We start from the raw sequence: 72,089 nt of genomic DNA, 5'->3' as shown, positions 1-72,089 counted from the left end.
ATGGATTCTGGAATAACATGTTGTTATTCTCCACTGTTAACAGTTTCATCATTGTTTGTTTGTTTGTGTTTTATTGGGAAAATGAAGTTACATTACTCTATGGAAATGTTAAAGTATTCTGGATCTGCATCTAGAATCTAATTATCATTTGATTGCATGTAATTTATTTTGCTTTAGCAGAAGAAGAAAATAATACTTCAAAAATTGAATAAATATCCATATAAAAATAAATAAGTGGAATATAAAAAACAAGAAAGAAGCTAGACTTCTACATATAAATGACTTGAGTTGATTTTAAGTATAACGTCCCTTTCAGCAGCGAGGTTATATGAGACGGGACCTACTGATTAATGTGGAATCCGAACCACATAAGCTCCCTCTGGGAATCGAACCCGGGTCTCCCACGTCAAAGGCGCGTAAGCAAACCGCTTAGCCACGAAGGAGCTCTACTCCTACATATAAAATTAATTAACAAGAATTTTAGGAATAATCCAAAAAAAAATGCACCAAAAGATTCTGATCTTGGCAAAGAATATTTTAGAAATGATCTGAAAAATTCATCAAAAGATTGCGATATTAGTCAATAATTAGTTTTTGGATCAGGAGCCACGAAATATTTGAACCGCCCCTAAATGGAGTTTCCTAATTTTCTACGGAACTTTATTATTATCTTCATCATTCTGGTGAAAAGGTCTTTATGATCTTTACGATCATAAACATATTTGCGGTTACCCTGGAACATAAACAAGGTATAGACATGAGCATAAATACAACAGAGTTTATAATACAGAAATAGGGATAGAAACACATTCATATATAATCACATTCACATACACATTTACAGAATAGAAAACATATTCATATTTCAACACCAAGACATGGCCATCGCCTTCAGAGCATATCAAAAATACCTCGTTACTGGCTGTGAGTATTTGCATCGTTTTTTACTGTTTGGTATAAGTAAAGCTTTGCGAAATACATTTCGCATTTATGGTAAGTGACTAATAACATTCCATGATTTCTGTAAAATCGGTCACAATAATATTGTTGTAAACATGTGAATCATGTGACAACAGTTACAAACATAGCAAGCTCTTCCATCTATTTTCTTTATTTGTTATTCTTGCGTTTTAGCACGTATGAACAGAAGATGGCAGAACTGTTGCTTATGTAACTGTTGTCAGACGATTCACAGGTTTACAACAATATTATTGTGATTGATAACAGGACACATAGAACATTATTCCTTACTTGGTATAAGTGCCAAGTATATTTCGCAAAGTTTTGCTCATATTAAACGATAAATACCAATGCAAATTCTCTCAGGTATTATTATCTCTGATATGCTCAGAAAGTGATGTACTTGATGCTGAATTCACACACAAGTAACACGCTAAAGTGGTAGTCATTTCGTGTTGTTTCAACACCTCATTTTTTACAGTGTATAAACATTAATTTGTTAATAGAATAGTTTAGACTTGTGAAAATATAAAATGAACATGAACAGTTAAGCAAATCAATTTTATTGCTTAAGCCCTTACTCCTCGATAAATCATGCTGTGAAAAACTCAAATATAATTAAAACCACAAAATTCATGTAGTTTGCCATTAAGTTGGGATGGAAAGGAAACTATTCTGAAATCTATTTATTGTAAACTATCTTATAACGTTGGTTGATTAAGCGATTAGCTATGGACTACTAAGATGAGAAGCTACTCCTCTGGCAAGAATTTCCTTATCAACATCTTTTTCATACTAATGGATTGAGCAACTCATGGTATATCTACAGCATGATATGATTTAATTATATAAATGAGAGCGAGAAAGGCTAGTATGGTAGTCTGTACCCATTATTATTATTAATTTGTGAGCCTTGAATATCTTATAAACATTGAAAGCTTTTTTCCTCTTTCAAATAAATTAGATCTTCTACACCAGATCACCACCAATGTGACGTTACACTTTCTTACTTCTTTTGTCAGTAAACCACACTTAGAGAACAAGAAGTAGACAAGATACCTAGCTTTGGTATAAACCAAAAATGAAGTAAAATCCTTCATTTTTGCATTCCATAGTTTTGTGTGTATATAATGTAAAGGAGACGGTGAGAATGAGAAGTAAATGACATGGTGGAATGAAGCACTTGGAAGAAAACAGGAAAGGACACAAAGACCACTTATGCGACGTAAGATCTAGGAATGGGCACGAGTAGAGTCAAAGATAATTTTCTCCAGGCGAGTTCCGAGCCGAATCACTTTTTCTAGGTCGACTTTCGAGTCGAGTCGAGTTTGATAAATGACTCGCTCATTCAGCTCGTTTTAACTCGTTTTGAAATCATGACATGAATAGACTTGAAAGCGAAAGCCATGAGAAATATAAGCAGTAATGTGGAATACTTTTAGTGTTGCTCACGAGAGGGGACACTGCTTGCATCTCGTCTCGTCTCGATAATGAGACGACAACAGATTTTTATAACGAGCTTAGGTCTGCTCGGCTTAACTGAGCCGATCACTCGAGCCAGCTTGCTTGGATTGAGCTATCTGCTCGAACCGGCTCGGTTGGGATGAGATATGGTTGACTCGGCTCAACTGACGAGGGAAGGACGATATTCAGAGGTAATTGCACCAAACTTGGTGTAGGAGTAGGTAATGGGAAAAGAAAAGAACATGTGGAAGCATTTGTTTCGCAGACTTTCCGAATCAGAAATAATGGGCTCTACAGTTCAGGAGAAGTATGGCCTGTCAATCAGATATTAATGAGACCCTAGCCTTTGTTTGCTGTTGCGACCAATGCAGAATAAGTTAAATAAGTAGAATGAAAGCAGAAAAGATGAGCTGAACAGAAAATGCGCCAATGTCCGCCCTCAGTCCCACTAGATGAATGTCAGGATACTAAATAATCAACTGCCCTTGTCATCACCTACCTTATCTCTATAAATAGGAATTGAAATAAATTTTTAAAAAGACACTCTCATCTGTTTCAGACAGAACGTGCGTTGTGTTTTTAGCATATTTATTTTTTGAATACAGTTCCTTTTACTATGTGTGCTTGTTATATGTTTTAATGCTTCTGTTAACAACTGTTTCATTATGTCAAGAAACAAGTATATAACTAACTGTACGGTATATTAAAGTTAACTACGGTATTTTCTTATCATGTTGAAACCAATTTGGAAGCTAGCTTTACGAACATGGCATGTGTGTAGAAGACAGTAAAGACGTTCTGTCTGATGTGTGCTAGGCCACAGAAGTGAAACACTCATGTTCATTTTGTGTTCACACTATTAAAGTGCAGTGTTTGTGAAATATGTGTGTTATATTTGAAGTCTTGAAGGCAGTTGTCACGAGGTTGTTTCTGTCCAATACATTTTGCTGATTTCTAGTGGTGAGTAGACCAATTTTCTGTATCCTTTGCGTTTACATAGTTGTGTTAATGAACAGTCTTGTATGTATACAAACGGTTATTTTTGTTATAACCGTCCCAAGTCGTTCCCATTTTAAACATCAGTAATCCGAAAATATATATTTAAATTCGCCTCACAAACACACAATACTTTAATTTTGGTGGGCACCACATCGTAGTTATCAATTATCCGTACAAATGAAATCACTTAATGTTAGTGGGCTCAGAAATTTAATATTTGCGTACTGACAGCATCTTATAGGGTGAAGAAACACAGCAACTTCATTTCGACTCCTTCCCTGGAAAATTTCTGGCGACACCCATGATTAATTTCTGTATACATTTTATTTATTTTTAAATATAATTTCATTAAGCTAACTAGTAAAGCATACCCAATTGCTAATGGCAAGGGCAAGGCATTTGATAGATTCACTATCCCGGCATTCTCCTGGTGGGACTGAGGGTCAACATTGGCCTATTTTCTGTTCAGCTTATCTTTTCTGTTTTCATTCTACTTTATTGAACTTCTGCATTAAAAGAACAGCGAGCAAAGGTTACGTCCCATCAATATCTGATTGACAGGCCATACTTCTTCTGAACTGTAGGGCCCATTATTTCTGATTCCGAACGCCTGCGAAACGAATGCTTCCACACTTTATTTTATATTCCCATTACCTACTTCTACGTCAAGTTTCGTCAAATTATCTCTGAATGACATCACGCCCTTCCCTAGTGAGCCGATGGCTCGATCCGGCTAGTTTGGGCGAGCTGTTGGCTTGGCTTACTTCTGTGTTGGACTCGATAGTGAATGAGCTGTGAGCCGAGCTGGTCGAGACGTTGACAACCCTAAACGCAAGACAAGCAGTTTTGAACATGTTTGGCCGGAGCCCTATAATTCTTGACAATGTTTGGCTCGACCTCGAATACATCCTCTTCCGGAACTCAAACCCAGAACGACATGAACGATGTCCTTGCCTCCTAGACTTTACAACCACCGAGGTCAGCATGCAACTAGATTTTAGTATTTAGGCACAAACCGCCTATCTTTCATGTTTATACCCGGTGTCATAATAATAATAATAATAATAATAATAATAATAATAATAATAATAGTAATAATAAGTTGTAGTAGTAGTAATGTCATTGATAATAATTATATTGTTTATGTAGGATACTTGAAGAGAGTACCTGAAACTACACACAGGGTTTGGCTCGATTTAGCTCGTTTTGGCTCAACTCTACTCGAAACTCGATTCGAATTCGAGTCGAGTTGAAGGAAATTTTTCGAATCGAGTTCTTGAGCCTACCTCAAAGATACCTCTTTCCAGTCGAGTCGAGCTTCAAAGAAAACTCGCTCGAACTCGATCGTGCCCATCTTTAATAAGATCGAACAAGGGATCCCCGCACGAGTGGTGAACGGTATACCACTGAGCCAGTGCGGCTCTGATAGAAAGCAGTAATGACAGAAAAACAAAAACAACGATAGCGTAGGTCATGGGTTTGCAGACATAATGCTCGTGGATCGTATCTCGCCCGTTTTCTTCCTTTGTTCTAGCTGTTATCTCTCCTCCCTCCTATCGTAAACACATGCTCCAACGTCATAGATTGCGCAGTTGAAAAAGACTCTTTTTCCTAATAGTTATATCCTTGAGAGTAGTCAGCCAAATAAACATTAGAGCAGGATGTGTTGTATATCTAGTAGGGGTCTCACATCAAGCACAGTTTATTTCTGTTTTGCCTCAACTTTTAAGTTGCAAAATTCGCATCACCATAGAACAGGTGACTAGTTTTCGATACTTGGGTAGTATTATTAGCAGTGTCATGAAGTGCAAAATGAAATAAAAACAAGGATAGGAATAGCAAAAGAAGCCCTTAGGACTAAGAAAATATTTTGTTGGAGCTAGAATAAGAATTGAGAAAAAGACTCGTGGAAGTTTTTTAAAATATGGGTGTGGAGAAAAATGGAGAGAATTAGCTGGATAGAGCGGGAAACGAATAAGAGGATGTTAGAACAATTTTAGAAATTATTAAGAAGAGGAAGAGAAACTGGTTGGGACATTGCCAAAAAAGGAAACCACATCATAAGGGCATGGTGGCAGAAAAAAAGAAGCGAGGAACCGCAAGAAGCTCACTAGTCAACAAGATTTTGGCACAGAAATGAAAATACCTGATTCTAATAGAACTTTTCACGTAGAATTCGAATCTGCAATCAGTTTTTCTCCATCACCCCCAGTTTTTCCGTGGTAGAGGGATTTTAGGGAAATTTCCCCTCAAATTTCTTTCTTTCTTCTTCTTCTTCTTTTTTTTACAATTTTTGTACCTGTAGCTCGTGCACCCTTAAATATATAAACACACAAATTATATTGTATGTTAGCTCGATTTATACTTAGTAAGCCCTCTAAGTTTCATAAGAATCGCATTATTCTTTCTAGAGAAATAAACATACTTATATAAAAATATGCTATGTGTACTGTTCATTTTACCATATTCATTAGTGACGAAAATTACAATATAAGCACGGTTTATACCTCATTGGATTTGAAATAAAACATATTTTCAATGATGTATACACCGTGTCACCATTTTTTGTATGAGGGAATTTCTACACTGAGAATAAAAGGACTAGGATTTCCGTGTTGATACATCGTATTTACGCGGTTGCACTCCTTAAGTAATGTAATTTCATGTATAAAAGTACAGCAGGTGGGAACACCATGCCAAGTCTGAAGTTCGACGTCGAACTAGACTCGGTGTGATTGGATAATTTTATTCATATGATTGATTTAGTGTTAAAAACTATTACTCTCGTAAGGTAGGGAGTCACAGATTTAGAAAGAACCAAGAGGGGACACTCGTAGGAAGGTAGTAACAACATTATATACCTAAGTTACCACCGTCGGAATGGGTATGGCGTTAATTCTAGATTTGAAGTGGTGGTCCCACAATATAAAATTTTCGCTGGACGGTGGTGTAGATCGTACTACTGATCAAACAACATTACTTAATGTGGTGACTCGCGTAACCTGGTAAAAACAGCATTTACATGCCGACTGGATTATGCATTTTTCTCCGTGTAGAGGGATTTTGTGGGAAATTCTCTCCAAAAAGTAGTTTATAAGATTTTTTTTTTTGGTCTCAACTTGCTATTTGTATATAGTGATACAGAAACAGTAACTGTACTAAAACATAGTCTTATGTCTACTTAATAAATAATGTTAATTTCATGTGAATCTCATTAATCTGTCTAGAGATATAAACTATTGTGTCTATTTATAGGTAATAAAGAATATACTATGCAAGACTTTTACCAAACACAAAAACCTAACGTTGACGTATTATTGTCGGCACATAGATGGATACTCAAATACAAGCCCAAATACACGCATGCTTTGTGTGGAAAATAAGCCACTTTTTAATATTTTGATCTGGCAACAATGCATAAAAATAGATGACTCACTTAGCCTGATGACTGTTAGTAGCGTTGAGTGATGGTCAAAGCTGGACGTGTTTTAGATGTGCCTGCATGTAAGTTGAAGTGTTTGTGCATTGTGGAGTTCGAATAGATTGTGTTGTGTGGTGATGCACTGAGTTAGATTACGTTTGTGCCGCTTCATGATTGATGGAGTGTATATTCGTGTGTGTATGTGTGTGTGATACCTTACAGGTTGCAATATGCAGAGGAAGTGTGTAAATCACCCGGACAATTTCTGTTATGTATGTGGGGAGCTGACATTTAAATCGCAACGTCGATGTTTTACTCCACTTGTGAGGAAGTGTTATCAGTTATATTTTTTGTTGTTGTGTAGGAGACCAAGATAAGAATTAGGCTCCGCACTACATTTGTTGTACTTGCGTGAAACATCTGACTGGGTGAGCAAATGGTGAATGAAACATGAACTTCGCAATACCGATGATCTGGAGGGAACCCAAAGATCATTCTTCAGACTGCTACTTTTGCATGACACAGATAAAAGGAATAACCAGTAAATCTAAGCACACAGTACAGTACCCTAATTTGCCATCAGCAATTAGGCCGGTTCTACACAGTGCAGAATTACCTGTACCAGTACCTTCTGCTCATCTTACGCTAAATGAGGATTGCGTACTTGAGGCAGCTATTGAAGTTCCAAATGAACAAGATAATCCTATTTATGTAGGAAGCACATCTACATTGGATCCCCATCTGATAACTGAGGGTGAACTAAGTGACCTCGTACGAGATTTAAAACTCTCCAAGATACAGCAGAACTTCTTGCTTCTAGACTTAAAGGCTGGAATCTGCTTCATCGTAACACTAAAGTGTGTATTTTTCGAAACCGTCATACACAGTTTCAAAACTACTATTCTCAAGAAAATGATTTAGTGTATTGTAATAAGGTCTGTGCTATGATGGATGCATTCGGACGTGCATATATAACTACAGAGTGCAGATTGTTTATTGACTCTTCCAAAACTAGTTTGAAGTCTGTCCTTTTGCACAATGGCAACAAATTTCCTTCAGTGCCCTTGGCTTATACAACTAATATGAAGGAAACCTATGAAAACATCTAAATAGTGTTAGAAAGAATTCAGTATGAGAAATACAAGTGGACCGTTTGCTGTGACTTAAAAGTTGTTTCTTTGTTAATAGGTTTGCAGCTTGGTTATACGAAATATTGTTGTTTCCTCTGTGAATGGGACAGCAGGAACAAAGCGGAACATTACATCAAGAAGGAATGGCCAAAGCGTGTATTAACTCCTGGACAGAAGAATGTTGTTTATTCCTCACTGGTGAGGCCTGGTAAGATAATTCTACCTCCTCTTCAAATAAAGTTGGGACTATTCGAAAACTTTGTTAAGGCAATGGACAAAAGTAATGCAGGATTTTGTTACCTCAAGGAAAACTTTTTCTCTGGTTAGTGACGCTAAAATCAAGGACGGGATTTTTCTAGTCCCCCAAATATGTTTGATTCGTGACCAAAAATTTGGGGATCTCTTAACTCCAGTTGAAAAAGCAGCTTGGTGTTCATTTAGATGTTTAACAGAGATTTTTTTAGGAAACCAGAAAGCCCCAAATTACCGTGAAATTGTGAGTGATTTCCTGCAATCAAAGAAATGGGATGCAACATGTCCCTTAAAATTCACTTTCTAGACTCCCACCTGGATTTCTTTCCTGAAAACCTTGGTGCTGTTAGTGATGAGCATGGGGAACGTTTCCATCAGGACATTTCCTCCATGGAGAAGAGATACCAGGAACAGTGGAGTTCACATATGCTAGCTGATACCACTCACTTCTTTTGTATTATTTATTAAGTAGACATAAAATTATGCTTTAGTGCAGTTCCTGTTTCTGTATCACTACATACAAATAGCAAGTTGAGACAAAAAATCTTATAAACTACTTTTTTGGAAGGAATTTTCCACAAAATCCCTCTAGAAATTCCCTCATACATAAAATGGTGACACGGTGTATACATCATTGAAAATATGTTTTATTTCAAATCCAATGAGGTATAAACCGTGCTTATATTGTAATTTTCGTAGAAGTTATATGTGATTTTATCTGCACTAATGAATATTTTAAAATGAACAGTACACATAGCATATTTTTATATAAATATGTTTATTAGAAAGAATAATGCAATTCTTATGCAACTTCGAGGGCTTACTAACATACAATATAATTTGTGTGTTTATATACCTAAAGGTACCCGAGCTACAGGTATGAAAATGGTAAAAAAAGAAAGAAAGAAAAGAAAAAGAAAAAAAGAAATTTGAGGGGAAATTTCCCGAAAATCCCTCTGTTACGGGAAAACTGAAGGTGATGGAAAAAAACTGATTGTAAATTCGAATTCTACGTGAAAAGTTCTATTAGAATCAGGTATTTTCTTGCCAGAGAAAAAGTATTTTTTGTCGACTAGTGTAATTAATGGACGACATCGAAACAAAAATCATATGTGAAGAGGTTAGTGGAAGACTGTGGAGCATGGAACCTTCTCAGTTACTTCCAATAATGGCAGAATACCAATGATGATGATGCAAATATGTTTCTGAGAATTTTGCTGCGCTGGGGATAATCTAGACAAAAGTTAACGAAAAGCATTTTAGATTGTGAGGGATTTGATTTTTACTCATAAATAACACTGTTGTGGAGATTGTCTTTACAATATGCACATACTCAAAAAAGATCATCCCTCTATTTTGTTTTTTGAAAAACCTCCTACTTTGAGTTACAGAAAATTGGTGAAAGTAGCAAAGAGGAAAACATTACAAAATATGGTGTTTCTCCTCAAGGTGACTTCAAACATAGTATATAGGGGAAATTTTTAAACTGCTTAAGCTAAAAACAAACACTATGGTATATATCCTTCTTAACATAATTGATTCCCAACTATGATCATGATTTTAAGTTACTGGCTTCTTGGCTTGTAATTTAATACATTACTGATAGTTTGACATTCAAAAGAATACAGGTTAATAATAGTCTTATATGCAGGAACCTACGTTGTATATTTGAGAAAAGCGCAAAATCACTTTTCTAAATGGGGGGTGCTAATTATAACCAGGAAACTTGCTCACATCTTGTCTACCTGACGTCTCTTCGTGGATAACTTTTTTTTTTTTTTTTTTATTCATTGAAAATTACTGTGACCTTGATATTTGTTTCTTTCTCCCTAAAAGTTCGCGATAAAACTAGTATGTGAAGAGATGATCGGTGAATGGATGACTCTTTCTGGATATAAGCACACTATACTTTCTTCACTGTCATTTTAACACGCATTTCACTATATTGCCTGCAGTTATCTTTCATGAAGGCTCTCGTCATATTAACTGTAGTGTGTTTGTATTAAAATATATATATATTGCTATCTTAGTAACGAATCTATGCAAATAAGTAGGTTTATGTTTAAGTAATGGTTTTATTCTTTTACCTACATTTCATGCTTATTGAAATTACGTGATTTCTTTCGTGTTGTGTTTGACACAGGAATAATTGTCTCATGAATCTCCCATACTCTTTTCCATTAATGCGCTCTCTGATATCGGTTATTTTCGATCATTTTTATACTTCTCCCCTTTCTTCTCCCCAAGTTGCGTGGAAGAATTTAGATTTAAACGGCATCAGAAGTGTCACTGTTCATCACACGACCCCGAAAACTGTGGATTCGGCACCAATATCGATCATTTTCATTGATTATATATATATATATATATATATATATATATATATATATATATATATATATATATATATATATATATATATATATATATATGTGTGTGTGTGTGTGTGTGTGTGTGTGTGTGTCAGAAAGACAGCTATTTTATTTTTTAAATCTATCTCCCTTCTACCCCCGCTAGGTTGCACCGTCAAAGTAAAATGATAAAAATCATCCCTAAACCTCGTCTACGTTGAAATTTTCATTGAGATCGGTTGGGTGGTTCAAGAATTATTAAGTCATAAACATAGTCACTTCCATTTTTATATATACAGGGTGTTTGAAAAAGAACTCCCTAGTTTTAAATATAAATTTCATTGAGAAGTAAATGAAAACTTACAATCAATCAGTACATATTATGAAAGAGAATTCCTTCAAGTTTTGTTTAAAGTTGGTAGACTTCAAAGTGGGATCTATTTGTGGCCCTGAACACGTCGAGACGATATTCCACTTGAAAGACTTCTTTCCTTGAAAGAATTTAGCCAATGACGGATAGTTTTTGCTGTAGGTGGTTCACCACCATACTGACGTATAAAATTGCGTTGCACTGTTATAACTGCTCAGTTTTCACAAACCAAATAACACTGCGCTTTCTGTTGCGGAGTACACATTATTGCTGAGTTGCTCTGCACTGCACTGAGGAAACAGAGGAAAAAACAGCACTGGTGCCGTCTCAAGGTCAAGCAGACTTGCCAACTACGGGGGAACCAAACTTGGTGAGTTGACGAATCAAACACCACAAACTAGAATAGGATATGTCACTTTGTACAGATTCTAGGACACATTAAAACTAGGGAGTTCTTTTTCAAACACATTCTATAATACTAAACTCTATACTGTGTGCCAAGCCTCATACTGTCATGATAACACAGCAGACAAGCATAAAAATAGTATGTTATGTCGTGCCTCAGCTTCCGTATAGTCCGAACTTGGCTCCTTCGGATTTCTTTCTGTTTAAGCGTCTGAAAGCTCACCTGTAAGAAAGAAGAAGAAGAAGAAGAAAGAAAACTTTTGACCTTGACAAGGCCCTCATTTCTTGTGTGAACTATGGTGTAAATGTCAGCCAGCTAAATTTTACGAAGGTGCATTCAAGGCATGGAAAGAACATTGGACGAGATGCGTCACAACAAATGCAGCTTACACTTGATGACATGGTCTTGTATACAAAGAATCAAAGTATGTTCGCTTAAGGTTTCATCATTATATTGCAACTAATAACAGTATTATAACCATCTGTACAAAACTTATTAAACGTCTCTTGCTCATAGTGAGTTTCATTAAAAAAGGATAAGTTTACTACTTATCATAGAACAGACAGACCGACGGACACATAAATACCAAGCAAGTCTAATGACAGGAACTTGATGCACTTGCTACAATAAAAGAGACACTTCAATTCATCTAAATAAAATTGAAGTAATGATTAGAGATCACGTAATTTATGTTCATCTATCACGTTATATTGGTCATCGAACATGACCTGAGAAAATTAACCATTAATGATCATCATTTCAGATAATTGATCATACACAATAGAAATTGTCAAGTACGCATGTCAATATTGAATTTTTTTAATGTTCGCGTTTCACATTACTTCCTTTTTATTATTTTTAATACCTTCTAAATGCCTAACAAATGTAACTAAATCAGCCATTTTCGTAGTTTTTTTTTTTTTTTAAGGGAAGAGTCTCTATGTGTTACTAATATTTTTTATTTCCTCAGTCATATATTGCTGTATATACGAGGTGTGTTCAGAAAGAAACTAAACTTTTGAAATAGAAAGAACTGGCAGCGGGAGCGCACTGCTGCTACTGGGCACACGTAGAGACAGGTCTAGACATAAATTGCCATTTACCGCGTTTCGCTATGAGCACGTGCACAATCTGTTCATGGAATTGGTTACATAGTGACAATGGGAAAGCTTGAAGAACAATGTGTATGTATGTATGTATGTATGTGTGTGTGTGTGTGAAATTTTGCTACAAAATTGTCAAAAATGTTAACCACGCATACGGGGACGACTGTATGGGTCCAACCCTGTGCTATGAATGATTTAAGCATTTTGAAAATAGGAGAATGTCGGTCGATGAGAATCCCAGGCGTGGACAACAGACCAACAGATAAGGGCCATGGCAAGAGAGTTCGTGATATAATTCGTGAAGATTATCACTTAACTGATCAAGAAATTGATAAGGAAGAGGGCATTAGCATAGGGCCATGCCATCAAACTTGGTATGAAAAGCTTCAGATTGTTCGTGCCAGTGCTAAATTCGTGTCACATTTTCTGACTGACAATCAGAAACAGAACCGTGTTGAAATCAGTCAGAAACTTCTTGCCATTGCAAATCGAAATGAAAACTTCCATGGAATTCCAAATATTTTGAAAGAACGTCCTTTACAAACCACAGAGAAGACTGAGGACAATGCGACAAGAGACCTGAGTGCCATCCGAGAAGATGTGTTCCAGGAAGCTTTCTAAAAGTGGAAGAAAGGTTGGGAAAGGTATAATGTCAATGGAGGGGACTACTTTGAGGGGAGATAGTGCTTGAAATGTTGTAAAGTAACCAACACAGATTTTTATAGCAAAAGTTCGGTATATTTTAGAACAGATATCGTATTTCATTAGTCATACTATGTACTTCCGTCTTGCAAACTCTACAATGTGAAGCTTGGTGGAGAAATAGACGGCGTGGTTATTTTTAAGTTTATGAAAAATTTCCCGATCTGGAAGACTACGCGTAAGATTTTTTACTCATGCAGATTATTTCGTTCAGCTCAATGAGATTTCATATAGGCTACAGCAATTGCTCTCGTTAAAAGCTAACATTATTGTTGAATTAGAAAGTCTAATTGGACTTTGCTTTTGGCCAGTAAACCAGGTGGAAGCAGCAAGTTCAGACATGAAAATTTTTTAAGAATACATACCAATCGATTAAATTTGAATTAAAACCCTCTGTTGAAATAATTAAGTATGCAATAACTTTATTTGGTAGCAAACAAACTCATCATATTTAAGAGTTGAAAATGAACAGTCTACAAGTTGTTCCTCGTATTCTTTTGTAGCTTTCAAAGGACCTGTTATTATCCTGTAATAAATTATGATGACGTCATTCGGTGTGCGCTTTTGGCTACTAGAAAACACAATGATTACTACCCTCCGTTTGAAGTTCTTCGCTACAGACTCGCAGTTTATCACTAGAAATGTATCCTTTCACTTTGAAAGAAGCTAATATTAAGCAGGTAGGAATTAGGATTAATTGTGAGACAAAACCACCGTGTCGACGGTCAGATCAAATGATAATGTCCATTTCTCCACACGTACAACACTTCGTATATATATGTTTACTACTCTATAATTAAACTTAATTTCTCGTACGTTCCACATACATATACCGTTCTTTATATTTCGATTATACTATCCAGATTTGAGATTCGTTATCTCTTCATTTATATTACGGTAGATGTTTTACAAATATTTGTATATGTGGACGGAATACAAAGTAGCACAATTATTTCTCTGCTTTACGCCCCATGACAGATCCAATAGGCTAAGGAAAACTGATGTGTCAAAACAACTATTGTAACTTCTCAATTTAGGACCACGGTGGCTCAGTGATAGAACGGTTCGTTCTGGAGCGTAGGTTTCTTGCTTCGATCACAGCTCGTGTCAAGTGGGTTTTGTGGTGGACAAACACCTTGGGCCTGGGTTTTCTTACAGTTTGATCGTTTCTTTCTGCTTTCTTTATTCCGTCATTTCGTTTCTTATCATCAACATCACCGCCTCCCTTAGCCTCGAAGCATGATCGTGTGTTGTTAAACAAAGAAAATAACTCGTCTATTTAAAAATCAGAAGTCTAAGTTTTACAAATCATTCTAATATATTCCCGAAAAGAGTACGATCTTGGTTGATAGATTGTTATGCGGTTTAGCGGCCAAGTAAGTTTGTAGTGGACAACATCGTATACATGGGTTTTCCCAGGGTTTTTCCGTTTCCTCCCACTTCCTCATTCCACTCATTCTTCCATCATCATTCACTTACCTTACTCATTTGACTCCCTTAGCCTAAAGGACACAATTATCGCACGTTAAACTAAGAGATTTCATTTTTCATTCAGTTTTGTGGTTTAACATCTCTTTTAAACACTGAGACTATATCGGAGTAGTATATACAGTTTAGTGCATAAAATGCTAAAAAAAAATGTTCGTACCTGAAATTGAAGTGGTGACTCTAACTCCAACGACGCGTACACTAACCATTAACCACAAAAAAGCACAAGGTTACTAGAACTTACGACTAGCTGTCTACATTCATGAGAAAATCTACAAATATGTGCTAACATTTGCCGTTCCAGCATGTCATTTCTTGAAAAAAAACTTTTACAGTTTCTTCTAGTAGAAAGGTAAATAAATTTTCATTTACTTGGAATAGAAGGATCGAAGAATCATAAGAAACTATGCTAGAATAGGGGAGGAAACGACAGAGGGAAGTGCAGTTGGAAGAGGAGTTTGACAGGGATGCTCTCTCTACCCCCCCCCAAAAAAAATAATATCTATCTAGAAGAGATAGGGAAAAAGAGCCTATAAAATATTTAATATATATTTAAAGGAGATAGTGGAAAAGAGCCTATAAAATATTTAATATCTATCTAGAAGAGAGAAAGAAAAAAGCCTATAAAATATTTAATATATATTTAAAGGAGATAGTGGAAAAGAGCCTATAAAATATTTAATATCTATCTAGAAGAGAGAAAGAAAAAAAGCCTATAAAATATTTAATATATATTTAAAGGAGATAGTGGAAAAGAGCCTATAAAATATTTAACATCTATCTAGAAGAGAGAAAGAAAATAGCCTATAAATATTTAATATATATTTAAAGGAGATAGTGGAAAAGAGCCTATAAAATATTTAATATCTATCTAGAAGAGAGAAAGAAAAAAGCCTATAAAATATTTAATATATATTTAAAGGAGATAGTGGAAAAGAGCCTATAAAATATTTAATATCTATCTAGAAGAGAGAAAGAAAAAAAGCCTATAAAATATTTAATATATATTTAAAGGAGATAGTGGAAAAGAGCCTATAAAATATTTAACATCTATATATAAGAGATAGTGAAAAAGAGTCTATAAAATAAAGACGGCATTTCAGCAAAAGATAGAATGATTAGGTATAGGCTATACGGTTTGCAGATGATATGAAGCTTCTTGGTGAGTCTGAACAGAAAATCTGTAAAATATTAGAAACCTTGAGGAAGGGTTGTGAAGAATATGAGATGAAAATAATCGTTAGAAAGACAAAAGAAATGGTGATTGGAACGAAGCTGTAAGTATCAACTATAGAAGTAAGAGGGGAGAAAACAGAACAGGTCACTAGTTTTCGTTACCTGGGTAGTTTTATTAGTAATGATATGAAGTGTGAACATGAAATAAAAGCAAGGATAGGAATGGTGAAAGAAGCCTTTAGGAGGAATAAAAGTCTATTTTGTGGGACCTTGAATAAAGCGTTGAGAAAAAGACTCATAAAATGTTCCGTGTTGAATATTGTACTATATGGGTCAGAAATACGGAGATTAACCAAAAATGATGATAACGACTGGAAACTTTCGAAATGTGGATGTGGAGAAAAATGCAGAGAATTAGTTGGTTCGAGCGAAAAGCGAATGAAATGGTGGGAGAGAAAATAACAGTTTTAGATATTATTAAGAAGAGGAAGAGAAACTGTTTGAGACATTTTCTAAGAGGGAACTGTATTATGAGGGACGTGATCTAGGGTATAGTGGCAGAAAAATGGGAAGGGGAGAAGAAGACTACAATTAATAGACGATATCAAAACCGAAAAATCGTACGTAAAGACGAAAAGGTCAGCGAAAGACCATGCAGCATTGAAGCTTATTAGTTATTCCAAGTTGCCTGCCAATAATGGCAGAATACCTGTGATGATGATCATGATACATAGTTTTCCTACTATTTTTTTAACATAAAAGCTTACAAATAATTATTTTATTCAGAATATGTTAAAAGGGAATATGTATTTTGTATTATGCTACATATTTCGTTTGCAATCGAACGTCATATTGTAAAATTAGTATCAACTACAGAGACAAAACTAGCAAAATTTATGGGATAGAGAGCAACAAAAAATGGAGCTAAACCAGTTAAGAAATGTAACAAGGCACAACAATAGCTGATATTCAGCGATGAATCAAATCCTTTAAAAAATCATCTACTTTCATATGTAATTATAGCTATTTGCGTTCCCAATGGTTATTTGCTTACTAGCATTTCCTATGAGAACATTGAAAGCTGACCTTCCAGATGTTATTACATCCATTTATTGTTTCTTGTGTGCCTCGCAAAAAAAAAATCTAAAGAAAGAAACCATATTTTTATTTTTTTATATTTTTTTCTTTCATCGACCACCTTAGACATTCGTACAAAACCTACTTCTCAATTTCCCCACATCCTGCTCTTTTACGTGCACCGACGTTCTTTGTAGGGAAGGCCCTACTTTCGAAATATGTAAAGCACTTTTTCCCCTCACGTACAATTCGTGCTTATGCCTCCAGGCATTAAGTTGTGTATACTAATTTTTGGACTCTCAAAGTTGATGAGCTTTTCTTCATGATTTTTTTTTTTTTTTTTTTTTTGTGCTATTCTGTATGTATTCACAGTGGGAGGGTCCAAAGCCTACGTTCCTCATATCCAGAAATAAAATGTTTTTTAAGAAAAACTCCTAACGGCTACAGACTTTCAAAGTGAAGAGGAATACTCCCTCTTAACTAGTACCAGAAAGCAATAAGACTTCCTTCTCATCTTCATAATAATAATAATAATAATCCCGGTGATCTTATACCATTTAGAAGCAAAGATAAAGTGGTTTCTCTGTCTTTCTCGTTTATAGTAAATTGTTAAAAACATTACCATGTAAATGAGAGAAAACTTTCACAAACTAGGTGTTATTTGTAATCTTAAAAGAATAAACAATTGAAATTGAATCTTATTTTTAAAAAGTCAGGTTTATATCCGAGGAAGTTTAATACTCGTTAAGTTTCTACATTGACTGTGATGTGATTGTGTAATACAGCTTGGGGAGGCACTGTAACTCAGTGGTAGAGACCTTACCTCTGGTGTATGGAGTTCCTGATTCGAGTCCCGGCCCAGTTAGTTTGTATTAGACAACATCGTGTCCGTGGGAATTCTCTTGATACTTCCGTTTCCTCCCACAATCTAATTCCACAAATTCTCCCATCATCGTTCATTTGCTTTAATCGTGTCTCTCTTAGCCTAAAGGGAACAATTATTAGAGGTTAAACTGGAAGATTTCATTTCAATCCATTTCATTGAGGGTTTAAACATTATAACGTACAATTAACATGTAATTATATTTAAATTTATAATTTAAACGAGTGTAAGTAAGCTTTTGTCATTCGGTTCAAGCGTAATTTGAGTGTATGACGGTGTATTGTTAAAATATGTTCTGTTTTGATATAAATTTGCATGTGTTTCTCTTCAATCTTAGAAAATAAGTCATTTCTTTGGGTTAAATTGCTTTCAGAACAAAAGTGTAAACTCATCCTCATGTTGCAAATTTCCACATGTGCATAATGTAATAGCAAAATCACATCGTGGACATTTTCGCGATAGTTTTGGTAAAAAAAAAAAAAAATGTATTTTCTTTAGAGATTCGCATTATCCCGATTTCTTGAGTTTGTCATTCATGGATAAAGAGGGTAAAAAGGGTAAAATTTAACCTAATTGCACCCAATTTTCTCATATGGACAATATGATGATAAAATACATTTTCTACAGTAGTTCTTTATGGTTTGTACAATTTGTTCAATTTTGAAACTAAATCTTTTAATTGTTTGGGGCTAGAATCGGCGAATTCCCTGTAACAGATTAACTCATACAATGTTAATCTTTACCATTACCAATATTAAAAATCCAGTATCAGTAAATTCTCCTAATTTTATTAACTATAGCGTGAGTTTTCTTTCCGAGTTAATAATTATATTTATTGCTTGGAAAAGGGTATGGTGGCTCAGTAATAGAGCGCTTATCTCTGATGTGTAGGGTCCCTCGTTCGATCCCCAGTAAGTTTGTGGTGAACAACATCGAGTCTGTGGGTTTTCTCGCGGTACTCCCGTTTCCTCCCACATTCTAGTTCCACCATCGTTCACTTGCCTTAGTTACCAGTCTCCGTTAGCCTAACGGGCATAATCTTGGAACGTTAAACTGAAAAAAGATTTCTGTTGTTTTGAGCTGAAATTAATTAGAAGCAATGAGTGATTTGGTTCTATCTTAAAAGAAAACATGTTTAACAATATCTTGGCTGAAAATGTCCAATTTCCATAATAAATGTGTCACATACTTCCTTTCACGTTTTCCAATCGTTCCAGTTGCTTGAGGGAAACACCTTTCAGGCAAGGGCTCCGATCCTGGGGTCCCGAGGGGGCCTGGGTCCCCCAAAAGCTCATGTGGGCCCCTCATTGTATTTGTAAATTTAAAATATTTGACATAATTTCAATCCAATTTGTCGTAAAATCCTCATATATGCTTTCTGCATCTGAATGGGACCCCCAAATTTACAGAGAAATCGGCGCCCTTGCTTTCAGGGGACAAAGAAATGAATTAACTTCGAACTTTGGCAGATTTCAGAGCTGTTTTCGTTTCTAAAGTCCTGTTTTTGGGAGATGCATTCGATATTTTCTAGGCACATATGAATTTACTTCAAACCAATGTGTTAAAATGACAGTACAATAACTCTTTAGACGAAAGTAGGTAAGCATCCAAGTGGAGTAGCAACTCCAATTCAAACCTTATTCAGACATCACTATAGAGGAAAACAAACTACATTTTTTTATTACATTCTGCGGTTTTCGTTTGGACACGAAATATTCTTTTCTTTGTTTATTTTTTAACTATTTTTCTTTTTATTTTCTTTAAAATATTCCCCAATGTAATTTTATTGGAAAACCTAGATATTAGCAAAGAACTGACTCATATCCATAAAGCCAGATGCTCTAACACTGCAAATTTCATTTCCTTAATATGGCCTTGTAAGGTAGAACATCATTTGTATACTAATATGCCGATGTAAAATGTCAGTTAAATCAGCTTAGAAATTCACTTATAATTGGTTCGCAAATTGCCATAAAATCACTCAAACAAAGGGATGTAAAGGGGAGTGAAAAGTGGCAATTCACACATAACTATATTCAACGCGAGGACTCGTGAAGTCTAGGTTCTAGCAATCATAGAAGTGCTTTGCCTCACGTGTGATGCATCTGAAGAATTCGGTACGATTCGTGGAGCTGCTTTTCGAACGCGCACTTGAGAAAACGCGAAACAACACATACATGGTTTACAGTCTGCTAAGAAGTTCTGTGGAGTAAGGGTCCCCTAGGTTTAATAAGGGTGGCATAGAAATGGTCGATACGTATAAATCATTCAAAACGACAAATATTAACTTTGAATCCATAGTTTTCGGGGTCACTGATATGAATAATGATATTTCCGATGCCCTTAAGTTTCAGTTCAGCTTCCAGAGTGGGTAAAACATCTCTGGCATTCCAAGTTTGAAGCCGGAAGGGGGTGACATGTAAAGTTATTCGAAAACGGCCAATATTAGAGTCGAGCCCATAGTTTTCTCAATCGTTGAGATGAATACTGACACTCGCAATGCTGTTTAAATCCACGTTCAACCCAAACGGCGTGGTAAGTGAGAAGGGGTGAAAAAATAAAGTATCCAAAATGACCATAATAGCCCAAGTTTCCAGGATCTATTTGAAAATTACTTTTGGAACATTGTTAGTGTTCCCATTATGGTGGGTGACCAACACGAAGCGGCTTTTTTGCTCAAAATTCCAAAGGTTGGGTTTACCGAGACATGTAAAACAGGGGTGCCCACAAGGGGGGGGCTATGACGCAAACTGCGTCATTGAAATATTTGGGGGGGGTAAAAATCTATATTAATATGTTTGAGGGGGTGTAAAAATTAATCGAAAAGTTTTTTTTTTCATGGAAGAACACCTACGGATAGACAATTGAGGAGGGGTGCGTCATAGACATGAGGGGGGGTGGGCACCACTGTGTAAAGATACTAGAAAATGTCCGATATTAGTGTCGAATTCATAGTTTTTGCGGTCGCTGTGATGAACGGCGATGCTCCCACAGACGTTAACTTCCAAATACAGCACGAGGGCGCGAGTGGTAGAGCTTTCACTTCCGGTGCTTAGGGTCCCTGGTTCGATCCCAGCTCGGGCCGTGTGGAGTTTGTTTTGTACCAACACCGTGCTCGTGGATTTTATCGGGGTTCTTCCGTTTCCTTCCACTTTCTTTATTCCACCATTTCACTCATCTCTCATCATCATCGTCTCCTTTAGCCTAACCGGCATAACCGTGGGACGTTAAACTTAAAGATTTCATTTCATTTTCCAAATTTCCCGAGCACAGTGTCTCAGTGGTAAAGCACTTACCTCTAACATGAGAGATCCTTAGTTCGATGCCCGTCCAAGTAAGTTTGTGGTGAACAACATCGTGCTCGTGGAGTTTCTCGAAGTATTCCCGTTTCCTCCCACTTCTTCATTCCAACAATTCTTCCGTCATCATTATTTTGCTTTAATAGTCGTCTCCCGTAGCCTAAGAGGCATAATCGTGAAACGTTAAACTGAAAGATTTCAAAGATTTCGAATATTTAAAGTTTTATTTGCCATAAATTCCGTGTGTATGCCTGATACTCATGTTTTCTTTTTTTTTAAAAAAAAAAAAAAAAAAGACACAAAAATGTCAGAAAACTTAAATTTACCTAAGTATATAAACTCAGGAGGAAAACCTCTTAACTTTATATAGATGCGAAAAAAAATTGTTAAGTTACAGGTTCATTCTTTTTATTCTTGCAGTAGATGATAATGAAAAGTGCTTCCTCAATTCATGCACTGCTTACTACTCTTAGAGCAATGAAAAACTTAACGTCTTTTAGCACCACAAACAGAAGCGAAACAGAGCACAAATTTTTAGATTTTTTAGATTCACTGGTACTATGCTACTACACAAGTGCATCTACCACATACTCTTCTGCAGATTTCTTGAGCTAACGTAATAAAATATATGTTTCGTCGTTGGCTGAGCGTTAGAAAGACATTTAATGACTTTTATTTTCGTTCCTAGCAGTGAGTGATTGTTGGTACCTCTGAAACTTGCACTATAAATATAAAAGTTTAATTACAAGTATAGGGTGTTCAAAAAATCATGGGAAACTATTTAGTTCACACGAAGTGCTGCATGTGATCCTCATTCTATGTTTCATCAAGTGAACATTTTTAATTCTAACCATGAACACCTTTGTAATATTATCTGTGATAAGAAGCCAACACACAGGGGTCTAATACAGCTCATTTGGGTTTGCTGCCGTCCATATTTGTGAACTATAAGATTTGGTGGTATCTCTCGACAGGCCAGCATCATCATTCAGTTTTCTCACATCTGATGTTGTAGAACCAATGAATCAGCAATAGTGATCGGATTCTGTCTGCAGGTGTAGAACGAGCATGCTAGGTTGCCGTGCTGCAACAATCTTGCAACCCCGTCTTTCTATTTACTGTTTACACTGTACAACTTTCTGAAAGCAAGAAAGATGTCTCCACCCATGCAGCACTGCACTTTAGTGGACAAATAGTGAAGAATCCCTCGTTTCAGAAGCGGCGAAACTGTTATTATTATTATTATTATTATTATTATTATTATTATTATTATTATTATTATTATTATTATTATTATTATTATTATTATTTATGTCAGTGGGAGGGCGATAGCAGGTAGCAACCAAGACGACCCAGAAAGTTGCACGTTGTTTGACTCTTTGCAAGATAAAAAAAAATGTTGTAAGTCCCTTTCAAGATTGTGTTTACATGGAGAAATATTGTAGGTTTGCAAGATTTTTTTTAATAACACCTAAAGGATTCTTGCAGTATGGCAACCTAGCTTTAAAGACTTACGTATTGATACTGACAACTGAGAGTTCGAACTCGTACAAGACGTTGCATTGAACTATTGGACCTGACATCTTGCACGTGGACTAACTTTTCCCATGATAATGCCTTCGATCGACCCTTCTGGAAGAGTCGACTCATATACTTATTGTATATCTCCTTTATGGAATATTTAGGAACAAATGTTCTGTATATTTCTGTGAAGTCTTTCTGCGTTTGCGCATAACTTACCGGAGCATATGTACAGGATGAAAGAAAAACCACAGTAAAAACATTGTTTTTTTATTTATTTTACAATTACAACTACAAATTAACAAGTATATTCCAAACTGATAACAAACGAAAATGCACATATTATGCAAGTATGACATCAGCATAATTTGCACTATGATCTCCACACAATCTATCACGTACCAATGCATTTTATGGATTTTTCTGAGTGTCATCGCTTCTTCCTGTTGAAATAAGATTTAAGAGTCCGTTGGAAACATATCGTCTCTGCTTTCTCTTATTCTTAATGAATCCCCGTATGCATTATCTGGCGTGGGATCACAAAATATGTGGAGATCATTACGACATCGTATATGAATGTTTACTTTTGCGTCCAATTCAGAGACGTGTAATGTCGTGTCGAACTATTTAAGGATGATTATGGCTAAGTATGCGGATGCTGATTTACCAAAGCGAGTTTCGAAATACTAAACGATGCTACCTACGTCACTTATGATTGTTACGGCCCGTGGCCGTTCATACGGCAGCCACAAGTCTCTCTGAAAACGTTCATTTCCACCATTCCGAACCCTTCAGAATGTCTTATTTCCAGCTTCCTTCACAGTCTACCAAATGTCCCCCATAATCAATACTCAAATACTGAGTCTTCCGATCCCATTCGAAGTATTGTGAATATTTGCGCCACAATTTCCGTGTTTGCTTTAAAAAAAAAAAAAAAAAAAAAAAAAAAAAAGCAGAAAGAAAACTCTTGTATTGGGATTTGCTGTCTACGATGCACTTTCTAGCAATTAACATACGCTGTTGCAACATACTCGACTGCTACCTAGATGTGGTATTCAGTGTACTTGAACACCTCAAAAGACAAGGAAAGATAAACCCATAATCATCATCATCATTATTATTATAGCAAGTATTTGGCATCATTAGCAGATCATCTGCTGCAACTGACAAACTTCCATTCGTCACAGTCTCCAGCAAACCTGTTCGTCTTGACATGCAATTTTTCTAATTTAATATGTTACATATGTTGACGTCCCCATTAAACCTCAATTAATTATTAAATCAATCTATCAATACAGTCCATCCTATTTCCTTTCTCCTTTCACTATGCCACCCACCACGCCGCTCATTACACGGTTTCTTCTCAGCCAATATCAAAACCAGTTTCTCTTCTTGTTTTCAATTAATTCAAAATTGTTATCTTTTCCCCCTAGTATTTCTAACACCTTCTCATTTGATTTCTGTGTGACCCAGCCTAATTCTCTCAATTCTTCTCCACACCTTCATTTCTGAAGCCAACTCCATACGGTTGCCTGCTTTTTGTCACCTGTATTGTCTGCTATTACCACTACTACTGCTACTACTACTACTACTACTACTACTACTACTACTAATAATAATAATAATAATAATAATAATAATAATAATAATAGTAATGCGGAAACAGAAAAAAACAATTGAACACATCACAGGCTCATGCTGTGTAATGGCTCCCACAGACTATAAAGGTAACCAAAAAAGTTCTGTCGCTTTTTCACCCACCACCTTCGAACATCGATATGTCACCTAAAACGTACCTGGAAGATCAAAAATAGTCCCCGATCAGCATCGACGACCTTCTGCCAACGTTCTGGAAGGACATGGATTCCATCGCGGTAGGACTTGGTGGGTCGTGATAATAGGACGGTTCAATGTCCGGTGAGTATGGCAGATCCAATAGTTTTTCCCCTTCAAAGGCGTAGAATGGGGTCCCGGGTCAACCTAGCCACGTGGGGCTTAACCTCGTCCTGTAACAGACTATTTACAAGTGCTGGCTTTTTGAGTTTTCCTTGAACACTCACTACTTACAGCACACAGTTGCATTAATGGTCTTACCATCTGGTAGCTGTTCCTGATGCACGATGCTTCGAACAGTCCAATAAACACACAGAAGAAATTCTTCTGGTGCAGTGCTGGTTTCAGCTGTTTTGGAACCTGTTTATGGGATGCTAACAAATGATGACGGCGCCGCGGAGCTTCGTACAGGACCCACTCCTCATCACATGTCAACAACCTGTCCAGAAATGGCTCCTTCCTCAGACCAGACAGCAAATAAACACAGGTGTCTGCTTGCATTGCCTTCTGGCCCGGAGTCAAATCCTGTGGGACCCATCGACCAAACTTGTAGTGCTTCCCAACTTGATGAAGGCGCTGCCGAATGGTTTCTCCACTCACACTGAATTGTAGTCCCAGTTCCTCACATGTTTGGCCACTTTTGCCTCAATTGCTGCCTGAAGATTTTCATTTTGTACATATGTTTGTTTTCCGTCACATGGTGCGTCTTCGAGTGTTTTGTCACCATCGTTATACTTGTTAAACCACCGTTGCACTGTCCACGTAGTCAGGACACTTTCACCAAAGGTCTGGCATATCTTCCGTCACGCTGCAGCAGCGTTTGACCCCAGTTTGAACTCGTACATGATACACGCCCTTATGACGCTCTGTGGAGGTCCCATGTTCACTCTGTCCTTACACAAGTTCACGGCGTAACTGAACGGCCACAACCATGTAGTATGTTGGATATACCCACACCAACAATTGACCTTTGTCTTATCTCCATTGGCATTCAACTCCCGATGTGAGGGCCAATTGAACAGAGAGCTCCACGAAAAGCGAACGATCTTTCTTCTTTACCTTTATATTATCTAGAAGGACAGCAATGTTGCAAACAGCATTCACAATTTTTTGACATATAACACGGAACTAATTACCGATACCAAGCCATATTACAAATACCAACCAAGTCCAGTACTTCAAAATGATCAATACAAACTCTACTGGGATCGAGAAATCAAAACAGATATAACGGTACTGCAAATAGACCCAATTTCACTATTATTGATTAATAACATACGCACAATATTCAGTACGAAAATAAGAAAATATAAAGACCTGGCAGACGAAATCAAAAAGTTATGAAAAAGTCAGAAAGTTACAGTAGGACCAATCATTATCTCAGCTACAGCAATTGTCTCTAAAAGTACTATGACACAACTTGAAAAGATAAACATAAAACATCTCCTAACAAACCTACAAAAATCAGTAATACTATAATCCGTGTCACCCAAATTGGCGTATGGCATCAGCCAATAAACTTGCAGTGCATTGTTCTAAACCTTCATGGAGGAATCTAATCATTCGTAACTGATTTTGTTCGTATTTGTGGACAATTATGAATGATTAGATTCCTTCCTGAAGGTTTTAGTAACAGGGTACTGAGAACTTATTGGCTGATGTCAAACGCCAATTGGGGTGACGTGGAGTATAGTCACCTTTCATATGATCAGAAAGTTCTTTGGAGAAGAACTCTTCAAATAACCTATACTTGCCGGCGGATTTTAACTGAGATACAGAAATAATAATAATAATAATAATAATAATAATAATAATAATAATAATAATAATAATAATAATAATAATAATAATAACTTACAAGGAGAAAAAAACTAAATAAGCACTTGTAAGACAAGAATATTAAGAAATGGATATATATTATAAATAGTTAGTAAATAAGATAATATGCATGTACCAGAATGTTTAAAAAAGAAGGGCCGTGACACGTTATCACAAGTAGGTAGAACTTGCAAATATATTTCCAGAATTTTCGTAGCCTACGATGTAAAAATGAAATATTTTATACTAATGTTTTATCTTCTAACTACAATATTATTATAGCTGTTGAAAGTTGGTTGTGTTAGGGTTATTATAATTCTGAATATTTTCATGACAGATATATGGTATTTCGTCAAGACAGGAACTTGATACTATTTGGAACATCAAAGGGATGGGGTGTAATAATAGCAATACACTCAGACCTCAATCTTGAGTTTGTTCATTCATATAATGCAGGATTTGACTGTGTTCTAATCAAACTTATAAACAAATCATTAGTTGTGTATATTTTTATTTTATATATAGGGCCAGAGTCAAAAATAATCACTTACAAAAACTTCTATCAATTCATTGAAAGTAATTGCCCGGTGGGTAGCTCTATTCTCTGTATTGAGGACTTCAACCTACCGGAAATTAACAATTCTATGTTTGACTTCACTCATTCCTCAACTAAGTGTAAAAGCTTCCTCAATTTCATGTCACTCTATAATTTAACTATGCATAATAATATGCAAAATACCAATAACCGTACGCTAGACCTAGTTCTCTCAAATACATGCAAAATTGAAGTAAACCGTGAAAATTCACCACTGGTACCTATCGACAATCACCACCCGCCCTTAATCATCTAGCTTTAAGTTAAACATTTTCCGAAACAGGAAGTAAAAATAGATCATCTGGTTTTAATTTCAGAAAAGCCGGCTATCATAAATTATATTTAGAACTTTCCAAAGTTAATTGGAATTGCCTTTCATATTTAAATGACGTAAATAAAGCTGAAAAAGCTTTTTATAAAATTAATTGATGACGCATTTAAACAATGTATTCCAACTTTAAAAAACCACAGTAATAAAAATCTTTACTGTCTGGTTTAATTCACAAATAATTCGAAAAATCAAACAAAAATCGTACTATCACAAAAAGTGGAAGAACATAATAGACAATAATACATATTACTATGATAAATTCTATAATTTAAGGAGGGAGGTAAAGTCAAAAACTGCGAAAGCATACAAAGAATTTGTAGAGTTTTTAGAATTTGTAACTCCGAGAATTGTATAGCAGATGATCCAACAAGTTTTTGGAATTTTATCAAAAATAAAACAAGGCATTTGACTAATGGTCCCCTTACGGATAATGGTGTAAGTCTGCAGTGTAAGATTGATATTGCGGAGGCTTTTGCACGTTTTTAAGTCTGTTTACAATCATGAACCTGTGAGCTATAAAACTGATGCTCTAATGTCACACGAACCTAGAAGTATATCACTCGATATTTTCTAAATCACCGAAATAACAATATCTGAAATAGAAAATGCCATTAAAAGGTTGAAATCTAGAACAGCGTGTGGCCCCGATGGTATCACAACCTACATAATGAAGGGAACTATCGATATCATAAAATATCCTATACGTATACTATTAAACATGTCCGCAAAATACAATATTTTTCCAGACCGATAGAAAGAAAGCTTGATATGTCCTATTCCAAAAGCTAGCAATGCCAAAAATAGCATTACACCAATTGCAATTCTATCTCTATTTGCAAAAATTTATGAATGTATAATACACAATCGCTTAGTTAATCATGTTAGATCCAGCATCTCTGTATACCAACACGGATTTCTCAAGAATAGATCCATTTCAACTAATTTGGCGATTATAACAAACTTTATAGCTAAAGAACTAGACAAAAGAGAGCAGGTGGATGTAATCTATACAGACTTTTAGAAGGTGTTCAATTTAGTTAACCACGATATTTTACTTGGAAAAACTGGCTCTTATGAATCTTTCTAAGCAAGCATGAGTACTTTTCACATCATACTTACGTGATCGTAAACAATCTGTAGCTTACAAAGGTCATATCTCCAACAACGTTAATGCTACATCGGGAGTACCAAAAGGATCAAAGCTTGGACCTTTCTTATTTCTCGTCAGTGTCAATAACATCAAGAAATCGCATACAGATGCAGATGAATTAAAATTATGTGCTCAAATTAAATCACTTGAAGACTGTAAAAACCTTCAGGAAGACATGGAAAATGTAAAACACTGGTGCCACGTGAATAAATTAAGTCTAAACATAATTAAATGTAAAGCTATTACATTTTCTAGGAAAGGAAAATACATAAATTATGATTATACCATTGACGGTATAAACCTTTGTAGGCCGAAACCTTTGTCGACCTTGGTGTTACCTTCGACCCAAAACTGACTTTCGCAAATCACATCGAAACTATTGCAAACAATGCTTATAAGAGTCTTAGATTTGTTTGTTGTTTAAGTAGAGACTTCCGTAGCCACATGACAATTTTGAAATTACATTATTCGTATATCAGATCCCAACTGGAATACTCTTCTGTTATTTGGACTCTTCATAATGGAAAATATATCCAAATGATTGAAAGAGTACAGTGCAAGTTTCTGAGATTGTACCCTGCATATAACTGGACTGTACCCTGCATACATATCATATCCAGAAGTAACAAGCAATTTCAATATGCTGACATTAGAGCAACGTAGGTATGTTAATGATTTAGTTTTTCTACATAAAATATTAAATAATAAAATTGATTGCATAGAACTAAGTTCTAATATATTTCTGCATGTTCCGACGTCTAGAGCGAGGTTAAGCAATAGTTGTACCATATACTGTAAGAAAGCACGTACTGACATTCTGCATATATCCCCTTTATGGAGAATGAGCTCTTACTACAATAATATTGAAGAAAAGTGTGAAATGATAGATGTATTCAATATGTCTGAAAAAGTGCTTAGGAACACAATTTGTAGTATGATGAGCTGAGTTAATTAATGAAACAATAAACATTTCTGTATGTTTTTCTTCTGTAAAAATAATGATATTTCACCATGTATGTAAACAAACACTGTAAGTGAGCAGAACGCCTGTTGTGATGTTACAATAAATAAATAAATAAAGAACAATAGTGAGAATTGGTTCAACAACACACACGATATGTCCGTTCTTTAGAATTAAGTATCAATTTTTCAACCAATATGGCATTCAAAAATGTCCCTTTTACATGTTACACTTAAAATGAGTTCATTATTTTGTAGAAAATAATACGTTTGTTTGCATTATTGAAATTTTATTTTATTTCTGAACGAAATTAACCATGTTTACTCTTCTTTGGAAATTCACATTCAAATCACTGAAAATAACTTTCCCAAACAATTTGAAAAGTTTATGTGTCTTTTTCCTCTTCTTTCTTTCACTAATAAAAAAACAAAAGTATCACCTGCATTTATATTCTTGTGGTCATTGCATTATCCGTAGACGTTTCTCCTCGAAAATGAAAAAAAAAAAAAAAAAAAGAAAAGAAAAGAAGACATGCTTTACTCTAATTGAAAATTGTCTTGTAAATGTCCTGACTACATGCAAACATCCGCTATAACCAGAATAATGACAAAACTATCAACAATTTTCTAAGAGCTTCAAAAGCATGTATCTTCTTTCTTTCTCCCTCCCTCAATCTCTCTCTCTCTCTCTCTCTCTCTCACACACACACACAACAGGAAATGATAGCTTCTATCTTCTGAAAAGACAAGAAAAATAATTATAAACGCACAATTCCATGATTTATCAATTATTGCAGAAAAGTTAATTAGCTGAATCTGTGCTCTCTATACAGCGCATCGTTCACATATGAACATGAATCTCCTTGTCATTCCTCACAACATCTGTATATGTCCCTTTACAAACACAAGTGAAAGACGTCTTGATAAAAGTCGAGAAAGTGTACCATAAAGGGGAGATTTTTCGATTATGTTTTCAATATCTCGCAGCGTTTGTAAGATTTGAGGCTACTTCCGGTAGGGGTTTCTAACTCATGTATGATCAGAGTATTCTTTCTTCTTGCATGCAGTATGTAATAAGCATATACATTAAACACACAATTAATTATAATATCAGTGATATATTGTGTTCATTGTGCAAAAGACTCCAAACAATAAAGATTCATCTTAGACTGCAGAAATGGTTATCTTTCGTCTTTCATTATCGTTTGGCCGTGAAACAAACGCCTGATAAATATGCAACTCCTTTATACAACTATGCTGTGTTGGAATGTATAACAAACAGGGTATTGTTTTTTTTGTTTTTTAAAACAAAAAACTAACTACACTTCCAGTATACCCCTAAAAAATGTAATAAAGACATAACAGCCACGTTGTTTAAATTATTAAATAAGAACTGGATGATCACAAAAATTTGGAATCGACCAGTGAAAACGGCACGTTTCTAGCCGGTGATTTTCGAGATCTCATTGTCGAAAGGATTGGGGACCAACATATAAAATTTCTTTGGAGACAAACATAGATGAGCTTCATTTCACAGTGTGAAACTACGATAGACTTACAAAAGATGGGAATTCAATACTTAAACTTGAAAAATGAAAACGAAATAAAATCTTTCAGGTTTACGACCCACAGTTATACAGGCTAGGCTAAAGGAGATGAGAAACGAATGGAAAGGTGGAATGAAGTAGGAGGAAACGGAAGAACACCGAAAATATCCAGAACATGGTGTTTTCCACCACAAAGCCCACTTGGCGAGACCTGGGGTCGAACCAGGGACTGCACGCACCAGAGGTGAACGCTCTACCACTTTTTTTAAAAGTTAACTGATTTACCGAATAACGTGCCCCACGCCCCATTAACTGGTTTAACTACTTTTTAGTAGTTTTTTACTTGTTTCACTCGCTTAACGCATTTCTCTATTAACCCAGAACGATAGGGACACGAACACAAACATCGAGGACAGTTAAAATTGCAAATGCTCTCCCACCGAGAATCGTACCCGAGACCCCATACACCAAAGACGCCACTGGACAAGCGAGAAGGCACCACTGAGGCACCGTGCTCCCTCAAACTTGGAGTAATACATCTATAACTAGTGGTTTCAATAGAGTAATAAGATCAATAATAAAACCTCCTCCTCGGAGGCTGAATCCATAACAAAAAACTATTACTCGCTATGGCTTACTGTTTAATTGTATGGCAAAAAAAGGTTGAAACCGGAAATTGTTAATTCGAACCAATTCCGATTGAATAGATGCTTAGGGGAGGTGATAGATTCTACTCTTGGGAAGCTGAATCGATTGCAAAAAGAAAAACTGCATTTCGATATATCTTACTATTCTTGCTCTACAAAAAGCAATATTGAAACCGGAAGTAATTGTAAATTTCAACCACTTCTGGTTTTAATAAATTGTTAAGGTTTGTGTCGCTATGTTCTCTCGAGATATTGAGTCGATTGCAGCAAACCAATTGCAGCTATATTGCTACATTTTTTTAATTCTTTGGCGATACATGTTGAAACTGGAAATAATTAATTTGAACCATTTCCGGTTTGAGGGTTACTGAAGAGAAGATGGAACATATAATTGGGACAATGAATCTATGGCAAGAAACCGTTTTTCGGTATATCTCACTGTTTTGGCTCTGTTATCTGTCATTAGGTAGACAGGCGGCGGACATACCCATTCTATACGACACTGAACACTTATGTACACGATAGTATGGAAAATTAAAAACTAAGTTTTCTTTTTCATGGTTGTTTTACCTGAGATTTTTTTAAAACACTTAAATCTTAATCGAAAAACTATCAGTATTTCGCACCTTTCTTTCCTGATTGTAACAACAAAAATTGATTACTGTATTCTCAAGAAAAAAAAATAAATCAATCTTCAATCCATAGAAGAGAAAAAGATCCAATTTGATGGACACAGTGGGTTCTTTAGTTCCAACGAATTATTTGTAGAGCTAATAAGATCTGAAAGTATAATTAAGTTCATGGAACAATATTACAATTTACAGTATAAGCACAAACTAAAATATGGGTTGTAACGCATATGAAACGACCAATTTGTTCTACAAGTTTCTCTTGTGTTAAATCCTGATGCGGATATGTATGTTGTCAACTCCCTGGATGTAACGTGTATATACTAACCGAATTTCTGACTTCGTTTCCATTTTCGAAAGAAAAAAGTTGCCATGATTTTTGCGGTAACCTTTGTATTTCTATATTTGTCCAAAACGCAACAAACTCCTATCTTGAATTTTAGTTCTACATTTTGGGGGGAAAAAGTGTAAACAGTAATTTATTTATAGTATCTTCTTCCTATACTGAACAGAGCAGGTAGGGGCACCGTGGCTCAGCGTGGGGTCCTTGGTTCAATCCCCAGTCAAGTAAATTTGTGGTGGACAACATCGTGTCTGTGGATTTTCTCGGGGCACTCCTGTTTCCTCCCCCACTCTCATTCCAACAATTCTCCTATCATGATTCACTTACTTTAATCATCGTCTCCCTTAGCCTAACGGGCATAATCGTGGGACGTTAAACTCAAAGATTTCATTTTTCTTTAACAGAGCATGTATAGTTCTGAGAAAAAGGCAAATAAATTGTCTGCTATGCACGTTACGAGTTAAATTGAAAGGGACAGTTATTTATTTATTTTTCTTCTTAAAATTCCGGCTTTCTTTTATTTAATTTCCTCCTGAAAACAAGACAGTCCACGCAATGATGGATCTATTCAGTGTTGAGTGAAGAGAATTACAAAGAGGCGATTGCAAATTTACTTTCGCTGTTTAATAACATTGAACAGAAAGAAAACAAGTGAAGTGATTGATAACTGAATAGTCAGACGAACGCTACAAAATGAATGTGTAGAAAGCGAGAAGCTTTTTTTTTTTTTTCTCGAGGTAAAGGTTACAGTAATTGCTTTTTTTTTCTTACCAACATTTTTTGATTAATTGAAGCCACACCCTTTCTTTATGTGATTCTGTTGATGATCGTTTTTTTTTTCTTTCTTCGTGCGTACAGGGTTGGAAGTTTTTCAAAATAACTTGTATTTTGTAATAATCATAATAAACTAGAGCCACTGGCGTCTCTGGCATGTAAAATTTGGGGGGGGGGCATCAAAGAAAGTGGTTTAAATGGTAACCTAGTCTAACCTGTGTATTATCCTTCGGCTTACCTTCACGGATCCCGTGAGGTATAGCAAGAACTCTGTTATAATCGTTTCACAGCCCGAATATTACCTAGGTATATTCTAAATAAATATAAATATTATTATTTATATGTTACTCTTTCGTCAGTATATAAATTAAATTAGAATAAAATATTGAATATTTTGTACTTCAAAATATTGGGAGAGACGCGTCCCCCTCGTTCCCCGCCAGAGACGCCCATGACTAGAGCCCGGATGTCCATGCACAAACGAACCCCGAGATATGCATGCAAGTATGCACTAAAATATGAGTGAAAATTTAACATATGCGCTGAAATATATACACTAGTAAAATAAAATCTCAATTTCGTACAAAAATATCTTACCTTAATGGCCTCTGTTGCAGTGAATTGTCAACGCCTTTCCTACGTTTAGTTCTGTAAACTCAGAGAGAAACGTTTTGTAGATCGAAAAGTTCCTTTCTACATCAGCAGAGGTCACTGGTGCATGTGGAAAACACCAAATGTCTTCGTGTGCTAGAGTGTCTTATCATATATGGTTTCTGCCCGGGATTTTTTTTTGCCTAATATTGTCTAAGTTCATCTGACGCTATTTTCGCAACACCGTGAGTTTCACTGGACAAAGTTTGCGACAATTCGCCTAAGAAAGAGAGTGCATGCTGCAAAGCATTGTTACAGGGTTCCAACTGTGTGATAATTTTAGGTATTCTCGAGAAGTGATTGTGTTGTCACTTGTAGAGAAACATTTTTGTGACGCATATGTAGCAGTTGCATTATCGGGATTTAGTGAGTCTACAACTGACTTCGCTTGATTTAAGTTATCTGCATGCGACACAGACTCTAGCCACGAGCCCCATCTGGTTAAAACTGGTTACAAAGCTACCGGAACATATTTCGCAACTTTCCGAAAGATAGGCCTGGTACGTGCGATGGAGTTTTCACAAATACTTTTTTACATTTGAAACAAGCGCATCTACAGCCGAACAATAATCATGTCTGTTGTTCTATATGGTTGCGAAACATGGTCGCTTACTCTGAGGGAAGAACATAGACTGAAAGTATTTGAGAACAAGATCCTGAGACGTATATTCGGACCCAAGAGGAATGAGAATGGGGAATGGTGGAAACTTCATAACGAGGAACTACATAATTTATACGGTTTACCAAACGTTATTAGGGTCATCAAGTCTAGGAGGCTCAGGTGGGCAGGTCATGTAGCCAGGACGGAAGAAAGTAGAAATGCTTTCAAAGCCTTCACTGGAAGACCAATCGGAAAACGACCATTAGGAAGACGTAGGTGCAGATGGTAAGACGATATTAAGATGGATCTCGCAGAAATAAGAGCACAATGTAGAAACTGGATCCACTTGGCTAAGGATAGAAGTCAATGGAGAGTTTTTTTGAACGTGGCACTGAACCTCCGTATTCCATAGGCCATAGAGTGAGTTAGTTAGTGAGTATCTACTGCCAAATATTGACATCTGATTGTTTCTGCTACACGATGAAGACAGTTTGCAAGACAAGTCAGGTGGAATATCTTAGGATACAACGCTTTATTATATTATTCTATTCATTTTATTCTATATATTTTATCCTACACCTGCGTTTACAAAGTGCTTCATTTTAGCTTAAATGTAACCTACCTTCTTGTGATATACTCTGAAATATGCTGGTATGCAACAATAAAAGTCGGAAATATGCAGTATCCTGCAAGGTTTACGAAATATGCACGCACATCGAAATTTACTCAAAATATGCACATATATGAATACGAATCCTTACAAGTCCGTAGGAAAGAAAATTCTACTTTCTGTACGTTTCTGCATGTTACTTAAACATGCATTTTGAATATAAATCCGGGCTGTACAAAATATAACAGTACGTTTCTAATTGTGTGCTTTTCTTTGCTATCTGGCTTTCATACCATTCACCGAATCAGAAGAATAAGGTTCGATTCCCGGTTGGTATATATATATAGTTCTGGATTCAACATTCACCTGTGGGACAGCAACATCTCTGTCCTAAATAGCACCATAAAGAATAAACCAATTGTAGGCTATAATATAATACTCAAGTAAGAGTTACGAACCGAAATGAAGATTAATTATTTTGGTTCGCACAATAATAATCGAAATAAGTGTTAAACACTATTTTCACGTATACTTTCCCTGCGAGACTAAATAACTTTTCTGAAAGACTTTACTACGCATTCCAATACAGTTGAGAGAGGTATTGCAATTAAAAACTAGTAAACACTGGTCTACAAATACAGAAACAGCATTGATGGAGGGCAATGAACTGACCACACATTCTAAAATAGGATCAGACTATGTTGTTTACTCCTCCATTTGTCAACTAGAGACAAACAAAATAGGAATTATAGCTTTGTTGAAGGAGACGTTTGACTTAAAACAAACCAATCTATATTGCTGGTCTCTGGCTAATAATTTATAAAGAAACACTCGGACTTTTTTCCGCTGTGGTTGCTGTAAATTATTTTAATTAGTTCTTCTATAGGTTAATTTAAACCCTAGGATAAAAGAATAAGTAATTTATGAATAAATGGGATATGGATGGTCACTGTTTAAGTCACTGTCACCCTTGAACTAGTTAACAGACTGACTCCATTAACGACATCGTTCGAAATTAAATTAAATGAATTTTTTTGAATTTAACATCCCACCATTATGCCCCTTAGGCTAGACCTTTAGGCTTTAACGACCTTTAGGATTTAATGACTTTTAGGCTAAGGGAGAGGAATGATTAAGGCAAGTGAATGATGGTAGAAGAATTGGTGGAACGATAAAGTGGCGTGGGAGGAAACGGGAGTACATCGAGAAAATTCACGGACACGAAGGTTGTCCACCACCAACTAACTTGGCCGGGGAACGAACTAGGGACTTAAACATCAGAGGTAAGGGCTCTACCACTGTGCCAACGTGCTCCCTACGAACTTATCGAGATAATTGCTTAAACTATCTATTGCTAAAAACAGAATTCAAAAATTAGATTCCGTTTAGGAATTATCTTGTGGAGTAATGGACGAATGGAAGAGTGGATGAACGTACTACAATTTTATAAGGTCAACTAGCGTGATCTTAATAAATCTGTTCTATCAATGGTTATATCAAGAAATATATTTAATCACTAACCGCTTTGCTGATAATATAAACGTAGACACACTGTTTCGTAGTTTCATTAAAAAAAAAAAAAAAAAAAAACTCAGTTATATTTCTACCACATACGTACGACAGATTTTTCCATAGCATTTCACAGCATACCATAAATCTCTTTACCTCATCTCATATCCCCCTGTATCTAGCGTATCACTTTACCATCTGATCAGTGGCGGACGTAGAAAGTAAAAACTGTGGCAGCCAGAACTGCAACTATGATTGGTGTATCATGAGTTTACTAGAAACTTTCAAATATATATATATATATATATATATATATATATATATATATATATAAAATAGCTTAAGTTATTTTTGTCACTCAAAAACTGGGCGCTAGGCCTCCCATTCCCGGACTACATCCACTGATACAAGGAATATAGTTAAGTTTCTCTCTTTCGGAAAAGTGAAATGAAATGAAATTTTACAATTTGACGTACCATGATTATGCCCTTTAGACTAAAGGGAACTATGAATAAGGCAAATTAATGATGATGGAAACAATTGAAGAATTGACAATGTGGAAGGAAAGGGGAGTGGCCCGAGGAAACCCACCTACACTGTGTTGTCCACCACAAATTTACTTATCTGGGGATCGAACCAGGGACCCCATGCATCAAAAGAAAATGCTCTATCACTGAGCCCCTGTGCTCCCGTCTCTCTTTTGGGGCGTTAGGTCAATGAGGAATTCCTGTTTCGTCAACAGCCAGAGATTAAATACCAGGATCATCAGAGGTGGTCTCGATTAAATTTTATCTTGTAGAGACAAGTAAGCTTATCCCAGAAATTGGCATTAATAAATTAAACATTAAGTGAATATTGTATTTATAGAACATACAGAGGAAATAAATCACAAACAAGTTTCCAATACCAAGTAAATTACTCCCGTGTATGGCAAATTTAAAACTATTATTATAAAATACATACTTAGATGAATGAATGTTTGAGATCGAAGATCTTTAGTAGTTACTAAGCGATTTGATGCGGGGTGGTGGTTGCACATACTATATTTTTCAGCGGTTTACCTTCCTCAGATTATTCTCGCACTTAATTTCTGCCTACATATGTCTTTGAGATAATCATATAATTTGTCAGCAGGGTTCTATGAGAAACGAAAGTAGGGCAAATGGTACTTATTATTTAAAAAAAAAAATAAAAGTAAAATTCATTTTAATTTGTTTCACCTACTTGCATACAGCAGCACCAAGATTTCGGGGGAAAAAATCACCAGAAATATTTAAAATCCACTAGAGGAAAACTCTGCTGTTTTTTAAAATAAGACGATTATCCAGAAACATCACTGTTTTACTGCAGTATTTCTGAAGCCAATATTATAATTATTATTATGATAATGTAAGCTTTGTTTTCATCAAAATTAACTCAAGTTAGATAATACTAACATATATTACCCGCTTCGCTGGGTTGAGATAAATAACACTAATATCATATATATATATATATATATATATATATATATATATATATATATATATATATATATATATTTCCCTCTCCCCCATGTTGCGGGCCAGGGGGCCATGGCATCGTAAGTGTCACCGTTCATCTCATCGACCCCAAAAACTGTGGATTCAACACTAATATCGGTCATTCTTGATCATTTTTAAATTTCTATAATCCTCCCCCTCCCCTACGTTGGCTCGTCAAAGTGAAACGATAAAAAATACCCAAGGCCCGACCCAATTATATGTTGGAAATTTGATCGAGATTGGTTGGGTGGTTCAAAAGTTCTTAGGTTTAATTAGTTTTCATTCATAGTCCCCCTTCCCCTTCCCTACCGTCTACAGTTAAAATGAAATTACAAAAATCTTTCCAGACCTGAACCTCGTGTATCTTGAAAATTGGATTGATGTCGGTCGGATAGTTCAAGAGTTATTAAGTTAAAAAATAGTAACTTTCAGTCTTATATAAATTAATATTTATTTATCTCCCTCTCCTTCTCCTCCACTACGTTGCTCCGTCAAAATTAAATCATAGAAACGATCCGAGGCTTAAACCTCATCTATGTTGAAAATTTGATAAAGATCGGTCGAGTGGTTCAGGAGTTACTAAGTTTTATTTATTTTTGTATACCCCCTCCCCCATCCCTCAGCTCTACCATGAAAGTGAATAGCCTAAAACTAGCCCAGCTTTGAACCTCATCCGTGTTACCAATTTGATTGAGATCGGTCGGATAATTCAGTAGATTTGGTGTCACAAACATAGTGATTTTCAATTTTATATATATAGATTAGGGGTGTAAAACAACGCTTCTAAATTAAAATACAGTTACAATCAAAATACAAAGTGTACCCTCAATCTCATTAGCATTTATCCAGTGGTGTGATGTGAAAGCATACTTCATCTTACCATCAACTTCATAAACTTCTGCAAATAACTAAGATCTAGAGATCATCATATTCACCATTTTATAGCTATCTACCCGTATTCTAACTTTATATAAAATTGCATGAACTCACTCACTCACTGACTTAAAATAATGGGTACTTCCACTTGACTTGGAAATTTGACATGATTGTAGCTTTTTGAGACTATCCCACAGGAAAATTGCCAAAAAGTGAATATTATTAATTTTTACAGGGTCTAAAGGGGGCGTTCACCGTGTTATTTTAGTTTTTTTTTTCTAACCTATAATATCGTGTTTTATGTACTTTAAATTGGGATAGAAACTTGAAATTCTGTTTGATCGTATGCTTTCGTTAGCATTGCCTAAGAAAGTCACCAAAAATTTTTAAAAAATCAAATTTGATGGCGTTTTATGGGCAATTGAAAAATCTTCCCCATGTTATTTACGTGGCAAACCTTCTACACCTCAAAATCATTGCGCACTTTCCGTAGGGCTACAATGATTAAATTTGGCAAGAGTGTAATATTCCGGGACTAACCAATAGAAAAATTGCCAAATGTGAATATTTTTCCTTTTTAGGGTGTCTAAAGCGGGATGAAATTCTCCATATTATTCAAATGGACCTTTCTTTGGACCTATAATCTCATTTTTAGGTACTTGGAATTAGCATGATACATAGGAAATGCGAGCTCTTAGGCCGAGCAAACGCCGGGTCTGGCTGCAAAGCCCCCAACTGCCCCCCAGCCCATATGTAAAAATGAGTAGACCCTATACTCTCCATTCTCCCAGGGTGCTTGACCACTTTTGATGACTTTTGGCACCTGGCTAGATTCTTGCCTAGCTTAGGTATTTATCATGTTACATTTGTTAAAATATGTATTCTAATGGGGAAGCGGGTGGTTCAAAATTTAAATGAAAAATTGAGTATTTTACTATCCTCTCAATTTAAAAATATGAAACCTGGCATATCAATTCTTCGTTTAAAATAAGCGGACCCGTGCCTTAGTATTTTCAAAATTTACCATTTGGATCTGCTAGTGGATCCAAGTGCACTTTGAATTCCTTTTCCAAGAGTACCTTCTCGGCAGTTGTTTCCGTTATTTTATAGACTTACATAGAAGTATCTTAGTACATACGTACTTAGGGACCACCTTGGGGAGCGCGGTGACTCAGTGGTAGAGCGTTCACCTTCAGTGCTTTGGGTCTCTCGTTCGATCCCAGCACGCGCTGTGTAGACTTTGTGGTGCACAAACACCGTGCTCGTGGGTTTTCTCGATGTTCTTTCGTTTCCTCCCACTTTCTTCATTCCATCGTTTTATTCCTTTCTCATCATCATCGTTTCCTTTAGCCTAACCGGCATAACTGTGGGACGTAAAACTTAAAGATTTCATTTCATTTCATTTTTTGTGACCCCTACACCATTATTACCTGTTCGAAATTAGTCAAGGCTGAAAGCTTCTGTTAAGAAACATCTTTTTTATATTCTGAAGAAATTTCCCACACTTTGTCTTCTTCTTCAACTCAACGAAACACCTTTTGATTCAACTGATCTCTTTTTCCATTTTTTGGTTAACTATCATTTTTCATTGAACGATTTGGCTGTGGTTGAGTGATCCAATTCGTGAGGTTTTCTTCTTACTTTTTATCCTATTTATCTCTCATCGGTGCTGAGTCATCCCACAGAGTTCTGGTACCGCAGAATCCCAAACATTCAAGGAAGATGAGTTAGCCCAGTTTACGTGGTCACTCAGAGAGAGAGCGTGTTTAAAATAATACAAGCGTCTGGTGAATAATAACATACAGAGTTGAAAACTAAGTAACTGTTTTACTAACTGCTTAAAGTAATATAGGGTATCTCTAAAGTAAATCCCACTTTTAAAATTTTATTATAAAAAAAAACTATCTAATATAAATAAAATAAAGAGTTTGTTTGTGTGTTTGTCTGTCTGTGTGCGGCCTGGGGACCAGACGAGTGCACAGAGAGTTACCAAAGTTTGGTCAGGGGAACCTTGGTCCAGACCCCAGACAAAGATGAAGCATTTTTTTTTCGAACCAGGGTGGTCTCAGAGGGGGCGTTTACCGGAACATGTAAAAGTAGTAGAAAATACCGATATTAGTGTCGAATTCATAGTTTTCGCAATCGCTGAGACCAATGGTCAAACTCCGATAGCATTAACTTCCAAATTAACCCCATTCGGTTGTGTGTCGGGGGTCACCGGGGTGGATTACCGATGCATGTTAAAATAATACAAAATGACCGATATTAGTGTTAAATTCATAGTTTTCGCTTTCGCTGAGATGAATGATGATACTTTCACAGGTGTCTACTTCCAACTAAAGCCCCGTTGTCCGGCATGCGTGTTATTGGCCCCATATTTTTCAATGACACATTAAACAGTTCCAGATATGTAGGGATCTTTGACTCCTTCTATGCCCAATTAACAGATGCAGAGAAGCTGTATGTAGTATTCCAACAAGATGGAGCAACCGCCCACACATCCAACCAAAGTATAGCCCACATCAGTAACGTGTTCCCTGAAGACCGACTTGCCAGTAGAGATCTTTGGCCCCCAAAGTTCCCGGACTTAACATCGTGTGATTTTTATTTATAGGGCACACTGAAAAGAAAAGTGTATGCTGGCAATCCTCACACAATAGACAATATTAAACGGAACATTACTAGAGCAATTAATGAAATCACGCCTGCAGAATTACAGTGTGTTGCTGGTAACGTCATCAAACGAGATCAGCGATGTCTGGATGCCCATGGCTACCACTTCCAGCAACTCTTATAAAGAGGAAACTGTTTAACGTTACTATTATATATTCATTGTCAGTCAGTTCATTGTTGCTGTTAAAGTGTTACTTGAACTTCGTGTGCCAGGCGTACTGGTCTCATGAGAGACCCTACAATAGTTTTGTAATAATAAAGATTTTAAATTGGAACTTACTTTATGACACGGTATTTCTGACATGGAAATTATAAAGGATGTTACACGCAAAACAATGATACACCATTTAACTCAAGAAACTATTAACTGATTAATTTGTACTTATGTCGTCTGTCAGTAGCTCATTGGACGAGAACCAAAGTTTAAAGTTCGATCTAAACCATTGTAGTTTGTTCAATGCTTTCCTACTGAGAATCAAATCCGGGACCTCATGCATAAAAACCACGCACACAGCGTTAAAGACAAACGAAGAAGACAACACACGCTCGTACTACTTCGTTCATTATTTACGATTCTGTACTATTATCCATTACAAAATGAAATGAAATATAATATTTCAGTTCAACATCCCACAATAATATGGTAAATTATTTACTATGCAAGAATAATTTTCCTAAGAGAGAAAAATAAACATTTACCATATTAAGCTCTTTATTCCAAACTCACGCTTGTCCAGAAAGGATGAGATTTAGCACTTGATACCACCGTTCATGAAGTTCTAAGTATGCGACTGATTGTTGATATTGTTTGCATTTTCAAATGATTAGAGTATCAGGAATAATAAAATATGTAATGACATGAATATTGTAATATCCTATGTGTTACTGCACAAAAACAGTACTCTACTCTTGTGTTTGTAAACACAACCCTCAAGGTTTTAAAACAGTATACTACGTGGATTTACTACAAGCAGCAGACAACGGACCTCCGGCTCCTCCTACGAAGTACATGGTGACATCGGAGCAGCAGCGCCACCATCACCCTGGAGGCCTATAAATTCGGAAGCAACTAGCAGACCAGTACCAGTTCTCTGGTGTCCCTCCTACTGCTTGCTTCGGAGCACTAGGGGAACCTAACACCAAAGCCTCTAGTCTGCTTAGGGCCTCTTGGCTATTTCTTTCTTCCTGACTTAGCCTGGGGCTCTGTGACTACTAATTCCCCTCACTACTTGCTACGGAGCGTTGGGGATTCCTTAGCCACTTTGCTTATCCTCCTCCAGGGCTCTGTGGAGATCCTGACCTCGGCCTCAGGGTCAAGGACTACCTAAATTTCAACCCGATAATTTACAGAAAACAAATTTGTAATATTTTTGTAAATAATCTTATATAGTGAAGTTTTATACAATAAAACCGGTAGTGGGAGTCGATTCCGGGCCTTGTTTTATTACCAACTCTACATACCAGAACGTTTTAGAATATGCATGATGAACAACAGAAAATAAGCGATCAGCAAAACCAGGCAGGGATTTATTTCAGTTATGGTCCAAAAGTTTTTAGCGGGTCCAAATTCAATATGAATATACATTATATTAGAATTTGTAAATCATTCCTAAAATTAAACTCAATGGACAAAAAAAAAATCGGGTTGTCCGGAGGAGTCTTGACCCCAGGAACCAACCTTCCATACGTCCCTGAGCAACATAATCAGCGCGTTCATAAACCACAGTGACATTATGAAAAGTTTTATTAACGTTATTTTCTGGGTCATAATGAGAGTACGGATTCTTCAAATAAAGAAAATTACATACAACTGCTAATTTGTTTATTATAGCTTTCGGAATATTCAACAAGTGTTAAAATAAAAGTGACCAAAAGTTCCAAATATATACGAGTATTAACTAGCGTCAATTACCCGCTTAGCTGGGTTAAAGTAAAACAAATCAGTAATATGTTCCGTTAGTAAGCCACTTTTTACTATTACTGAGGCGTTCTCTTTACTATTACTGAGGCGGTCATTTTCAACCATTTTAATATAAAGCTCCCCCTCTCCACACTTGTGGGGCTGAAATTGAATTTAAACGGCATCGGAAGTGTCATTGTTCAACTCAGTGAGTCCGGAAACACTGGACTCACCATTAATAGTGGTCATTTTCGATCATTATATATATATATATATCCCTTTCTCCTTTCCGAATTTACACCGAAAAAGTGAAATGATTTAGAAAAAGATTCCAGGCCCAAACTTCAACTACATGGAAAATTTGATCGAGATCGGTCGGGTAGTTCAGGAGTTATTAAATCATAAACATAATCACTTTCATTTTTATTTATACAGATAATACTAGTGTAACAGTTTTCGCAAAATGTAACATCGTATTCATAAGAGACGTTTTGGAAGCAACATTAGCTGATTACGGATTATTTGGTGTCAGTTACTATTAAATGCTTTTAGAACTTAGAGGAAAGATACTAGCGAGTTTCATACCATTTAGAAGGAGCTCTGAGGGAATTCAGGTTACTTAATGTGTTCATTGTTGTATGTAACAATTACTACGTTAATAAACTTTTCTTCACTTAGTTTCCAGAGAAAAGAAAACTTTATTTTTTACCGGTGTGACATCCCTCACAAGCCTCCTCTGATACCATTACTTACCCAAAGTAAAGTTTCACCATACGTCACTGCTATTCATATTACATTTTCTGATATTGAAATAAGCGTGTATAATTCTACAATGGTAGAAGTTATATATCACTTCTTTAGATGGCAGCATTCTTCAAGTGGTTGACATCTAGCGGACGTAATTGAAACTTCTAGGACTAATTCATTTTATTGTATTTAGAAGAGTATATTGTATTTGGTAAATGATTCATTCTATTGCATCCATTGAGTTGCCTCGTGGATAAGAGGTTAGCGTTCGAGCTTTTGGCTTGGGAGATCCGGGTTTGATTTCTCGCGGAGCTCAGGTGCTTCGGATATCAAGTTAAGCTGTAAGGTCCAAGTCTTAAATAGTCTTGCTTCTGAAAGGGATGCTAAACTGAAAATCAAATCAAAGCAATCTATCGCAGCCAGTGGCGCCCGATGAAAATTTTCTAGGGGGCATCTCCATGGTTGCTAGATTACGTCTGGTATTTCTGGTGTTTAATATACATAGTTTGCCATATTACGTGTACATTTTCGTAAGCCGGGAGAAGCTGCCCCCCTTTCGGGTGACCATGACCGCAGCCCCCGGCGAAATTAAAATACCTCTAATTTTACAGTAATTTAGTGATATCTTCAAATAGATAAAAGATAATTGAAATGTGGAACAAGAGCGCCTTAGACAATATTATTTTGCGTGAGGTACCGTTATCACAAGTCACCTAGTTGCTTTCCGTTTGCAGCTGTTTAGAAACGCGAAAATAAATGCCGATTTTCAAAATGGCTCGAAATCGAAAGCAGATAAGTGAGTCGTGATAACGGTTTCTCATGTAAAATAATATTGTTTAGGGCGCTCTTGTTCCACATTTCGATTATCTTTTATCTTATTGAAGATATCACATAATTACTGTAAAATTAGCGGTATTTTAATTTCGCCGGGATGAAGACTCTTAAAGGGCTTTCATTCGGTTTATAGATATTAAATAATCAAACTTGTTCAACATTATTTATTCTACTTCTTTACTTCTTCCAGGTAAATCGTTTCTCTGCATTCCATTATACATGTTTAACTACAGACGTTTTATTATGTTTACGTTTCTCCTTAACAGCATAAAAAATAATAATAAGCTTACATACTGAAAAGAAGTTACCACTGTAATATCAACGTAATCAGTACTTGCGTATTAGTAAAAGTAGAAATTTTCATGTAGAAAGAATCCTGACCTAACCCAAATATTTTTCTAGTAACACTTTTGTAGATCATGGACATGAAGTGACAACGTCTTTTGGCAGGACACACATTCAACACGTAATAAGCTCTTACCAATCGTCAAAACATGCTAAAAAAAATCCACGTCTGTTATAAGAATTAAATATATGCTTACAGAAATAATGACGAACTCACCAATGATTGAAGCAGCCAATCCACTTTCGAAGAAAAAATAAGAGAAAGAAACATGAAACAATATTCATTCAACTTGGCTTTAGAAAAAAAAAAGTCTTTTATAATGTTTGTTATTATTCATACGAAAGTATAGATACCTGATTGGCACATAAGGGCGCACGGTGGCCCAGTAGTACAGTGCTTACCTCTGGTATGTGGGGTCCTTGGTTCGACTCTCGGCCAAGTAAGCTTGGTGGACAACATCGTATCCATGGGTTTTCTTGGGGTACTCTCTTTTCCTTCCACATTCCCATTCCACCGAATCTTGCATCATCATTCAGTTGCCTTGATCATCCGTCTCCCTTAGCCTAAAGGCAGTGATGTTATTGTAATTTTTAACAACCAGATATATATATATATATATATATATATATATATATATATATATATATGTGTGTGTGTGTGTGTGTGTTTGTGTGTGTGTGTGTGTGCGTGCGTGTGTGTAGAGAGAGAGAGAGTTGATTAGGAAGCAAACCATACAAGGTAGACAAAAGCATTTTTTTTACTAGATATCACAAGTAACAGGTCGACCTCACAGCATCCTAATACAAGGTGGTGTGGCGAAATTAGGTAGCACTGCGAATATCTTGGAAATAAATCATTCAAGATAGATGATTCTCAAAAAGTATTGGGAAGACCTTCATCTAGCAATGGATCGACAATTGTTGATAACAACATGTATATGCGTTTCAAATATGAATAACCATTATCACTACACTCATGTCAACCCAATCCTCATTTTTATATCTGATCACTTGAGATTAAGAAATAAATAGTTTTACCTTGTTCTGAGAGATCATATGTTTAACCCTGCAGCTATAAGAATTTCTATTTAAAAAAAAAATAGTTAAACTAAAATTTACTGTTCCTGTGTATAACTGGGTAAAATTTGGGCTACTGGTATGTCTGGGTATAAGAAACGAATCTGTGAACTAGAAATTTCTTAATACTTCTTAAACTGGCTGAATAGCACCACTGAGACGTTAAACTAAAAGATTTCGTTTCATTTCATTTTATTTGCGCATGTTTACAGTTTTGATTTCTAGTGAGGGATACTATTTCGAATACGAAATAGTGGCAATACCAGCTTAAATTTCTTGGAGGGAACAAAGAAACAAAGGAACAAAGAAATGTTTGGGGGGTAGCTATTTTTGTATACCGAAAAGGATAGTTGTATACTGTTTGACCTACAGGCTCCATCGAGGGGCCCTTCCCTACTTTTCCGCTTCTGGCGTCGACACTGGTACGAACACAAGTAAAATTTTATTTTAGTTCTGTGGGGTATAAAGACACAAAACCCATTTAGTACAGTATGACCCAATACACCTCCCACATTTCAAAGGTTAGCGGATAGAACGTTGTTTACTGAAAAATATAAGATGGTATTGAAAACAATTTGTAATTACTTTGTTCTAATTTGTTCAGTTCTTACACTCTCCTTAGGAAGTTTAAGAGACCCCATCACGGCGAAATTAAAATACCGCTAATTTTACAGTAATTATGTGATATCTTCATATAGATAAAAGATAATCGCAAAGTGGAACAAGAGCGCCCTAGACAATATCATTTTACTTGAGCTATCGTTATCACGACTCACTTATCTGCTTTCGATTTCCAGCCATTTAGAAAATCGGCATTTATTTTCGCGTTTCTAAATGGCAGCCAACGGAAAGGTACTAGATGACTTGTGATAATGATACCTTATGCAAAAAAAAAAAAAAAAAAAAAATACTGTCTAGGGCGCTCTTGTTCCACACTTTGATTATCTTTTATCTATTTGAAGATATCACGTAATTACTGTAAAGTTAGCGGTATTTTAATTTTGCACTGATAGCTCTTCATAGCTGCAGCATGCTTCCTTGCAGAAGTTCTGGGGACTGCAAAATAGATTGTCTCACAGTCTTGATATTCCAAGGGTGAACCTGCTGTTCGGAAGTTCGCGACTCAGTGCAAAATTGTCTTCCGATCAGGAACATTTCCACTAGAGGAATGGCAAACTTTAAGCGAAAAGCTCTTTGGAGTGTAAACAAAGAACTGCTGTTTTTGGGGGCAAAATCGATTGCGTACGCGAATTTAGCTCCTGGCGAAACCATAATGACGACTGAAAACGGAGGGAGAGAAGACTCCCCACTCCTCTTGCCCCCCCCCCACTGAAAAAGCTAGAACTAATCAAAAAGTGGATAGTTTTATTGAATGCTAGTTTACAATAATTCTATCGCAATATCTATGTAATTTCAACACATAGTAGAACTGAATAATTACAAACCATTTACAATGCCATTTTATATTTTTGAATATACAAGTGTCTATCTACAAAACTTTTTGCTTTTTCTAACCTTTAAAATGTCGGAGGATTTATTGGATCACCCTGTACTTTGGATCTCACTTCAAGCTGCGGTTCTCCCTTATATATCTTTGGTAATAGAAAAGGATTTCAAGTTTCATCAATTGTTCATATGAACTGCTGCTTTCAGTAAGATTTTTTCCCGCTTGTGATGGGTAAAAATCATATCAGCTATAAACATTTAAAAATTACTCTCTAGTACAGTAGTTCTCAAAGTGGGGTCCGCGGAACCCTGGTGGTCAGCGACGCCTAAAAATTGAACTGTTTTCAATAAAATGGAACTCACAGCTGGTATGCAAGAAGTATTTTTGAGTTACTAAAAAGAAAGCAACTAGAAATTATACCTATGTTTGTAAATTTTAATGTTTTCGTACTTTACGAAATTTCTGCCCTGAAGCCGGTCAAGAGTTATATAGGACTAGTTCAAGTGAGAGAAATTTCTTCTTTGTTAGGACACTTTCGCGGAAGTGCACAAAACACTTGTGAGCATTAGCTGCAAGTTTTCGAGAATATTTTCCCGCCCCACATCTAGTAATGGTAGGATTGAAAATCCCTTCACCAATATAGAAATCCATGACATACAAGGTATAAATCTCTGTAAAACAGAACAAGAACAACTATTGGAATTATCCTGCGATACTTCAAGGAAAAACGGTTTCAAAGAAAATGAACTTTGTAGCTTTTGGTTGCGTGTGCGCTGTGAGTATGAAGAGTTGTCTAAGAAGGCATTGCAACAGTTGATACCTTTCCACACCAGTTACTAATGTGAGCAGATCTTTTCTGCTCTTTGCAGTATTAAAACCTTAAAGCGAAATAGTCTTAATGTGGAATCGGACCTAAGATTGGTGGTGACAAAACTTATTCCAGATTTCAATACAATTATGGAAAGACACAAAGAATTTCATTCCTCACATTAATGACCCGACATTTGAGAACATTGTTTATCAAGTGGATTTTCTTTTAACAAATTAATTTTCAGTCCTGAAAGTTACTGTATTTTCTACTGAAATTTCTCTCACTAGGATACAATCAGTATCTTTAGAATAAATTACTTATTGCATTATTTTTCTTCATCTTTTTCTTCTCAGTGGTAATTCTAATTTCAGATAGCGTTGCAAGGAGGTCCACAGATTATTTTCTGAATAAACAGGGGGTCCGCGTTTCAGAAAGTTTGACAACCACTACTCTAGTATATTCAAGTATACCTAAGAAATAAATGTGATGTAATTAAATTTACAGTTTCATGTTCCCAGATTATGCTCTTTAGGCTAAAAGAGATGGGTAATTAGCGAGAGTGAATGATAATGAAATAATTAGTGAAATGAGATGTGCGAGGAAACGGCAGAACACCGAGAAAACCCACCGATATGATGTTGTCCACTAAAATCTTACATGGTCAGGGATCGAATGGAAGATACCTCGCAAAAACTCACACCGGTCTATGCTTACTAACAGGCAGTAATTGACTTCCAATTCTAAAGTTGTCCTCTGGAAATTATCACGTTTTTCATTTAGATGAAAAGGTGCATGGTGGCTCAGTGATAGAGCGTTTTCCTCTGGTGTGTGATGTTACTGGTTCGATCCCAGCTCTCGCCAAGTAGCCTTTATGGTGAACAAAAAAGTGTTCTTGGGTTTTCCGTTTTCCCCACTTTATCCATTCCACCATTGCATTGATTTCTCATTATAACTATCTCATTTAGCCTAACCGGCATGAACGTGGGACGTTAAACTGAAAGATTTCATTTCATTTTTTTTTCGATAGTAAGTCTTTCTCTTTTCAGAAAGTAAGCGAGCAATGTATGTATGTTCGGAAAATGCATTACGTTGCAATTATTTTTGGCGACTTGTGTCCTTGTCAACATTTGAAACAAAGAAAATGAAATGAAATTTTTGAGTTTTACGTCCCACGGTTATGCCGGTTAGGCTAAAGGAGACGGTGATGATGAGAGATGAATCAAATGGTGGAATGAAGAAAGTAGGAGGAAACGGGAGAACCCCGAGAAAACCCACGCACACGGTGTTTGTCCACCACAAAGTTCACTTGGCGGGAGCAGGGTTTGAACCCTGGACCCCAAGCACCAGAGGTGAACGCTCTAACACTGAGCCGCCGCGGCCCCTATTTGAAACAAAGAATAATTAAAAGTAAGCTATAGCTAAAAGAAGAAGATGATAAATTAAAGGAAACATCCTGGCTCTAAAATAAACAAAGGACTATGACCTGTCTTGTAGCTGAGTAACGTGTGGTCAGAACAACAGTTTCTAGTATCTTCATTTCCGAATTACTGAAACTGCAGTTTCCTACCTTTTCATTCAAGTAGCTTCCAAGATTCCTCATGATATTCACTCCATCCACAATCGAGCTCCACGTGACCACTAGCCGCACATTGACCGAAGGATAAGATGACCGAGGTAAAGTGCACTATTGTGTACAATGCAACAGAGCCTCGTATCGCATATTCAGCTGAACATGTTACACCAACGTTGTGATTGAGACCCATGTCTAATAAATTCAAGACTCGTGTCTAAACATCCTTTGCTGTCTATTTCTGCCTTGGTTTGGCTATTGTGTCTCGGCTGTATGAGCAACTCGCCAATATGTCTTTAGATTAACCACTAACTTAAACAGAAATTCATAATTCGTTCATAATTCGTAATTATAATGAAAAAAATATGCAATTTTCTGTAACTTAAATCTACTTAATAAAATTATTTTCTTCTTTCTAAAATGTAAATGAAAATGGTGTCACAATTATATACTTAGGCAGATAGTGTAGCATTGAACTTAACAAGCCAAGGTGAACGAAACTCGTAAGCTCCGGCATGCCAACTGTAGAGCACAGCCTCTGTTCCCGAGCCGAGCTTGTCCTTAACCAAACTAGATTTAAAAATTAGCGATCTTTCCTAATTTACAAAATTCGCAACTTTCACACAATCTTTAACCTTCCCGACAAATTTCTTCAGATCCGAAATTAATTTCCGAGAAATAAAATATCAGATGCAAGGCGAACAAAGCCGAGCAGACCCTGTTTTTGGCTAATCCTAGCCAATAAGCATACCAATCTTTATTTTTCCACCATGGAATATTTGCCCACTAAATTTGGTTCACTTCTGCCCAGTAGCTACCAAGAAATAACATACCACATATACACACACATACTAACTAGCTAACTGAGCTCCTCCGTGGCTAAGTGATTAGTGTACGCGCTTTTGGCGTGAGAGACCCGGGTTCGATTCCCGGCGGGAGCAAATGTGGTTTGTATTCCACGTTAATCAGTAGCTCCCGTCTCATATAGCCTCGCTGCTGAAACAGACGTTGAACTCAAAATCAACTCAACCTCCTCTGTTCTAGCATTTATAAGTAATTTAAAAAATAAAAAAACGTATGCTGCTGTGTAGATTTTGCTTTTATTGTAGAAGAAAAGGCGTCAAGACTTCTGTGAACTTACGCATTTCATAAAGAGTTCACAAAGTAGGGGTACTATTTAACAGGGTTATTTATGTACACGTCAAATATGTAAGTCAAGTATCAACTCAATATAGCATTAACAACTGAATAAAAACTACATTAGTACTTTCTGTAACAACTTAGACAAGGAAACAATCATTTTATGACACATCATCGCGTATAATACGTATTGATATTATATATCTATACGAATATATTGCAAGAGAAATGAAATTAAGGTTGGTAACAGTAGTAAAATGAAAACCTGCTAGTGAAATAATTGTTCTTAAAGGTATACTTACGATTAGGTAAGGTAAATATGAAACTTAAAATGTGCACCTTTTGATTAAGATTAATAAATACGTATTCTTAAAACACTTTATTCAAAGCAATTTCTGTTATATCTCTTACATCTTAGTGTTATACTTGTAGTTTCGAAAGACATGTTCAGTAAAATTTAAGTGTTTATATGCATATTGTGGCAATTTTAAGGACATATTTTAATGTATATTTTGAGTTTTTTTTTTTTTTTAGTGCATAACCATTTGAAGCCTGCCTTAATATAAACATATTAAACACACATTGTGGGAGGAGCAATGGGGTATGGGGGCATTGTCCTCCAAATTATTGACAAAAAATAAAAAGCAACCTATAAGATGTCCTACCAAGTTCAGTCAAATTTTGCGATACCTGTAAAAGGTCTGACCAGTCCCCAGCACACAATTCCTAACTCAGCCCCTGTTTTTCCAAAAACTGATCACCCTCCTAAAATCCAGAAGGTGCAACTCCCCCCCCCCTTTGCAGTCTGCTAAACGTGACCATGAGTATGGTATAATTTATCGAGTGATTTCAGAAAAGAGTGTTAGTGTGGTTTCCTACAATTTTTATTCCAGACTTGTTTTTTTAATTCACAAAATGCCTTGTAGATGGTACTGAGATTTATAATATTAACTCCTTCATAGCAGAACAGCAGAGTGAAATTTTTATTACATTTCTTACATCTATTCTGTCAAATTAAAATTAATTTATTGGTAATAAGGAATAACATACATGACACTTATACGAATGCAGCTTGATTGTTCTAGAGCCTGAAAACTTCACGGTAACTTACGAACTCTAAAGTCTATTGTTCTCTCTGTTCGCTACTACTTTTCAGAGAATAAAATTGTCCTTTCCTTATTGGTTGAATATATTGAAATAGTTGTATTTTGGTACTAATAACATATCAACTTTTATCATATTGTAATCTTCTTGAAAATTGTAGTGATTCCCCTTGGACCCAGTGATGCCAACTGAAATGTTATAAAATCAAATCTCGAGAGGCAGAAATTCCCATCTTGGTCTTGAATTGATCATGTTATACTAATTACAAAATTTACGTACATTTACTGTATGTAACTCACTTTCTTCCATACTATATCCGTAAATTTTGGTCTTCTATGTTAATCAAATATTTACGAAAATAAATACATTTTGTTGTCAGGATTTAGTATTCGTATTATGCCTTTGAGTCATCATCTTCTAATAAACGTAACAATACTTTAAAAACTTTATTTTCTGATCATTTTGTGTGGAACATTTTCCAAGCTGGCTGTTTCTCATTTTTCTCCCTTCTTTAATTAATTATTTTATTTAAAAAAAAAAAAAACATGACGATTCCCGTCCCTTGGTGCTATCGTTTAAAATCGTATGTTACTATTGTAATAGTATGCATGCAACTTCCAGTACCAAAATTTTACAACTTTAACTGATTTTAAGATTATTGAGGACATATAAGTCTACTTTCTATCCAAATAGAGCCCCCATTGGCTGAGAACCAGGGGATCTCATGGGGCGTTTACCGCGGGATGAAAAAGTAGTAGAAAATGACCGATATGTATATATATTTTAACTTATTCAGTTTGTTTACATAGATATTTTATGAGACTCATGCGAAGAACGGTTTTTCTGCTTGCTAATTCATATAAATGAAAATGAAAGTGATTTAATAACTCCACAACCACCCAAACGATCTCGATCAAATCTGCAACATGAATGAGGGTCGGGCTGGGATGGCTTTTGCTATATCACATTGACGGTGCAACTTATGAGAGAGGGAGGAGGGAAAAATCAGTATATATGATATATATGTATATATCATAGAAAATTAAAGATATTAGTGTTGAATCCACAATTTTCGGGATGGCTAAGATAAAAAGTGACACTTCCGATGCCTTATAAATACAAATTCAACCCCGCAGTTTGAGGAAGGGGGAGAAATATATATAAAAACGATCAGAAATGACCGAGATTAGACAGTGTTTTAGTAATAGTAATAAGTGACTGAAAAACTTAACATATTAATGAATTTTATTTTAAACCACCGAAGAGGTTAATTGACGCTAGTCCTAAATAAACAAAACTATTTTCAATACAAGCAACTTCACAGAAAAAAAATATTATTATTTCAAAGAGCAAGATTACATTACGAATGATATAGTGCCATAACTTTTTAGCATGACTCCAATAGTGCTGAGAACAAGCAACTTGGACCACTAAACTGATGACTGGCAATGTGTGATGCTGTCGAATGAGCCATCGTTTACTTTATTTCAAATCACAGGCCGTGTTTATGTCTACGTCGAAAGAAACGCCTGATCGACATGTCTCAGCCCAACCGTGAAACATAACGGCAGCCCTATTATGCGTCGAGCCATAATATACTGTACTGACACTTACCGCCAACGTCACTGCCTTCTTTATGTCATCTTGAGAATCTATTTACATCCTATGCTCCAGATGTTGTTTCATAGCAATGCAGCCATATTCGAGTATGATAATATGAAATTTTCTATAAACAAAATTAATTGAATTAGTTTCGAGCAGGATAAACTCCAGTAGGAAGTTTTGTTTCTGCGACCATAATCCTCCAGGTTCCCAGAATTTTAATACACGTCAACTCTACTAAATTCCTTTAGAATAATTATTAATTAATTGTTTACTACTTTATATAGTCTGTTAATGTACTCAAGAGGAAATTATAGCTTGATTACTTCTTCAAAGCTAATTATTAAATATCAATATTTGAGATATTTCGTGTGATTTAATAATTCCTTTTGTAGTTCACAGAATTCTTTATAGATGGCGCTGAGATTTTTAGTTCGTGCTTCTGTGTAGTATCTGCTACAGTATACACTTCTTTGTGTATTTCTCTGTTCTTTCTCGATAGATAAAATTTAATTAATTGGTAGTATAGAATATCATAGTTCCGAACGTGCAATGTGATCATTCATTGGGGTAAAAGCCGAAAATATTGATGTAAGTTTTGTACCTTAAAGTGTATGGTTTTCTCAGCAAAGAATTGATCTTTACACAATAATAAATTCCTTGGTATATCGTTGCTTATATCCAAATAGTTGTTTATTTAGGACTAAACATTAATTCTTTAAACCAGGAGTGTCATTTCAGATTTTGCTTGGGGGCGGGGGCAAAACCCCTTGATATAAGTAAAATTTCGCGTATTTCACTGATTTACTACTATTTTATTGATAAAATCTATAGAAATCTCAAACTCAAGGGGGGCAATTGCCCCTCCCTGCCCCCCTAAATGACACCGCTGCTTTAAACTTATAGCATTCAACTTTCAAAAGTGTGATGAAAGTTTGGTAGTACGCTATTATGGAAGATAGCCGACCACCCTCCTCACACATAACATATACTCTGGGATAAATATATGATTTAACAAATTAATTAATATTTGAATACTTAAAGCCTCAGAAATCAATGATATGCTCGAAGTAGTCCTTTTGAAAATGACTAAACCAAAATACATTATTAATATTTTTGTTGTATGTTTATTGTTTTCAGTACAAGGGAAAGGGTAAGAAATATCACACCTGTAATTTCGACCGGAAGTATAAATTAAGTAAATATTGTTGTTGTAAGAAATAGAATTGAATACTTCAGTGTTGCAGGTATTATGGCCTCTTCAATGCAATAAAATGAAAATTGAATGTTCGTCCGTTCATCCAAAAAGAAACGATTTTTTTAAAAAAAAAAAAAAAATAGTATCCTACAGTTATCCTTACGCTAAAGAAGAGTGATGTTTTTTAAAATTAAGCTTTTTGTTCTCTCCTTTCGGGAATCGAACCCGAGAACCCGTGCATTAAAGCATACGCGCTAGCTACTAGACAAATAAAGGGGGGGTTCATCCAGATACACCTATAAGGCACATTGTTCATGTATCAAGATAAATTTTTAAAATGGGAGTTTTCGTGAGATTTTTTAAGTTCCTGCTCTTACCCCAAACGGAGTAAGAGCTTATTTAAAAATGAAAATCAAAAAAGGGGGGATTTCCTCATAAAGGTCCGTAACAATTCGTTTTTATTTCAAAAATCAATATTTTACTGTAACAACTCAAGAAAGTGTCATAATTCATTCATCTTGAAAACGTACTGGAAATAGATGGGCGTGTCTTTTGTACAATATTTTTAAAATGGCTTGGTGAATTTTGTTTTTATTTCATTAATACATGTCTTTGCTATTATATAAAAGACTATAAGTAAGTAACTTATCATTCTTGTACGAAGAAAAACGTAAAATGTGAAAAGAGAATACTTTCTCTACAGAAGCATTATATAGGCGATTATTCTTGAAGGAGGTATCCCAAGACCATTAAAAAAGGGCTTTTAATTTTCTGCTAATAATTGAGTATCTCAGAATTCTCACAAGTCAGAGAGATTAAACTCGACAAATAACTCTTAACTACAAGTAAAGCAGATATATGTTTCAGCTTCTTGAAAATTGTAGCTGCTAAGATGGGTCATTTTCGCATCCATTTTTCCCTTTCTTTATTAAATCTGCCGAATGTGGGGATTTCCTTAATTTGGAGGTGTAAAATACGGTTTGTTAAAAAATAAATAAAAAATAAAGGACGATGTTTGAGCATTTTTAAAAATTCCACGTGTAAGAGAGAAAACTGATTTGTCTATTCAGAAAATGCCTGTTATTTAAGTTCGAAGTGTGAAATTCGTTTATCTTCTCAGTTTATATACCCAAATACGCATTTTTGCGTTTTGAAAATTGTGATTCTTAAAGTCGAAAGGAGAGTAATTTCTACAATATTCAGCGGTTTTATATCAAATATTATTCATGACGCAAAAGAAAATGTTTATTCTGCTGGGAACAAATCTATTTGCAATTTTGTCAAAAGAAAAGTTTTAAGTTGCATTTTTGAATAATCTCAAAAACGGAAATTTTCTGATACAACTGAAATTTTTTGTAAGATAACTTTTTTGCTCAGGTAATTTTTTCAGAGGCATATGTTTTTGATAAACCTAAAATAGTGTTTAATTCAGTTTAACTCAATACAGGGCCGCACCCAGAAATGCTTGCTGGGTGGGGTCCAATATGTGTATTAATCCTTAGTGTATGCCGTGCCATATATAGCACATGCCCTTTTTTTCACTTTAGCTTTTTTTGAGATTTATCAAAGGCACCAAAAGGCTGTTTTGTCTGTTGTGTGAGATATTGAATTGGATGAATAAGAGATTTTGGTGTCATCTGGCATGTTCTTTGTGAGTTGTAAGTGTGTCATATATGGCACTTACTTATTTCTCGTCGGAATTAAGTGAAAAATCTAAAATTCAAGTTTTAATCATATTTCAAGTTCCCATATGAGGATTTCCAGTACTGATTATTTTTTTTTTCGCTAAAAGAAAAATAATCATGCAGAAAGGGGTTAAAATTGAACCTGTCTTATTCTTGACCGAAATAACGATAAGTAATTGTTAATTATTGTCATCTATGTTTTTAGAAAAAGACAATATAAAAACATTATTTTTATAAGAAAAGAAAAAGTACAATTGAGGCATAAAATCAAATTTTTAGCCTACATCAATCATTTCTCTGTTCACCAAATCTACAAATATTACTCTTGTTACGTGTACCCCAGTTGACCCACCGTGGATGTGCCTCTGACTCAATCTCTCTCAAGGTATTTGAAAAGGTGTTTTAGTATTATAGGAGATTATTCATTTTTTTCTTCTTTCCTTATCTTGTAGAAAATGAGCTCGATAGACTTTATTGGTTTTTACCTTTCCATTTATAGAACAAAGAAAATCTGCACTTAATTAAAAAACAAGTTTAATCAGAAAGTTGTTTAGTTCATATTAATTAACATCCATTATTCTTGTTCGTTGTCATTTTGACGTTTAAGTTCTGCTCTATATTAATACTGCTGGTGTTGAATGTGCTGTAACAGTCCATGTGACAGTAACTATTGATTTATAATTTTTAGCAGTGTTGCCAGAAAGTTGACACAAAATGTGGCTAAAAAAAAACATATTAATGGAATTAAGTATTTCTCCATCTCTCTCTCTTTCTCTCTCTTTATATATATCAGTAATGATATGAAGTGTAAAGGTGAAATACAAGCAAGGATAGCCATGGCGAAAGAATCTTTCATTAGAAAGAAAAAATAACTTGTGGGACCTTGAATAAAGAGTTGAGAAAAAAGACTCATGAAATGCTTCCTGTCGTGTGTTGTACTGTATAGTGCAGAAACGTGGACATTACGTAAAAAATGATGAAAAATGACTGGAAGCTTTCGAAATGTGGTTGTGGAGAAGAATGGAGAGAATTAGCTGGGTTGAGCGGAAAACGAATGAGAGAGTGTTAAAAATGGTGGGGAAGAAAATAACAGTTTTAAATATTACTGAGAAAAGGAAGAGAAACTGGTTGGAGCATTGGGTAGGAAGGAACTGTACTATGAGCAATGTGGTAGAGGGTATGGTGGCAGGAAGGAGAGGGAGGGGGCGAAGGAGACTACAAATGATGGATGATATCACAACAGAGAAATCGTATGTGAAGATGGAGAAGTTAATAGAAGACCGTAGAGCACGGAAGCTTCTCAGTTGCAGCAAGTGACCTACCAATAATGGCAGAATAACCATGATGTTGATGATGATTACGTTCCATTCAAGTAGTCTGTTGGACTCCAAACGTTGCTTTTTATTTAACATAGAGCGCTTTACCAGTGTACAGCCGAAACAGCTTGTATGATTAGAATAATTGCACCGTTTGAGATTAAGAACCATTTATTTTTATTTACAACATAACGGAATTACCCTATAGGTGTAAACTTTCTATGCACCCGGTAGACCCTATACTGTGGAGTTATGGAGATTACGATTTACCTCACAGTTTGGCTCCAAAGATTTCCTTCAAAACTCTTTTTGGAAGCTGTGTTCTTTCCCAGTCCCCATTTCCAACACGAAAACGTAAATAAATTTCGATTTCCTAAATTCAAATCATTTTTGAATCTAAAAATTCTTCTTCCTCAGAATTCCCCAATTAAGGTTGGAAACATTGGAAATTTAACAAACAAAAAAAGTAAAAATACCTTTCCTTTCTCAGTCTAATTTGGTCATAAGAAATGCAGGAATACAAAGAAAGCGAAAACTACTTCAACCTTGACTTCTAGAGGAAGCGGAAAGTAGTCCAAAGATAAACGCCAAATGCACACTCAATGTATGATGTATGCACACTCACACACACAAACAAACATATGAGATTTTTTTGGAAGATGGAAAAGTTCTTTGGACTCCACCCATTCAATGCCTCATCCACCCAGAACGTTTCATGCTTGAAATCACATGAATTGGTTATTTCTGCATCGTTAAGTGAGGGGTTCCGGACACAAAAACGTCTCACATTACGAACGAAAAGATAATAAAACATGATTGCTAACACTTTTAATTTCCGTAAGCTTTTTTTTAAATTTAAAATTAATTTTAAATGAATGATACTACTATTGTAGCATTCAATAATAATAATAATAATAATAATAATAATAATAATAATAATAATAATAATAATAATAATAATAATAATAATAAAAATAATAATAATATCTTAGTGAATCGACCTAGTTCCATCCCAGGAGGTATACATCTTTGGTGAACAACTTGCAACTGCGTTTTCATTGGTGGTGTCACGGTGGATTAGTGATATAGTGGTTACCTCTGTGCGTGGAGTCTGTCGTTCGATTCCCGGTCAAGTAAGTTTTTAGTGACAACATGGTGCTCGTCACTTCTCACACTTTCTCATTTCACCAATTGTTCTATCATCGCTCACTTCTCTTAAGAGGCCAATAAAAATACTGCTAATTTTACAGTAAGTATGCGATATCTTAAAATAGATAAAAGATAATCAAACTGTGGGACAAAAGTACCCTAGACAATATTATTTTGCATAAGGCACCTTTATCACGAGTCACCTAGTAGCTTTCCGTTTGCAGCCATTTAGAAACGCGAAAATAAATGCCTATTTTCTAAATGGCTGGAAATCGAAAGCAGATAAGTGAGTCGTGATAAGGGTATCTCATGTAAAATAATATTGTCTAGCGAGCTCTTGTTCCACTTTTTGATTATATTTTATCTATTTGAAAATATCACATAATTACTGTAAAATAAGCGGTATTTTAATTTCGCCTTGATATGGCCTCTTAATCATTGTCTCCATTAGCCTTGAAGGGCATATTCGTGGGACGTTAAACTGAAAAGAAAAGCTCTACACTCAGCTGTTTTAGAAACTGTTACAAAACTAGTCAAAATTAATTTTACTGATCAGCAGAGCTTTGAAAGTATCTCTAGATATTTGTTGCCAAAACTAGCTCTATTCACAATCAGTTAAACGAAACAATGCAAAGTTTAATCTGATCAATTATATTTTGAACCAGTTGAGAATGCTCCAAGAGCATTGCCAGAACGAACTTAAAAAAGAATGGAGAGATGGAGCGGGAAGGATAACTGTGATCGTTCCTAGATGTAAAAGTAAATCATTTTATCTGCTCCTTCTTCTCTTTCTCGCAAAAAATAGCAAAATATCATCTCTCTATGACTCATAGTTTTCGAACTTTTTGGCCAATATCTGGGGAACGGTGGCCAGTTGGCCAGTAGACAGTTAATCAATGGTCACCGGTTACTATTTGGTACCAAAATATTTACCATTCTCTTAGGTATTGACCAACATCAATATCATCTCTCTACAACTTATGGTTCCCGAGCTATGGGTTTTTAAATATCTAGAAATTAGCCATTTTTTGGCCAATATCACGGGAATGGTAAGTCATAGAGAGACGATATTCGTGTTAATCAATACTTAAGAGTATGGTAAACATTTTCGTACCGATATTAATTGGTGGCCATTGATCAACACCAATATGATCTCTCTATGACTTACGGTTCCCGAGATATGGGTCCATAAATTTCTGGAAATCGGCCATTTTTTGGCCAATATCTTGGGAACGGTAAGAGTGACGCGAAAAATTTAATCAGTTTCTCTGATAACTTTTGACGCTCTATCGAATGCAGTGTTCAAAATTGAAATAAAATCGCAAATAATAGACAGACGGACCGACAGACACACATACATAAATAATTCAGTAAGGAACTTTTTTTTAAGTTCGTTGATAATTACGGGACACTTCGTTCAGTTTTGCTTAGAAATGGGACAGTTACGCGCTCCGTTTGAGAATCAGAAAAGAAACAGGACAAAGGCAGAAAAAAAAGGAATTGTTCCGACTAAAACGGTAGTCTGGTCACGTTGCTCTAGTTAACCTTGTGGGTTTTTCATTACCGCACCCAGAAACATTTGTTGGGGAAAAATGAAATCTTTAAGTTTTACGCCCACGATTATGCCGGCTAGGCTAAAGGAGACGATGATGATGAGTGAAATGGTGGAATGAAGAAAGTGGGAGGAAACGGAAGAAGCCCAAGAAAACCCACGAGCACGGTGTATGTCTATCACAAAGTCCACACGGCGCGAGCTCGAATCGAACCAGGGACCCCAAGCACCGGAGGTGAACACTGTACCACTGAGTCACCACGCCCTTACTTTTTTTTGGGAGTTGTCCAAGCTTTGGAGATGGGGAACTCTAATACTATAAGCCATTACGTCTATATAGTATTGAACGGATATTCTTCTGAACTCGAAAGTATTTGTAAAACACTTCCGCTTATATTTTTAAGAAAAAAAAATATAGTACTAGATTGTTTTATAAAAGAAAGAGTACAGATGAAGTGTAAAATCAAATTTTTATACTACATCAATCATTTCCTTCTTAAATTAGTATAGCTTTTATTGAGAAAATGTACAAAAGTATGTTGAGTTAGGAAATTTTGGGACTTCTGGCCCCGGTGAATCTTCCCTGGGTGAACCCTGCGTCTGTTACATGAAATGTATGTGTCGTATTATGTTGTATCTGTGCTTTGAATGCCATGTTATTCGAGATATCTATTGTTTAATTGGTCAAAAAAAACTTTCTACTTTCTACAAAATTAATTATTCCAATGTTCATTACAGGAAAAGTTATTGCGCATAGTGTTTAATGCTTAATCCCAAGTAACTTGATCTCGTATGATGTACACTCATGTCCAAACTTATTGTCACATATCTGTAAATATGTTGATGTAGGAATATAATTTGATAACGAATTAATCCGGTATTTCTTAGAATGTTAGCATGTGTATAATTGGCAAAGACATGTATGTAGCAAAATTCATGTCAAAAGAGCAGTAAATAAGAACAATAAAACGAAAATAAAACATGCTTGTCCATTTAGCAACATTTTGTTTTACTCATTCTAATTTTCGTATTTATAATTCTTTTCCTACGAAATTTACCACAAATATATATTTCCCAATTATACATATAGTATCAGTATTAAAAGTACCCTGCAAAATCATTGTCAAATTATACTCTTACAAGAAGACAGTTATAGATATGTGACAACCATTTTGGACATGAGTGTACATATGTTGTATGCGATATTACTTTCTTATGTTCATACTGATTGCCGTGGGCACATTCTTCGAAAAATTCCATTTTAGCCCTTAACTAGAGAAAGTGGAAAAACGTGTTTTTTTTTTCTTGTTCATATATAATATGACATGTAGTTGGATACGAAAGAGTAACAACTTGTTACTTCCAGCAACAAATATATATATATATATAACTGGACACTCATGGAAGTTCCTTTGCCCTTTTATAACTTATGCTATTCTACTATATATAATTCAAATAAATGGTCTTCTCTTTTCATTTTCTAGTTTGGTAAGTGTTATTTTAAAGCTAAGGACATTCACAAAATTATTTATGGACCGGTCATTCTCACCTACTTTTTGTTATCATATGATCTTAGTTTCAATTATTATGAGAGTGGACATTTCTAAAAAATAAAAAAAATACGAATAAATAAACAAATAAATTCTACATCACAACAGTAGGAAAACACGAGGTGTGATCAAAGAATACGGTGAATAATTTTATCAGGAACAAAGTAATAAGTATACATGGAATTTGATTTAATCTTCAAACTATTGCTCTTGGCTAGCAATGCACTTATCCCAACGTTGAATCCATGTTTGGAAGCATTTCTGGAAGGATTTTTTTTTTCTTTTTGGAAGGGTATTCAGCTGTTCTGTCGTGGCCCATGCGAGAGCCAGAGGTTGCATAGTACTTACTATATCTGAAGAATAGGGATGGTCACAACGTTCCGATTCCGGCGGAACCGATTCTTAGAGATCTGGTTTTCAGAACCGGTTCCAGACCTGGATCCGAAAGGCCTCAAAGACCCGTAAACGAGGCACAAAGTTCACCTTCAAAACACTGCAAAGAGGACCACGCACTTGTACCCTCCCCGCCCAGACCCGCATGTGCCCCCAGAAAAAAAATTGGTCCATCAGTGAGTGTTTAGCCAAATGAGTTTGGCAGTTCTCTTGTTTAGCCAATGAGTTTGCCCCTTATCCAGTTTTGTGTAACCAAATGAGACAAGCGCCTCTGCCTCGCCTCCTGCCTGTCGCTTCCACTATTTCATCCAGCACACTGTTCACAGCCTACCAGCAGCTCGGGTTTAACGTAAGGATGGCCACAAAGTTCCGGTTTTGGCGAAACCGGTTATTGGATATCCGGTTTAAGAACCGGTTCTGAAACCGGTTCCAGACCTGGATCCGAAAAACCGGTTCCGGAACCGGATCTTCTAAGACCGGGTCCGTTCAGAGCCGAAAACCGGTTCCACCAGGAACCGGTTCTGGCCATCCCTACTGAAGAGCCTATAGACGGACAAGAATATTCTTTTGGCTAAAAACTCGCGGATCAAAACCAAGGTGTGGCACAGCGCATTTTCCTGGTGAAGAAGGAAGCCATTGACCACTTAATCGGCGGTTAAAATGTTTTTCGCGAATCCATACGAGATATTTAGTTCTTCGGAAAGCTCTCGAATGGTCATATGCCTATTTGAACAAATCAGGGTGCGAATTACCGGGGGGATGAGGGGGATTTCCCCCTCAATCACATTTTGTTCCCCCCCAAAGAAGTCAGCTGAAGTATCCCCAACGGGGATGCTCGCTTTCCCCCTCAAACTATGCTTAGTATAACTCCAAGATTTTTGTTATTTCTTGTAAATTTAATCTTCTAGCTGTATTTCGAAATGATCGATGAAAACTGTTCAGTTTTGGTCATTTCTACTTACCACCTAATTACCCACTATTTTCAACGTTGTTTAGTTGAACTATAGTATTATGACTACGGTTGTTACTTGCAACTGTACCTTCGTACCCTTCAGTTCGTCATCGTTTGTGAATTTGAATGTACTAATTGCGTATAACAAAGCCACATATAGATTTATAAATGTTCTTAGCGATGGGCCAAGAAGAAGTAAATAAATAGCTTCTTCTACCATACTTGGCGAAGTTCGGATATGTCATATTCATCCTCTATATTTGTATCGATTATCATCTTATTTTAATTTTTGTTATAACATGTTATTTCATTTTCCAGTGTACTCTTTGTTAGCACATGGTCTTCATTCCCTAGGAGGTTGTGTGTATGCAACTCAAAAGTTGCATTTAATTTGTGATAATTAGCATAGTAATCACTGCTTTTACAGTTTACGGAAATTAACTTTTGAAACTGTACTCAAAATCTGAGATATAGGTATTCTCTCGTAAGTATATGTTAACGTACACGCTGGGAGATACGCTCCTAGTGAGCAGACATGTTAATGAAGGTGATTTTTAGGTGAATAAGCGAATAATTCAAGATTTGTTTCAGCATTTGTTAATACGACTGGTTCTCCGTGTCATTGTCCGTGTCTGTATAAGCATTTCAACTGGAGCGGGTTTTTTTAAAGTTAACCCTTCATTTTTCCATCTTTTCGCTGTACAGTTTGCTGTCCACGCAATTAATGTTGTCTGAAAAACTTCAGTGTAATGTTTTACTTTATTTGAATAACGTAGCCCATAGTGAATCAACTCATCTTCAAACTAACAGTAAAGTAATTTTTAAGTGTTGGCTTTCTGTGTCCATCACGGAATCGATATTTGGAGAAAAAAAGTCGTGATGAGCACAGCTTTAGCGGGAAGTAGAAGCACAAGCTCCAAATTTGAATTGAGAGATTTTAAATATTTGGCATTCAATTTGACCTTGATGTGAGAAATCGGGACCAGCAACAATCCATTTCTTATTTGATAGGCTAATATCTAGAGTTTCTTTAAAAAAAAAAAAAAAAAAAGTCTGGTTTAACTGATAATTTTAGTGATTTTCACAAGACTGAAGTAGGTTTCTTTTCGCAACCTGTATGTATTAATGCAAAGTGGAAGCTTTCAATATGAGTGGAAAAATTAACATATGTTTGTGATCATGGCTTATCGCTCGAGCCGAATTATTAACTAAATAAACCTTAGAGAGCTACGGGGACAAGAGTGAGTACAACATTAAAACACGTTGAGAAAGGTTTAGTGGGGTGTGTGTATGTCACACAATATATATGTGTATAGTTATTGTCGGTAGATTTATTAAATTAATAAATCACTTATTTATTACACATGACACACACACACACACACACACATATATATATATATATATATATATATATATATATATATATATATATATATATATATATATATATATATATATATATGGGGGGTAAGGCATTGATTGTCTCATTTTGAAATTTGAACCTTCAGACTATGTCCTTTGGCCTAATTTTACCCCTTCCCCCCAATATAGGTTATCTAATTCGCACACTGTAACAAATCATTTGTGCCACTTTTTCCACGTTTTCATCTGTTTTTGACGTCGAAAGACATCCTGATCATTTCTCTTTTTCAAACACTTCTTGCTGCTTTTGAATCGTTCGTACCACTTGCAAACACTCTTCAATGACACTGCTTCATTGCCATACACTGATTTTGACATTTCGTGAGCTTTTTTGGCACTTTTTTGTAGCTTAATTTAAGAGGCCTTATCACTGTGAAATTAAAATACCGTTAATTTTACTTTAATTATGTGATATCATCAAATAGATAAAAGGTAATCAAAATGTGGAACAAGATCGCTTTAGAGAATATTATTTTTCATGAGGTACCGTTATCACGAGTCACCTAGTAGCTTTCCGTTGGTAGCCATTTAGAAACGCGAAAATTAATGCCGATTTTCTAAACGGCTGGAAATCGAAAGGAGATAAGTAAGTCGTGATAACGGTGTCTCATGTAAAATAATATTGTCTAGGGAGCTTTTGTTCCACTTTTTGATTATTTCTTATCTAGTTGAAGATACTGCATAATTACTGTAAAATTAGCGGTATTTTAATTTCGCAGTGATAAGGCTTCTTAATGCTCGCATGACAGATATTCTTAACACGTCGTCACTCTTCTTCCTCTGGAAGCCAACTAACATGTCACAACTTGTTCAAACTCGACACTGATTGTATCAAAAGTTTATTCTACTGAGCTTACTAACATCGATAAATAGCACTGTGCAGCTACAATCACCGCACTTTTCTATCACATGTTGTAATTAGTGGAATGGTCTAAATTGAGAAGTTGCATTTACTATATAACATTCTTAACAATTTAAGATCGCTCAGATTTGGGCTCTAAAACTGTTTTCACAGTAAATGGTTGAACTTGAGAATACAGAATTAGAAGAAATAAATAGCTGCATATGCCTGGAAGAGAATGTAGAACGGATGGCAGCATTAAAGAATAAACTATGTTAATAATTGACAAGATCAGGTATGCAAATGATACGGTTATTATAGCTAGAACCGAAGAAGGACTGCAGGAAATGATTGACAAAGTAGTTGATTCTGGAAAACTATATGGAATCTAAGTTTACATCGAAAAGTCGAAAGTCATGAGAATATCTAGTGAAAAGGCGCCCTTACGGATGAGAGTAGAACAAAGAGAACTTGAAGAGGTCGATTATTTCAAGTATATGGGAAGTATTTTGATGAAAGACGATTACTGCACCAAAGAGATGAAGTCAAGTATTTCCATAGCCAAAAGAAGTATTCAACAAGAAAAAATCACTGTCAACTAGCTGGTTTAATATTGGACTTAGCAAGAAATTTGTAAAGTGCTATATATGGAGTACTGGACTGTATTGTTCAGAGATTTGAACATTACGAAAGTTAGAGAAGAAATATTTAGAGCTTCAAAATTTGGTATTGAGGGAAGATGGAGAAGACAAAGTTGACAGAGTGAGTAACAAACGAAGATGTTTTAAAACGGATACTAAAGAAGAGTACACTGTTATCCAGCATCCATCCTAGGAAGAGCAATTTCATTGGACACATCTTGCGAAGAAATTGCCATTTTCATACCGCCATAGAAGGAAAGATGAAAGGAAAGGGAGAAGTAGGATGAAAAGGAACACAACTGATCCATGATTTGAAAAACAGAAGAAAATATTGGGAGTTAAAAGAGGAAGCTGAAGATAGAGAAATGTGGAACATTTGCAGGTCCACATCTAAAAAATATGTAAAACAAATAAGAAGTCGTTAGTCCCAGGACTTGCTAAAAGGCAGAATACTTAATAATAGTAGTATCTAAATAAAATAAAAAGTTTCAATTTTGTCCGGTAGAGCTCACCTGCTAAGGGGTGTTTGCACAATCTAACGGCAGAACGCGTAACTTCTACCATTCTACAAATATACATATTTCTTTTAACATTAGAAAATGTGATATATGTAACCACCGATGAGGTCCCCGTTACCCGTTAAGATGTTTACGATTTGAAACCATTATCGAACTCAGCCGAGACATTTGCGGTAAGAAAACCTACATATCCTTTATCATAGGCAACCAACATTCCTTAATCACTGTACAGGTTGCATACAAACTAGGGAATATTATTGATTTTAAATGGGACATGGATAACCCTCGTTATCCATTAAAATGTTAACGGATTGACTCCAATAATGAACTCGGCTGACACAATCCCTTTAGTTATTCATTGTAATAACAGAATGTAAAAGTTTCGCTTTCATTCAAGAGATATCGTGTGAAATAGCATACGTACTAACGTCACAATCTTAAATTTCCAACTGGTATGAACCTAGTAAATTAAGCGACGTAGCGTAGAAAATACATACGAAAGGAACACATTCATATTGAACAGTCAAATATGAATGTATCTGAAGCGTAACATTTTCAGTAAATGGATCTGTTTTGACATGAAACAAAGATGTGCACACTAAACAGGAACAAGTAATTCCTTGCATGAAAGTAAATTGATTTTGATTTGATTTTAGTTTAGTTTAGTGTCCCTTTCAGCAGCGAGGCTATACGTGATGTGGATCTAAAGTTTAATGTGGAATTCGAAGCACGTGAACCCTCGCCAGGAATCGAACCCGGGTTTCCCACTCCAATGGGGCGTACACTAAACCTCTGGAAGTAAACTGAAGTTGATCAAGAGTAAATTTGAGGCTCATTAAAAATGAAAATGAAATGAAATGTTCGAGTTTAATGCCCTTTAGGCTAAGGGTGACAATGAGTAATATTAAGTGGATGATGATAGAAGAATTTGTGGAAGGAGACATTTTGAGGAAATGAAAACCCACGGACACGATGTTGTCCGCCACAAACTTGTTTCGTCGGGGGTCGAATCAGAGGCAATTCGCACTAGTAGTAATCTCTGTACCACTGAGCCACCGTGCCCTCACACATTAAAAGTATGTATAGTCCATGATAAATTTCGTAAAATGTGTCATTAAAAAAAATCAATTGTAACATACTTACCCATGTTGTATTATAGAGGTTGATAATTGTCACAACAAAAGGATCAAATTCATTTCATCTTTGCAAAACATAAAGACATGATTACCAATCTTCGGGGCCGCGGTGGCTCAGTGGTAGAGCGTTCACCTCTTGTGCTTGGGGTCCCGTTTTCGATCTCAGCCCCCGACAAGTGAACTTTGTGGTGGACAAACACCGTATGCGTGCGTTTTCTCGGGGTTCTCCCGTTTCCTCCCACTTTCTTTATTCCACCATTTCATTCATTACCCATCATCACCGTCTCCTTTAGCCTAACCGGCATAACCGTGGGAAGTAAAACTCAAAGATTTCATTTCATTTTTTTTACCAATCTTTCACTGATTGTGAGGTTATAAAATTTTCATTTAACATGGTGTGCGATTCCTTTAAGGCATTCAATTCCACTATGTTTTCTAATAAAACTGTCATTAAAACCACTCAAGATCACATTAACATTTTTAAGATATGTTTCCTAAAAATCATCAGGTAAATTAGTAACATAGTGTTTTTTCGACATTTTTCAGTACAACCTATTTCTTCCTCTTTAGTATTTTTTAAAAGGAAAACTGTAGAAGGCGTCGAACTTTGATAAAAATACAGGGTGTCCACACAATTTCTTTATAATTTAAAAAAAAATGCCACAAAGGCAATTGGTGAGATATGTTTATCAAATATGTCCTATGTACTCATGCGTCATCAAAATTACTAATCACATTGCTTTTATGTAATTCCAGGCAACTTGTTGATAAAGGAGAGTCTCTTGAACAAAATCCATCCCACATTGACTACAGTGGTCACAAGGAGTCGTGAAGCTTAACATAGAGTACCAATTTCAGCATTGAATAGGACGCGAGGGTGTGTTCCATTCGTCAACACCTATCTGTGAAATTTTGTCAGTGTCTCTTGCGCTTTACGGTGAATATCTGCTGAGGGCGCAATGTTATCGGATTGCAGCTAAGTTTCTATTTGCTGTCGTTGTTTCATATTTTTTTCTATTATTATTGTCACCGTTTAATTCGGATAATTCTTAGTGTTAGTGTTATTTAATATAGTTCTTTAAATGCTGTTTTTGTCTCTTTAAATGTTTTTTGTCTCTTTAATGTTTCTTTAAATAGTTATTTAAATTCTGTTTTGTCTCTTTAAATGCTTTTTGTCTCTCTTAATGTCTCTTTAAATAGTTCTTTAAATGCTGCTTTTGTCTCTTTAAATTCTGTTTTGTCTCTTTAAATGCTTTTTGTCTCTCTTAATGTCTCTTTAAATAGTTCTTTAAATGCTGTTTTTGTCTCTTTAAATTCTGTTTTGTCTCTTTAAATGCTTTTTGTCTCTTTTAATGTATCTTTAAATGCTTTTTCGCCATATCCTCTAAGTTTGGCAACATCGTTGATGCATTTCCGTTGTTTTACGTTTTGTCAAGTGTGCGTTCGGAACGCAGCTCCACGAATCGTACCAAATTCTTTCGATGCATCGTACTTAAGGCAAAGCAGTTCTATAATTGGTGTAGATGGCAGACTTCACGAATCTTCGCGTTCACTGTAGTTGTCAAGAAAAAGCACAATATGTATGTTGGTTTATTGAAACAAAATCGGATATAAAGACTCACCGAAGCTGAACGATTAGTATGGAAATCACCCACCATTATGTCTGCCATATCATAAATGACACAAGAAATTTATGGGCATAGGGGTAATATTGGATGTAGACAGGTGTGAACAACAAAGGTTATCGGGAAAAAGTCGAATGTCTTTTGCTTGTTCTCCTACATAACTCATATGTGCTGTTTTCAGATTGATACAGCTACCACATTTAATAATGTATAGCATTCTACTCAAGGGCTTGGGATTCTGCGCTTGTAAAGAGTAACTGAACCGGTACATTGGAGACAGCATGCTTGTGAGTTCATGAGTCAAAAATTACTATAACGGTGAGTCGCAAGCGGTGGCCACCTCATTCACCTGTAAGGTAACTGAAGATAAATATGCCGGTGCACCTAAATACGCCAAGTGTTCAGTGCTGGGATGTTTCCAACGAAATCCTCTAAAATGCTCCCCCAATATGTGCCACGATCTTGGACAAGTCCGATTTGACGAATACTTTGGAGGATAGCGCTGAGACCGCAACGCCGTGCATTGCTTTTTGCTTCAGGAAGGTCCGTGGAAGGACATTATTATTTCAAGAGAGACGTGAATCCGTTATTAGTACCGTGCTAACTCAGAACCTTGCCGATTGTTTACAGCAATGTACGCCTTATTTTGTGTCCGTCTAGGAACACTTTGTTTTGTAAGTGTAATTTCATTATTTGTGATTCCATGACTACTAAGCCAATACCAAGCATGGTGCAGCGAAATACACCAGGGCTTGTGCAGGGCTGACTGCACAAGACAAAGATGTTTCCATTTGTCCTACATGTTCCATGTAATATCGTCTTTTTTTTAAGTTATAGTACAGTGACACTGTTTGTTAATGTTATTGACTAAAACTTGTCAGTTTGGAACTTCACCTCAACTTTGGAGATTATTGTTTTTACATTTTATCTTTTTATCTTCATCTTGCACTTTGGTTATTCTATTTTTTGCTTCAGCCATAATGTGTAGTAATATTTGAGTATAATACAGACGATGTATGCAGTTGCAAGATTTATTACAGGTTTCTAGTAGTATCCTAGACTTGGAGTAATAACCTCCACGTGTTGGTAAATACACAATTTTTAACACTATTTTTTTCTTTTACCTTGGGTACAAAATAGAAGTGAGTCACATCATTGTCACATGTTTTTCTACACGTGGAGAAAGGCTACCCTGCAACTCACATGTCTTGTTCTTTGTGTTTCGTGAAAATTAAGGCCATAAAAAAGACATCCTTAACATGGCGTATTTACCTGTACCTACCTTTCTTATTGTAAGACTATGTTAAACATATCGTGTAAGGAACATTGATGCGGGATATTAATGAGTTCAGGCAAATAATTACTAATACTTTTGCCACCATTGATGACGCTATATTACAGAAAACAGGATAAGAAATTGAGACCGTCTTGATGGTCGTTTGTGGTGCTAATGATGTCCTGTGGTGCTGTATTAAATGAGGCAAAAAAAAAAAAAAACCTTCAATATATGTCCCTAATTCTGTAATAATTTAAGCAGATGTGTACATTCATTTGCTTTCGTAACAAAATCTTGAAATTGTAAAAATACTTTGTGGACACCCTGTATTTGAAACGATATAAATCAGTCAATGAAGGAGACTCTTTCAAAGTGAATGGGTTATTTTCAGGCCAGTAGGCAGAATGTACATACAACGAGGGTGAGGCATTTTTTCGGGTTCACCTCACATCTTCGGTTGCTTACATGTAGTATGTGCGTGAAGAGTATATCATAGAGTGTATGTTTCACCCTTTGCGAAAAGACAAACAACAATAAATAGAACCTACTAGTAACAGTGCATTTCACTAAATATTTCTTC

This window comes from Thermobia domestica, chromosome 17 (genome assembly GCF_964235325.1).
Source record: "Thermobia domestica chromosome 17, izTheDome1.hap1.1, whole genome shotgun sequence".
NCBI lineage: Eukaryota > Metazoa > Arthropoda > Insecta > Zygentoma > Lepismatidae > Thermobia > Thermobia domestica.
This window is presented reverse-complemented; position numbering follows the sequence as displayed.